We start from the raw sequence: 71,817 nt of genomic DNA on the forward strand, positions 1-71,817 counted from the left end.
ACCCTTCAGGGGGAAATCCAGCAGGTGCAGCTTCTCCTCCTCCTCCTCGGAAGGACTTTTCATCTGGGGGTCTTCTTTTTATTTCCCCTATAGGCACAGGGACTTTGTGCCACCCCTTATCTGGGGATCCTCTTGTTATGTCTCCGCCACCTTCTCCAAGTGGAAGAGAAAGATCCCTGCTCCAACGTTACCAGCCAGTTGTAGCTTGTCAGGCTGAAGAAGTTAGTTCCTCCTGAGTTTCGTAGGCGCTTGGGAAGTAGGCTCAACTCTACAAAAGCTCAGCCTGCCAGCTTTTGTCTTTCAATTAATCTCAAATGTGCTACAAGATCCCTTTGCATACTGGTTTTCCAGACTAACACAGCTATGTCTTGGAATTCCTTGTTCCCTGTTCCTTCTTTGGGAAACAGGAACCAACTGATGGGTTTTTTGTTTCTGTTTGTCTTAAATGGTGATGGTGGTTGTGTGCCTTCAAGTCTTTTTTTTTTACTTATGGCGACCCCAAGGCCATGAGGTTTTCTAGGCCAGGTTTGTTCAGAGGAGATTTTGCCATTGCCCTCTTCTGAGGCTGAGAGAGTGTGACTTGCGCAAATCACCCAGTGTGTTTCAGGGACGAGGGAGAACTCGAACCCTGGTCTCCAAGGAATACAACCTAAACAATAGCAGCAACAACAACTTGTTATGGTTGAAGAATGCCATTTTAGAGTTTCTAACCTGTTCGCTTATTGGAACCCCCTGAGAAGAAGGCATATACATAAAGAGACTATATATTAAGTGCATATATTAAGCAGACCTGCTGAGATCGAATGGGATTTACCTGAGTAACTCATCCCTCTGGCCTCCGGTTATCTATGCAGTAGTTAATGTGGTGTCAAACGGCTTTATTTCTGCAGTGCAGCCAAGGCCAGAGTCACACCCTTCGGATTAAGGGCTGTAAGGCTGCCAGCATCAGATGAAGCTTTTCCCATCTGTCACTGCAAACTCATGCTGGGAGATGTTCCACCAGGGCTTCTCAAACTTTGGTCCTCCACATGTTTTGGACTTCATGTCCCCAACCATCAGTGATTAGGATTTTGGGAGCTGAAGGCCACAACACCCAGAGAATTAAAGGTTGAGAGCCACTGTTCTCTAGGGTTCTTTGAACCAGGAGAGCTATGAAGCTGGGAAGCCTACAAGGACATTGTCTTAGAGTCCAGATATTTGAAGGCCAGCATTGTGTAGTGGTTTGAATGTTGGACTATGGCTCTGGAGACCATGGTTGGAAATGCCACTCGGCCATGGAAATCCACTTGGCGACTTTGGGCAAGTCACACTCTCTCAGCCCCAGAAAACCCCAGGATAGGGTCAGCTAGTGGTTCCCAAACTTGGACCCTTCATCTCGCAGAAGCCCCAGCAGGGAATTCTGGGAACTGAAGTCCAAAATATCCAGAAGACCAAAGTTTGGGAAGCACTGCTTTAGGGTCACCATAAGTCAGAAAAGGACTTGAAGGCACACAACATTTGGGCACCAGGATTAGGGAGGTTCAGTCCATGTAATAATGGATAGGACATTGAAAACATAGCAAGTGGAAATTGTCATGCAGAAGTGTGTAGAAAGACAGTTTTCTCTTACTGTCCTAATTTAGAAAAGGTATAGAGCCGAAATCCTCTTTTCCTTTGTGTCTGGGTTTGAGGTTTCCATGTTTACTGGAACGCAAACCCCATTGAATTCAGTTAGGCTTCCTTTCAAGTAAGTAAGCTTAGGATCAATAGGAAATATTTGATTTCGGAAGTTGATTCTTTATTCTCAGTTCCTTACTTAACAAACCGACTGGAGAACCACGGAAGATGTGGGTCTGTGCTGACATTCAGTTAGGTCCAAATCACACTGCAGAAATAATCCAGTTTGAGGCCGCTTTGATTACCCTGGGTCAGTGCTAGGTAATCTTGGGAAATGTGGTTTATTGTGGCACTAGAGCTCTCTGACAGAGAAGGCTCAATGTCTCATAAAACTGTAGTTCCTACAATTCCCTAGCATTGAGCCAGGGCAGTTAAAGCGGTCTCAAACTGGATTATTTCTGCAGTGTGTTTACTCCCAGGTAAATAAATACGAACCAATCAGGAGCTTTGGCATTCCATTAATTTTTCCCCCAATTTTTTAAAAATCCTATCACGCACCAAGGGAGAACTCAATCCGACTTTATTAATAACTGAAATTAAATTATTAAATCAGTTATTAAATAGGCTATTTAGGATCCTGTCCCCAGCTCCAGTGAAAGAGGAAGCAATCCGAAATCAGCTCAGTCCTTCTGCATGCTTTCCCAAAGTTAAGTTCCCCTGAATTCAATGGGACTTACTCTGGAGAAAGTTGTTGGCGTTGTTGCTGTGTGCCTTCAGGTCGTTTCCGATTGATGGAGACCCTAAGGCGAACCTTTCGTGGGGGGTTTCTTGGCAAGTTTCCTTTAAAGGGTTTTGCCTTTGTTATCCTTTGAGGCTGAGAGAGTGTGACTTGGCCAAGGTCACCCAGTGAGTCATATAGTCCAACTCTGAAACCACTCCGCAAGACATAAAAGTGGCAGCCGGACTCTCAGAAGTCTGCGCAGAATCAACGACCCGCAATACTGAAAGTAATCTCTCCAGAGTTCAACCTGGGCATCACACTCCAGAAGTCCTACTGGGTTCAAAGGCAGCGCTGGCCGGGGATAATGGGAGCTGGAGTCTGAGCGCTGGGCTCCGACTCTGGAGGCCAGGGTTCGAATCCCGGCTCGGCCATGGAAAAGGACTTTCACGCTCTCTCAGCCCCAGAGGAGTGCAAGGGCAAAGTCACACTCTCTCAGTCGCAGAGTATTACAAGGACGAAGTCATTCTATCTCAGACTCAAAGGATGGCGAGGGCAAAGTCACACTCTCTCAGCCCCAGAGGAGGGCAAGGGCAAACCTTCTTCTGAGCAAACCTGGTCAAAAAGCCACGAAGTCGGAAACGAGCTGAAGACGCACGAGGAGAAGAAGAAGAAGAAGAAGGAGTCCAGAAAACTCCTTTCCCCCAACCTCTGCCTTCCTTCCAAGGGGTTGCGCGGGTTTAGCTCAGAAGGCAGGCCGCTGCCCTCGCCTGGCTCCGCGAAAGGCGCAGAAAGAGCGCAGCGCCGCCAGGATCGCGTCCTCCGCCTCCTGGAAGCCAAGCCCTGGACTCCTCTTCAGGGGCTGTGATTTCCCCTCTTTTGGGCATAAGTGGGGAGGGGGAGGCAGGGGGAGAGGAGCCCCCTTTCTTCGCCCAATGTGTTGCTCTTGAGCTCCAGCCAAGGAGGTCTGCCCCCCCCCTCTCTTTTTCCAAAGTTAGTCGCCCTCTCTTTTCCTTCTCTCCTTCCCCTTGCCTTGGATCCCAGGCTTTTCGGCGCCCCCTCCTTAGGCTGGCAGGGAAACTAGGCTCACCCAGCCAGGGCCAGCTCAGACCCAGGGCGCCTGGAGGAAGGACCCAAGAAAGAAAGAATAGAAAGCGCTTCTCACATACTCTTCTTCTATCGCTCTTTCTCACACAGGAAGGGAGGGAGGGAGGTCTTCTCACATACTCTTCAGTTGCTCTTCCCCACACAGAAAGGAAAGAAAGAAAGGAGGAAAGAAAGGAGGAAAGAAAGAAAGAAAGAAAGAAAAGAGGAGGAAGGGAAGAAAGAAGAGAAGGAAAAAGAAAGGAAAGATTTCTCACACACTCTTTAGTTGCTCTTCCCCACACAGAAAGAAAGAAAGAAAGAAAGAAAGAAAGAAGGAGGGAGGGAGGGAGAAAGGGAAGGAAGGAAGGAAGGAAGGAAGGAAGGGGAAAGGAAAGCGAAAAAAGGAAAGAGGAAAAAAGAAAAGAAAAAAGGGCACCTCCCCCCAACCGATTAAAGACTTTCTTGGCCGTTTAGACCCCCCCCCCCCAGCCCTTAATGGGCTGCGCATTGTGTACGTTGGATTGCAGCCAAACTTAGTCATACTTCAAGGAGACTCCTATTAAGATCAAGGGGGACTTGTGCTAGTCGTGGTCAGCTGGAAAAAGTCTCCCTTTCTTCCAAAGCTCTCCTGCTGGTAGGCTGGAAGGCCCAGCTGAGAGCAGGCCTGTTGCAATCCAGAGGAGGAGGCCTTGCCCAAAAGGACCTCCATCCAGCCCCAGGGGCTTCCAGGGAGGAGGCGAGTCCAAGCACGCCTTACCTCTGGGTCCTCCAAGCCCACTGCCACGTCGGAAGGTTTTGTTCTGGGTTTGGTTTGGAATGAGGGGCTCAGTCTGCTTTTGGCATTTGGGGGCCAGGGGGAGGAATTTCACTGAGGGATACTATTTACCTTTTTTTAAAATGTCACTTTAAAAAAAACTATAAATCTCAGAAAAATCCCATGCTGGCTAGGGGATTCTGGGAGCTGTAGTTTAAAAAAAAGGAAAACTGTCAAGCACTGAATAAAACAAGGTCAAACCAAACCCATTTTAACAACAGTTTAATTTGTAAACTGCCTTGAGTCCCAGTCTGAAGACACTGGAGAATGGCAGAGATGCACAGAGCTTTCTTTATCTGACTTTTATATTCCTTTGCTCAAAATATTGGCTCCTGGGACCAAACTGTTTGGGACAGCTGGTGGAGAAAGCATCAAAGTTTTAATTAATTAGTTGTACTGGTTAATCGATTAAAACTTCCAGCCCTGCTAAATCGAGTTGGAAGGAGGCCTACTAATCCAACCTCTGCCCTGGGGCTTTCCTTTTTTTGAAAGGAACCCATAGATTTTTGTTTCTAGAGGACAGGTGCTCTGTGTGTGTGTGTGTGTGTGTGTGTGTGTGTGTGTGTGTGTATGCGTAGTGGCATTATGTGCCTTTGACTCCAATTTATGGTGACCTTATTTTAGGGGTTTCTTCATTCTGAGTTTTGCTATTGCCTTCCTCTACGGCTGAGAGAATGTGATTTACCCAAAGTCATCCAGTGGGGTTCCATGACTGAGCAAGGATTTGAACCCTGATCCCCCTCACCCTGAATCCTAGTCCAACACTCAGATGACTACAACACCTGACTGTTGTTACTGAGTGCCTGCAAGTAGACTCCTGCTTATGGTAACTCTATCCTAGGATTTTCTTGGCAAGATTTAGTCAGAAAAGGTTTGTCATTGCTTCTCTAGTAGGCTGAAAGAATGTACTTGCCCAAAGTTGCCCAGTAGGTTTCCATGGATGAGTAGAGATTTGAACTCTAGTCTCTTGGAAATTTAGCCTATTTCCCCATCCATATTTTGGTCTATTCCCTTAGAGCTTCCCACCCTGCTTGCTTTAAATTGTTAGTTCTTGGAGTATGAAGGAAGGATTCTTTACTTGCTATCAGAGTACATTTCCAATCCCTAGCTGGTTGCATTAAGAACAGTCAGTATTCTGCACATTATTTTTGCCAGTTCTTAAACCCAGAGGCCTAGCAAAGCCAAATGGGCCAACTGCCTTACTTTTGAACATGGAAGTCTTACAGCCAAAAACGAGACAGATTTAATGGAAGTTCAGAGTTCTAGCCACCCTCTTGGTGACAGGACCAGGAATCTTTCCACAATTTCCATGACAGCAGAAATTGCTGTATTCTATACTCTATAGCTTAGTGTAAGCACTATTGGTCTGACACTGGTTGCTGGATCCCAAAAGTATCATGGAAGTCACCAATGGCATTCAATGAGTGTTACCTCACAGGTTAGAGAGGAGGAAAACCAGGTGCATCACCTTGAGTTCATTGAAAGAAAGGCAGACTAGACATATAGCCTACAGAAATGGCACAATAACAGGCAAACCTTAAGCAAAAGATTTCTTGCATGAGGAACAAATCCATTGAAATCAGCCTCTGGAAACTGGGGTTGCCTTCTCGGTAATGAAATTTGCCATGGAGTGACAAGATTGGGAGTCTGCAATATCCAGGAGGTTTAGAAAAATATACAAAGGTGATTCTGCCTTTTGGATGGGAGTGGATGGTGCGGGGCAAGATCAAAAATCAGGAAACCTTTCTGTCAAGGGATACATTTCCTAGAATCTGCCTTGGGCTGCCTGCTAGAAGTGGGCAGAGCCAAAGGCCCAGGTGATCCAAAGATGATGGATCCTCAGACAGCCAGAGTAGCACCTGGGGAAAAACAAACACTTCTGCCACACTTGATGCATGGTCTTACTGTTGTTATATGCCTTCAAGTCAACTTTGACCTATGGCAACGGTCTCCTATGGTTTTCTTGGCAAGATTTATTCAGAAGAGGCTTGCCCTTGCCTTCTTCTGAGGTTGTGAGTGTGTGCATTGAGGAAAGGAACCCAATGGGTTTTCACAGCTAGGTGAGGATTTTAACCTTTGCCCCCAGAGTCTTCATTCTGCAGTCCAACCACGATGCCATGCTATCTCACAGATGTAGATTTGCACATACATCTTCATATCATAGTCAGTGAAAGAGGGGATACAGCCACTGAATAAACTATTGTGCCTTTTCTTGTGGCTAGGAATGATGGTCCCAGTCTTTGAACTTGTCACTGTAACTTTACATTTAAGAGTTGTTTAAACCACAGCTGTTTGCAGGAGGCAACTGGTCATCCATGCTGTGAATAACTTCCGCTGTCGTTTCATGAAGCCCAGGCCAGGCCTCTTAGTAAAGATACAACTACAGGCCCCAGTTGGAAAGCTGACAAACCTACTAGTCATGTGTAACCAGAACTGGATTGGGAGTACAGTTTCCAAGTGTGGATTGAATGGATGTTGTTACTTGCTTTACAAGAACTTGCTGAGCATTTTAAAGGGCGGGGGAGAGAAGTGAAGAAGTTGTTTTCTCTACCTCCCCTAGTCCCACACTGGCATCTTGTAGCTTTCAACAAAAGGAAGTGCCATAAAGCTGACTGCAGAGCTACAATGTTCACATGTATTTGCCACTAAGAGTCTTTTCAGCTCAGATGTTCTGTAATTATGCCTCTTTTCCATTTATGCAATACAGTCGGGGTTAGACTTAATGGCTTTGGTAAACCACATGAAATACATTTTGGGCCATGTATGGATGTTAATGCCTTTTAACGCCATCCCCCCTTGTATTAAACGAACAACCTTGCTTCTCATTGAGACAAGGTCTTCATGGAGATATTTCAGCAGGTTGCCAGTCAATGGGAAAATTGCCCTCTTTTGCGACTCAGAAATAGCATGTTAACATTTTTTTTAAAGAAAATGTTTTCCTTAAAACACCATCAAACATTGGATAATCAAAATTATCCTGGCGATTTTACTCCTTTCCTCCACCTCCCTCTATTCTGAATGACATTACAAAGATTTTTGTGAAGGAAAGCCAGACTAATTGCTGCCAGAAGACTCTTTTCATAGAAAAGTCTGGTTTTCATAAGGCAGCTTGTGTGGGAGTTGTGGTTGCGTCTAAACCTAGAGGACTTTTTTGGTTTTGTTTTTTGGGATAAGTTTTTCTTAACTGCCATAGGAAATGACCTCTTTTTAATGAAAATGGCCCATAACAACACAAGAAAGGTATCCTAACAAAACAGCCAACTTATTTTCTGGTGTTCTCCTCTGCCTTGAAGAGCTGTACAGTGGGCATAAAGTAAGCAGGTTACTATTATTGTTATCATCGTTTTAATCAGTGAACCCTGGGGAAGGGAAAGGTTCGGCCGGTGTAGTTCTGTTTCTTTTGAATCCAAGAGCATTTCTGGGAAGAAAAATGCCATCCATATATGTTAAGGCATACCTGTACAATTTGTAAGACTGAGGTCACATTGGAGGAAGGGAGTGAGGAAACAACTCAGCAGTCTCAAACTGCTCCCCAAACATGAATCATTCAGGCAAAAAAATGGCAAGATTTCCTTCAAAGGGAAAACGAATTGGGCTACACAACTTCAGTCTCCAAATTTCTAGTATTTCAAATTAGAATTCTGCTTCACCAATGAAATTTGCCTTCAGTCTCCAAATTTCTAGTATTTCATGGAGTAACCCATTGATAATTGTTCACACCTAGAACTCGTACTTGTGTTTTTTCTCATTCCCGTGGTAACTTTGTCTGTCCCCTTTTTTCCTAATATTTCTTTATTATTATTAAACACAGAAATGTGAATATAAAAGGGAAACAATAAACAAAATAATATAACCCTCCATTATTCAATACAAATACATATATATGAATTCCCCCCAGCTGAAAATCTTTGATTCAAAGTGTATAAAACTTCCAAACTACCATATGCAAGTTACATTTCTACTCTAAACACATCCTACAGACTGAGACTGCTTTATCTTGAATTCGACAACACAAAATACTGTAGTCCAAAATCCAAAAATGTCCCCATGGGTGGCTGACATAATGATACCCTTGCTTTCTTCTGCTTCAGTGTATCCAAACTTTGTTTCTAACTGTTTGACTAAAATTATTAAAAATATTATATATAAAATTATCTTCAGACTATAGGTATGAGATGTATATGAAGCATGAACGAATGTCATGTTCAGTCTTGAGTCCCGTTTCCAAGAGATCTCGTTCTATATATACAGATATTCCAAAATCCAAAAAACCCTCCAAAATCTAAATCACTTCTGGTCCCAGTCCTTTCAGATAAGGAGACTCAACCTGTATTATTTTTATATTATCTTACTGTTATCATATTAAATCCAAAACTGATGTGTTCCCCTACCGTAATTTCAAAAAAGAAATTAGGAAACATATCCAAATCTCAAAGTTAATCCAATACTTTTATTTGATTAACATAATCAGTTTATCCATTTCAACAAGTTCATCTAACTTCACTTGGTCGTCCTGTATTGGAATAACAGCTTCTTTCCATCTCTAGGCATACAGGGTTTTTCCCCCCCTGTGTTTCTAAATGTTCAACTAATGTTTTAGGTTACTGCAATGGAGACTGGGGGGAAATTACACTGAAAGGTAATGCCCTCATTCCCCACCACCACCAAAGCTACACCCTTCTTTATTTGCATGGATACATACAACCAGCTGCTAGGATAGGATCAATAGCATCCTATTCAAGCTGTCTGCCTGAAGTGAATTTGATGTACTGAAGTTATCAATCGTTCCTTTCACTTTTGGAAACTGGTGTGTGCAAAGTCCATTGCTGTGATTTTTGCCAGTAAAAATGTATACATTGGTCTGTGATCTATACAATATGTGTCTTGAGTATTTGCAGAAAACAGTATACCTAAATGGAAGGCTGGAATGATAAACTGTAATAGTTTGTTTATGGCATTGGTATGATTCAACATAATTTCAAATGTTGCTGTGCTGTGCAGCCCAATTCATTTTTGCCTTAAAGGAAATTTTGCCATTGTTGCCTGAATTACTTATGTTTGGGGAACAGTTAAAGATAGTTGAGTGACTTCCTGACTCTCAATCATCCAATCTGTTACATGAGAGACAGCTAACTTTGGATGCTTAAGAGCTCCTTCTTTCTTTTCCTTGATATCTTGTTGTACTGTTACTTCCATCAGTCCCAGAAAGCACAGTCACACGTGGGAGGAGTGATGGGAGTTGCACTCCAACCACCATATCCGGAAGGCCACAAGTTGCCCATTCCTGTTCCAGATTCTAGAATCTAGACTTCACACTAGTGTTTTCCATTCAGAGTCCCATTCTCCCCCAAGGGTACCACAACACTTTACAACATCTCATCACTGGATCATTTCACTTTCCCCTTTTGCAACAGCCACCCTAATCTTGAATACACAGATGCATCCATAATGCCTAGATGCATCCATCATGCCCAGTGATTGTGAATTAATGGTGTTTCTGGCCCAACAACATCTAAGGACTAAATAAAACCTAAGATGCCATCTCACTTCTGTAGCTGCCTGGCCATTGCAGTCATCTTTTGTGGAACATCAACAGCTGACATAAGGCAAACAGTGATCAGAGAGAAGGCGTATTAGGTTTTAGCATCTCATTTATAAAATTGTCTTCCTGAGTGGCTGCTACCAACAAATAAACCCAATCTCTGGTCACTACCTGCCTTGTTAGGGTTGGTGTCAGTGTCATTTTGTTTTTAATTTGTCCATATTTTCTAATGCTACACTTACAAAGCCATATTTTATTTTAAAGAAAATAAGATCTTAATTTGAATGATCCATATTACTGTGATTGCTTAGTTTGCCTGCCCTATTGATTGCTGGGAGTTTTAATGGTTTGCATTGCTTTATATGTAACCAAATCTGAGAGACTCAGCTGTAAAACTGGGTTTAAAAAATCTGTAACAAACCATGAGTGTGAATGCTGAAAAAAGGGCAAATGAAGGAAGGGAAAATATGGAGAAAGGGATTGTATAAAGGTGAAGTTTGTGATTCTGGCTTGTTATGGGGGATTCATGAGCATTGTCTTTCCTTGAGCCTCAGTATTTTCCCCCAAAAGCCTGAGGACAGGATTATTCACAAATTAATGGATTCAAAAGTGAGTTCATAGGGCAGGGTAATAGGCTTTTTCCAAACCAGGAGGGAGAGAAAGAGGAACTAACCCAGATAAATGTATTATTAAAGGAACTTGGGCAGACGGGGAGATTTACCCTCTGAGTTTTATCATTTTTGTCCAGGGACAATATTTGCCATGCAGATGAACCTAATTTCACAGAGAAAGGAAAGGCTTAAAACAAAATCTGCCCTTTAACTGGGGATGCCTTGCTTTCTTTCCCAAAACAAGGAGCCCACATGTAAGAGAAACAAATCCTTTCCCCAAAGTCCTTTGATGGAGCTGCAGGGAACTTTAGAGAAATCAAACGATGAAACCCACTCTGCCCCTCAAATATGCCAAAAACAAACAATGAGAGGAACTGGGGAAAGAACTGGCTTACAAGAACTTGTTAATATGTAAGAATCATACCACAAAGGCTCTAGTCATATTTCTGATCTTTCTTCCTCCCTCCCTTCCTTTTATTTAACCCCTTTAACATACATGGAGCCTACTCACAAGTGAAGTTACATTTTCAAGAACAGCAGATCTGGTTAGGGATGACTCAAAACTATTTTGTGCATGAGGAAAATGGTAACTCACCCCAGTTATCTAATTCCATTCACAAGTGTCTACTAGACTGGCAACATTACACCTGAGAAACAGCAATATAGCTTAGGAAGAACAGAGCAAGGTGTGTGGATACAGGTCTGTCCATTCAGTGCACCTAAGTATCCGCCATTTGAGGCAAATGCCTCAATCTAATAAAAGAGTCCTAGAGTTAGTATCCCTATTATTATCATCTTGCCTTTTCCCAATTAGCACTCAGGGCAGCTTACAGAAGTTGAAACACATGCAGCTAAAGATTTGCACAATAGGAAAGTTGAAATATAGTTAAATTATCAATAAAATGAAAAGCAATTTTTTTAAAAAGGCCAACAAATGTTGACAGCACAGCAGCTGAAAGACCCTCAAAAGCCTGCAAAATAAGATCTTTCCAGCCTACAAAAGGAGGGCACCAGTCTAAACCTTTTAGGAAAGAGCTCTAAAGCTTGGGAACAGCCGCCAAGAAGGCCCTCTCCTATGTTCCCACTTGGGACAGCAAGAAACACCTCCAAGCCTAGGTCTGGACTGTACTATCTCAGAATGAGGAGCGGTACAGATAGCTGACATGCTTCTTTCTGCACAAAATATCCCTGTATATATAAAGCTTGGTAAGAGGAAGGAGAGCTGAAACCGAACCTTTTTTCCTAACAAATGCTAGTTTTGTGAAGTCAAAGGCTTTCATGGCTGGCATTTTCTCTAAGTTTTTTCTTTGCAAGAAGCCACCTGTTTGCCTAAAGTAGCAGAAGCACCTCATCTGCTGTTGATGAGAATTAGATCTGTGGAGATCTGGTCAACATTCATGGGTCTAGTTACAAACCTTAACCTATGAACTACAAACCTGACATTTACAGGAGGAATTCCAAAAATGCCTTCCATTCTGAGCAGGAGGAAGAAGAGTGGCTTGAGCTTTTCTTTTGCCCTCCATTTTTCTCACACACATCCAACATTTTGAGCAGGAGGAGGAAGGAGAAACTGATATTGATAGGAGTACCTTTAGCTTTTTTTTTTGTTTGGGTTTATTATTATTATTATTATTATTATTATTATTATTATTATTCTCTATTTTTCTGACAAGTCCAATATTGTGCAGGTGCCTTCTCCTCCTTGGCTGTGAAGAACACATCTGGCCACCCTGCACCAGACACACTTTTGTGAAGCTTTTAACAAATGCTTCTCTGTTGGGATCCCCATGAAATGCTGGACCTCACTCATGTGAGGAAGAGTGAGATGTGGTTGTGTTGTGGTCGTTTGTCCTCCTCCTCCTCCTCCTCCTCCTCGGCCCCAATCTCCCACACACAGACACAGACAGACACACACATCCCTACTACACAAAGGCTCCTCTTCCCCCATTTGCCCAGGCTGGGATGTGATCAAAGCAGACAGTCTTGGAGAAAGAAGTTGATTGAAATGGCGTGTGCCAAGCGGAGGAGAGCCAGGGAGGGACAAAAGCGTCCAGCATCCAGGGCCACTCCGGCAATTATGCCTCCCCGCGAAAGGTGGATTAGTGCGATGGAAAGAAGCATATGTTTGGCCTGGGGCAACTCTCTCCCCCTGGCTGGCTGGCTGGAGAGAATGAGAGCGCAGGGGGAGAAGAGGAGCCTGGACCTGGAATATCAAACTCCAGCAGGCAGGCAGGCAGAAGGAGGGAGGGAGGGAGGCAGGGAAAGAAAGAAAGAAAAAAAGAAAGAAAGAAAGAGGTGAAGATGACAATGGGAACGAATCAGCCCTTGCTTCCCTCCACCCCACAAGCCGAATTCGATTCCAGGGCCGGGGAATGGCTCAGGGGTCGGGGAAGCTGGGTTTCTGTCCCCCCACCTAGCTTCTCCATCCTCCCTTGGAAAAAGGAGAGTGGTGTTTTGGGGATCAGAGGAGGGCTAGGTAGGGTGACAAGAGGTCCTCATCCACAGGGCCCAAGAAAAGCTAAAAGCACTCATTAGATCGATAGCAATCCCTGCTTCTTTTTTTAGTCCTGCTCCAAATGGAGGACGTTTTACAATTCTTCCTGGGCAGAAGGTGGACATAAAGGGCATGGCCTGGAAAAGGAAAAGATGGCCAGATGTCCTCACAGACGAGGAGGACAAGGCACCGCAAAAAATGGAGGGCGTTCAAGAAAAACGTGGGACAGGGCCGCAGGAAAGCTCAAGACACTCATACCAATGTCTCTTCTTAAGTCAGGCTCCCAATGGAGGACATTTTGGAATTCCTCCTGGACATGTCCTGGGAAAGGAGGGCATCTGGTTACCCTGTGGCTACTGTTTGCCCATTTGTATGTCCGCTTTTGATTGATAGATAGATGTCCGTGTGTGTCTATGCTCAGTTTTGGAATCATCCTTGAAATCTGCGATACAGGACCAAGGCCAACTCTTCCCCCCCCCCCCCATCCTCGAAATCCATTTGTTGTTATTGTTGTATGCTTTCAAGTCGTTTCAGACTTATGGCGATCCTAAGGTGAATCTATCATCATGTGTCCTCAGAATGGGTTTGCCATTGCCTTCCCTTGAGGCTGAGAGTGTGTGACTTGCCCAAAATCGCCCAGTGGGTTTCCAAGGCCAAGCCAGGATTCGAACCCTGGTCTCCCAAAGTCATAGTCCAACACTTCAAACCACAAACCATGTTTTTAATACATATATGGTCTTATTGCTTACTTGATTTGTTTTTTAAAACCCTTTAGGCCATTTCCACAAGTGACGATGACTATTTTTTAAAAATATAATAATTTATTAAGAGTTTACATGGTATAATAGTAAATTATCCCCTGTCCATAGAGACACAACCCCGAACAACTGTCCATGACCCAAAGTACAACAGGATAATACTGTCAAAGACAATGTCGCAAGAGTGTTCATCGTGACAGCTTCCAGAATTTCATGTGGTTCAGCAGTGAGCAGTGACTATCAATAACACTTATATAAGTCACACTCTCTCAGCCTCAGAGGATGACGATGGCAAGGCAAACCCCTTCTGAAGGAAAAGAAAACCCCCGTGATGGATTCGCCTTAGGGTCGCCATAAGTCGAAAAGGACTTGAAGGCACACAAGAACCACAGATATGTTATGAGGGGGGGGTGGCATGTAGTCTCCAAAGTGTCTTCTTTTTTGGTGTGTCCATCCCAAAAGGCTTCTTCCTTTTCCTCCTGGAAGGACTCTAAGTTCTCTTCCACTTCTCTGCCCCACAGAAAGAGTACTTGCACTGTCTCCTCCACTCCTGGTTGGGTTTAACTAACTGCCACAGACTTCAGGAAGACGAGGTTGCTATCCTCATCACTCTTTCCACAAAAGCAACTCAAAAGGAGGTCTTCTTGCTTGTGCCAAAACGAGGCTCTTGGTAAAGAAGAAGCCGACCTGATTCTACAGTCTGGACTTGAAGAGACACAAATGGTGTTTATTTGTAGATCCACATCCACCAGTCTGACAACTGGACCATTTTATCTTGAAAAACTGGACCATCTTACCTTCCTTCCACTTCTTCTCCTAGAAGTGAAGTAGCAGGGAGCTCAAGGTGAATCACATATGGATGCACTTTTCTATACACAATTACGCACACACTTGGATCAAACTTCATTAGATACAATGGGGCTCACTTCCCAGTGAGCATGTCTACCAGTAGATGATCTTCAGCCAAACCAGTGTGAGACACATCTCAGCCAAAGTGTAGGGTCTGAAACAGTCTTCCCACAACTTGGCCATTTTCAGATGAGTTGGACTACAACTCCCATAACTCCCAAAGCATAGCTGGCTGTGAGATTAAGGATCCTGTAGTCCAGTTTATGTGTCAGGGACAAAATCTGGGAAGACTGATCTGAGGGAATGTTTTCAGGCATCCTGTGATGGTGACTGATTCACACATGTAGTGACCACAAGTGCATCTGCACTCTAGAAACAATGCAGTTTGACACCACTTTAAGTGCTATAGCTGCATCCTATGGAATCCTTGGACTTATAGTTGCACAAAGTCTTTAGCCTTCTATGCCAGTGTGTGCTAGTGCCTCACAAAACTACACAGCCCAGGAATCTGTAGGATGGAGCCATAGCATTTGAAGTGAGGTCATACTGGCTTACTTCTACAGTGTAGATGCACCCCATGATTCTCTGGCCACTATTATGTACTCCAACCCTTTCCAATCCCCCTTGGGCCTACTACAGTGTTACTGAAAGTTAACTAATGAGACTAACTACCATCACCATCACAACCAACCAACACTAAATAAACCTTGGGGCAAACAATCAGCGAGTGTGAATCTGAAATACAGCATGCAATACTTCTGAATTGATGGACAAGAAATACTAAATAGCTCTTTCACAAAAGGGAGGGAGGGGAAGAAGAGGAGGAAGAAGAGGAGAGGGGAGTTATGTCTAATGGGACCAACATGCTGAAGAATCATCTCAAAATCTGTGTCTTTCATCAGCATAATAGATACAGATAATCCTCCTCCAGCGGAGTTTCAAAAGGTTGCAATATGTATAATGTGCATTTTGGTTGGCCCAATACAGGTATCGTTGTTTTGAGGATTTTGGATGATGCTGTACTTTGCTATTTAGCCAACATAGCTATCCTCCTGTGAGTCTAGATAACTGGTTTTCCTTGTGCAGAATAAAACAATGACCAACCTCACTACTAAGCCAAAGCATTACTGGCAGTCTTCTCATTCCATACACATTTGAGGACCTGCATACTATGCACATATCCAAGGATCAATACCAGAAAGGCAGGTTCCCATTGAATCATCAATGAATCTATATTATGAATAAAAGAGTGGGTTAGATCCAGACAGTCATGTTTAAAAAGTATATGCATAGAAACCAATGAGTTTCTACTAACTTAAACCCCACTGAATTAAGTTGGTCAACTTGGAGTATGGCTCAACTGGGATCCCATCCCAGTACTCTGGGAATGCTACTGAAGTGGAAGGAATTACCTCAGAGGAAATAACAGGGTCTCCTTACATCCAGTGGAAATGTGGTTTCTAACAGAGTAACTTGGGGAAGTAACTTGGGGGGAACTGCTCCCACCCAATACTCACTGTCACTCATAGGCCCTCAATTGAATGGTCCTCAGACTATTTGCAAACTGGACCAATTCAGTGATTTCGACAGTGGCTTCTAATTCTTAGAATAAAGAATTAATTCTTTATTCTTAGAATAAAGAGTGTGGAAAATAAACAAAGCAATGCTATATAAGAACAGGTTGAAGAAGTTGTGCACCTTTCTCCCAAAGGCTAGCAGGAAGTTAAAGGGTAACTTCTAGTGAAAATTGGAGGTGGGGAGTTAATATCAGACTTCCACAACAAAATGCCCACACTGGCTTCCCTCTTTTAAAAGATAACATGCCTTTTCAAAAACACATCAGTACATCCATAGACATAAAGCGATAGTCTCCTTCTAGTGGACAGCAAAAGCATCTATCCTCCAAGAAAGGTAACCTGACCCAGCAGAAATTGTTAAAGCTGTAGATGTAATGTGTCTCTGCTGTAACAATACAAAAAGGTCAACAACAAAGAATGAGCAGGTTCCAGCCAAAGTTAAGCTGCAATTCTGTAGATACTTACCTGGGAGTAGGTCCTATTGTACTCGGTCCATAGATTAAGTCTGTGTTTTAATAAAATCCTATTAATTTCAACCAGACATTTAACTCTCAATTTCACACTAGAAGGGTTTAAAATTACTTTACCTTCTCTGGCTTGGGCCCGTTGTGTGTCAGGCTGCAATGCAAAGCAGTACACTTATTAGGAGAATGTGTGGCCCTCTAGATGTTGGACTGCAACTCCCATCATCCCTCACTATTGCTTCCTATGGGAGTTGCAATATCTGGAGGTTGGACCACAAGTTGTCCACCCCTGTAAAAGGCAGATGAGATGAGGCATTGAACTCAAAAAGGAATAAACCTGTTTAGGATCATCTCCATTTTTCTTTTCCATTCAGGTTAATCTCTCAAGTTCTCCTTTATTACTATTACAGCTGCAGCTTACTAATGGAGAAGTCACAATTATTTTAGTCTCTTTTGCTTTTAGGAGTGCAGTACATTTAATGTTTAATTCTCTTCCTATCGTTTTAAATGCTTTTAAAATGTAATAGGAATATAATGTAATTTTTAAAAAACGTAATACAGGGACCAGTCTGCAGTCCTTCCTTTCAAAGATTAGATCCAAATTGTCAGAGATTCTGACATTCAAAATGCAGGACCTGGGAATGACCTTTCTCTTCTTTGCCTTCACCTTCCCTAGATGTATGCAAAGCACACTGGGGGTTTTTCCCTTTAAAAACAGAAAAAGAAATCCCTGGAGTTTAAGAAGTTCAAAGCCTTGTTTTCCTATACAAGGGATTCAAAACGGATTCTGATGATGAATTATAATTTCCATATATAGCATAAAGGTGTTTTGGCTTGTCTCAAGAAGGACCTCGAGGTTCTTCCTCTAAAACAAATAACTTAAGCTCCTTAAAACATATTCAGGGGTAGCCAAGTTGGCCATACAGCAAAGTACAATAACACCCCAAACCCCCCCCAAAAGGGGATACCTTTCTTGGCCAACCAAAATGCACAAAATACATGATCCAAGCTTTCAAAGATTGCAGTGGAGCTTCGACGGTTTGCATCATGTATTTTGTGCGTTTTGGTTGGCCCCATAAAGGTATCACTGCTTTGTGGATTTCGGATGCTATTGTCCTAACCTCTGGATCTTGCTTGTTAATCCTTTGGTTTACAGGGAGAACTGATTGGTGCCATTGACCCAAACTGAACCAAATCGTTTTTGGGAGAGAAACGCCACTCCACTTAAGTTAGAAGCGAATGTTTCGATGGATCTACACACTTTAAGCCCCGCATCGAAAGCAGTATTACATAGCCTCATGCGTTTATTAAAAAGGAGTCCCTCTGAGTTCAGTGTAAACGCTAACGAGTGCAATTTTGAGGTTACTGAAGGGTCTTGGGTTCTTACCTACAAACTAGACACACATACCCACACACCCCAAAAACGATGTGACTAGGCAAATCATTTTTGCTTATGTGTGCACAAGAAAGTAAGAAGTTCCCATTTTCCTTTCTGTCCTCCTATATCAACCTCGACAAAGGTCATACTTGCCTTGATCCAAAGGAGAACGTTTTCCTGCATATAGCCACTCCTTAACTCTGGATGAATTCATCCGGAACAATTTGCAAATTTACAATTTACACCTCCCTTGTTTCCCTTGAAACGACTAGTCTCGATGGCATGGAAATCACAAGTTTAGGTTACCATTTGGATGCCACCCAGAAACATTTCACAGGAAAGGAGGTGGGGAAACTACATCTCTCCACACACATCCTTCCGACTTTAGGAACAGGACAAGGATCGTTTAAATCTGGATCGTTCAATCTGGGTGAGACTGAACAGCCACCAAGTGTTCCTTTCCTCTCGCGGGGAGCGGGTGCTCTTTTCCTTTCTCAATAATAATAATAATAATAATAATAATAATAATAATAATAATAATGTATTTATATCCCGCCTCTCTGTGCAATTTGTTCACCAAGACGCACCAAGTATAGATCAAGAGGGTTCTGCTGCTTGGCAAAAGCAATCAGGAGGTGTAAGGGAAATGAATAATGATGATAATAATAATTGTATTTATACATCAGAAATGCTCTCTACAAATTGTTCATTGGACAGTCCTCGGGCTGACAATCTGAAAAAGACAGGACACAAAAGGAGAAGGGAATGGCAGCTGGGAAGGGGATCGAGTCCAACTGCTGGTTCTTCTCTCCCTCCAAGACCAACCCAAGGAATGGGATGCTGATGGGTCATTCTGCTTCTCTTACCCAAAGATTATGGTGGCAGCTTACTAAGGGTCTTCCCCTCCCCCCTAAGCATTGTGCTCTCTCCCATAAATGAAATCTTCCTTCAGTCCCCCTCTTTCCAGCAATACAGAGAGTGAGATGCTGGGAAACGTTGGCACCTTGGTATTGGCTGCTTTCGCCTTACATTGCAAACATTGTCCTTTTCCTTCAGAGTCCTCAACTGTATTTCTAAGGACTGAGGCAACTTGGATCTCAAGAGGAGCATCTCTTTTTGCCTGGCTAATGAGGATTATTATTATTATTATTATTATTATTATTATTATTATTATTTTCCAGGAGTACCCACATGGCCAAAAGAAGGAGGAGAGACCGACCTGCATGAATGTCCCTCTAACAACACCTGGACTGAGAACAGCCACATCTTGACAAAATGCAGGCTTGAGACTAACATCCTCATTATTATTATTATTATTTTCTTCCTGTATGGTTTTTAACTCCTTTGCTTCATAAAGCCAGTGGAGCTTTGAAAGCTTGCATTTGTACATTTTAGTTTAGTTTAGTTTTGTGGATGTTACTGTACTTTGCTACATGGCCAAACCCTGGATATGTATTTCTCAATGCTCAACTTTTAAGTTCCTGAAATGGTAGAGAACTGGGGGTGGGGGGGTTGAAGGAAAATATCACGGGGGAGAGGGCACAAATTCTTATGGGGCAATACCTTCATTTTGCAGCCCTTTCCCTTGTGCTAGAAGGAGCGATGAACCGCACTGGGTGATGACCAAGGGCAAGTCACACTGTCTCAGCCACAAAGGAGGGCCACGGCAAACCTCCTCTGAGGAAATCTTGCCAAGAAAACCCCATGACAGGTACTCCTTAGAATAGCTATGAGTCGGAAACAACTTGAAGGTGCACAACAGAGAGAAAGAAGGAGAGATTTGCAAAATTGTACTGATGTGGGAAGGAAAGGAAAGACGGATCCAAACGCAAAGGCACCCCTCCGCCTTGCATTTGTGACACAGAGGACCGGGATGAGAAGTCCTTTGTGTCACCTCCTAGCTCATCCCCCTCCCAACATACATCACACACACACCCCACAGCAGAGACACTCCAGCCGTGAACTAACGATCTGCCCCCGTTTTTATGGCCCTGACCCCTGCCCACGACTTGCCTGGTTTTCCAATCACGGGATGCTAAAAGGAGAAGGGCTGGGCTGCTGGGTGAGAAGGGGAGCAGATGGGGATTTTCAAGCCCTTGTCTAACCCGATTACTCTCGGGAGGCGTCAGGCGGGACCCAGTGATGGATAATGATGGGCATCCAGGAAAGAGACCAAGGGACAGACACCGTCCGACCCGGCCCTGCCTGAAGAAACCCCCCTGGCCCGCTGATAAGAAAGGGGTCTATAAGTGGGAATCCAACCTGGTGGGGGGCTTTAAGAGCCCTGGTTTCCAATCCCACCCAGCCATAGCTCTGACCTGCACTGCAGAAATAATGCAGTCTGGCACCGCTTTAACAGCCCTGGCTCAGCGCTATGGGAGTCCAGGATTTGTTAATTTGCTCACCTCGCCCATGAAATCCCTGGCTAAGTCACATGCTCTCAGCCTCAGGGAAAGGCCATGGCCAGCCTCCTCTGGACTTATCTCGCCCAGAAAAATCCCAGGACAGGGATTTATTTGTGAGCCGCCTTGAATCGCTTTCGGGGAGAAAGGTGGGATAGATAGAAACCAACTAAATAAATAAACTGGCTCGCCATACGTTGCAAACAACTCGAAGGCACACAAGAACAACCGTTTTCTGAGGCATTGAGCCTTCTCTGGCAGAGTGTTCTGAGGCCACAACAAACTACAAATCCCAGGATTCCATAGGATGGAGCCATGACAGTTAAAGCAGTGACAAACTATGTTATTTCTTCAGTGCAGATGAGACCACAGAGACTCATTACTCCTTTCTGCCCCAGCTTCAGAGGAAAGCAAGGGCAACCTGCTCTGAATAAGTCTTGCCAAGAAAACCCTCATCATAAGATCGTTATAATCTGGAGACAACTTGCAGGCACCTAACAAGAAGCACGATAAAGTCAGGCAGGAAGCATGGAAAAAGTGTTGGGGGAGAGGTTTAGAGTGCTACTATGCCTATCTGGGCATCCATATTCTTTGTGCAAGGAATGAGGTAACAAAATGTAAACCACATCCGAAGATGACTATACCGAACTCCAATGGTGGAGTCTCTAGGGACTGAGGTCCCAAACACACTGCAGAAATAACCCAGTCTGAGACCCCTTTGACTGCCCCGGTTCAATGCTAGGGAATCCTGGGAACTATGGTTTTGTGAGGCATTGAGCCTTCTCTGTCAGAGGGAGCTCTGGTGCCTCAATAAACTACAATTCCTAGGATTTCCTAACCCTGAGCCAGGGCAGTAAAAGCGGTCTCGAAGTGGGTTATTTCTGCACTGTGTTTTGGACCTGAGTTATAAACCTGGAAAGTATCTGGTTCAACTCTAGAGACTTGCTCTGAATCTGCCTTAGCCAAACTACTGTTTCAAAGCTTTAGAGCTGTGTAATATGAGGTAACAATATCGACTTACCCCCCCACACACACACACACACAGGGTTGTTGCATCATTGACAAAATGGATGGGATGTTTTCTAGATAGCTTTTTAAAGGTGAGTGCATTTATTGGAATAGATCTAGACTCAGCCGCTCTTAGTGAAGACCCATCGAAATGAATGGGGCTTAATTTAGTCACGACTGATTTCTCCCATTAATTTCAGCGGGTTTGCTCCAGGCCCTGACTAATTTGGATGCGATCCATTGTCATTAGCTACACTGAGGCCTCTTCTTTCCTCCAATGAGCTCAAACCGGTGTAGAAACTTTCCCCTCCCCCGACCCTTTATTCTCACAACAATAATACAGGCTGCATCCACACTGCAGGGAAAAACAATGATCCAGTTTGACACCACTTTAACTGCCATGGCTCCATGCTATGGAATACTGGGAAATGTAGTTTTGGGAGACATTTAGCCTTCTCTGTCAAAGAACCCTGGCGCCACAACAAACTACAAATCCCAAAATTCCATAGCAGGGAGCCATGGCAGTTAAAAGTGATGTCAAACTGTGTTATTTCTACAGTGCGGATGCAGCCAGAGACACTGGATCAAGTCCCCCTTGTGAATTTCATGGGGATTTGAACCTTGATCTTTCCAATATCTCTCCAAAGCTTCAACCACTACACCACATTGCCTCTTCAGGTAATAGTAGCAGCGGCAGATAAACGCATAACTACATAAATTGTATGTAGGATGCAGTTCGCATCCCAATAAAGTCAATGGCAATATTCCCATAATTCCTAACCCGTTTTAGATATCATAGATCACAGATAATAGGAACGATAAGCAAGAGGCTTTTCCTGAATGCTGGAGATACTGTAATTAAAGGGCAAAACGGGGGTCTTACAAGACAGCGCTAATTTGTTTAACCCCTAGAAGAAAACAGCTACAACAAAATACAACAAAATTTCGTACTTCTCCCTCTGTTAACTGTTTTCCGGATTGGCATATTCAACATCTTGTGCTATTAAAATCGATGGGTGTTGGAGTCTCTCAAACCACGGTGGCCTACTAGGAAGCAAATTCCAACTAGATTTATGGTCCCAGGTAATTAGGCTCCAATTCCAGATCTACTTGCCCATGAGTAAGTCGCATTGAACTGCATGGACCTAGGCCTGAGTAGATACCTGTACCTATACTGTGTCTGTATATGCTTGCATGATATACTGTGGGCAGCCCAAAAGACAAACAAATGGGTCCTTAAACTGATTAACCCTGAAATAACCCTAGAAGTCAAAATGGTTAAATGGAGGCTGTCCTACTTTGGCCACATCATAGAAAGTGGAAAAGGTCAATCATAGGAAGACCAAAGAATGGGGAGGGCAGCTATGAGAGAACTAGAAAATATCCTAAAATGTAAAGACATACAACTGAGCAAGGAAATTAGAATCATACAAGCCATTGTATTCCCTATCAACTTGTATGGATTCGAGAGAGCTGGAGAGTTAAAAAAGAGGATAGGAGAGCATTAATTCATTTGAGATGTGGTGCTGGAGAAGAGTACTGAGGATCCCATGGACAGCCAAGAAGTCAAACAAATGGGTTATAGAGCAGATCAAACTAGAAATCTCTCTGGAAGCCAAGATGGCTAGTCTGAGGCTGTCTTACTTTGGTCACATCGTGAGGGGGCACAACTCACTGGAAAGAATAATAATGCTAGGAAAGGTGGAGGGAAGCAGAAAGAGAGGAAGGCCACATGCTAGATGGATGGACTCTGTTAAGAAGGTCATGGGTATGAATTTGCAGGACCTGAGCAGAGCAGTGGAGCATAGTCTTGGAGATATCAAAGAGAAAGAGAGGAAGATCGGAGGCCAGATGGATAAACTCTATTAAGGAGGTCATGGGTATGAATTTGGAGGACCTATACAGATCAGTGGAGGGACAGCAGGGTCTTGGAAATGTCTCATCCACTGGGTTGCCATGAGTCTGGATCGACTGGGAGGCCTTCAAGTCGTCTGTCAACTTGTGGTGGCTCTATGAATGTCATAGGGTTTTTCTTAGGCAAGGAATCCTCAGAGGTGGTTTTGCCAGTTCCTTCCTCTGAAATAGAGCCTACAGCACCTAGTATTCATTGGCGGTCTCCCATCCAAGTACTAACCACTAACCCTGCTTAGCTACCAGGACTCGATCTGCTGCCTTTAGGGTACTATTTAGATATTACCCCTATTAATGATGAACATTGGCTGTTATGTGCCTTCTAGTCGACTTATGGAGAGGCTCTCCTAGTAGGGTTTTCCAATGGGTTTGTCACAGCCTTGAAATAGTACCACAAGGCGAGAGAACTGGGGCCTGTGAGGACATTTCTTTCCCCCAGCATTTATTTGTGAGTTCTGCATTATTCTGACCTTGGTTTTTGCCATGAGACAAATGGCAACCCAGTCCACAAATCATATAAACATAATTAAGACACACACACACACATCCCAAAAGACATTTTGGGATTGACATTTACTTAAGGGTAAATCCCACCCCTTTCATTGGGAACTTAATCCAACGTTGAGTAATCTTAGTATCACAACCGTTTCAAAGGGAACTGGGGCGAAATTGTAGGTTACCCGCACGCCTACATTACAAAGCAAACGAGATCCCCATTATGGCATGGAGAGGGAATCCGAGCAAACAAGGCAGGGCCTTGATCTGATTATGCAGTTAGATGGAACAGGGACAATCAAAGAAACCTCCTTTATATTTAAGGATCGGGATAAAATGAATATTCCTAACAAGTGGATAGAAATGTATTCAATTAACTTGAAAACCTCGTGCACTTCTGAACTGAAGTGGAATCGACTGTAATTGATTTATTTGAAACCAGAGGTTAAGGACTGAATTAGCTAAGTACAACTGGGTATTTCAAGCCACTGACTTATCAAATGTCAAATCTCTTCTATTTTAAATATTATTTCAGCTGCAGGGCATTGCTATCCTGATGGCTGTTCCACCAGTTAAATCTCAAATTATATTAATATTCGATTTTGGAGGTTTGGGGGGAGGGAAGGAGGGAGGGATAGATGATGATTTATTACAGAGGAGGGTGGTAACCATTCAGCTAGAAGGAGTGTTTTGTGAGATATATATATATATATATAATTTTTGTTTAAAAAATGCATAAATTAGCATAGCATGGAAGGGCTGAGCTATAACTCATTAACATTTCACCATTCATCCTAATTTCAAGTTAATCTGAAAAAGGGGGAGGAGGGGTGTTTTAGGGTTAGGAGTTAAAAGCATGGCCTAGAATTTGAAAGGCTGGAACAATGATTGATTGCAATGCTTTAAATACATCCCCCTCAGAAAGAATGCGAAAGTAATTAGCATGATTTGGTAACTGCACTTTGGGCACAGCAGATGAGCCCCAAACTGCAAGGGCCACCGTTGCCATCATTATTGTCTCCTGACAAAAGAGGGAAAGATATATATATATAATGAAAGAAAGAAAGAAAGAAAGAAAGAAAGAAAGAAAGAAATCCTTAAAATGAATAACAGTGAGGTATATTTTCCCAACCTCACTTAATCTAAAGTGGAATGAAGAAGCCCCGGATGAATAATCAGACTTGAACAGATTACTTGGAAGTGAATATCACCAAAAAAAAAAGGATGCAAATGAAGGGGATTATGTTCAAATAAAGAGTCAAGCCACTAAACTCGACTAATATATATATATTTACTTAATTATATTAGGAGTTCTAAATTGGGATATTAATTAATAATTATGAACCCAATACAAAAATTTCAACAGAACAAATCGTTACCAAACCAATACTAGTCTTGACTTCTTTCCAAGCAGAACCACTTCTTAAATATATATATTTCCTTCCAAGTAAATGTCTTTAGGAGTGGATTATTGAAGCTAAAGGCAAAGCTCTAATTGATTTTAACTAGCCTTGTGTTGCAGTCTTTTTAGAAATGCGGTATTCCAAATCAATTGGTTAATTGTATATAATATATAATCCTTTAATATTATAACTGGGCAGTATATATTAGCTGACAAGTTGCAAGGCCTTGATTATCCTAGGTTCGCAAATGACTGTTTTATATATCATCGCCAATGCATTTCATCTCTCAAATTATATTTTATATCCAAAAAAATAAAATAAAATGCATTATTCATATCCTTAAAATTATTAGGACCTCCTTGTGTTCAAAGATTAAGACCAGTATATATATATATATATATCGCCCATAAAGGATTAAGCAGAGGGGTTTATAAAAGAAAAAAGTAACAAGCATCTGTAAATCCAGCTATGAATGAATGGTATTTAATAAGATTGTTTCTTTCATTTAAAAAAATGCGTATTTATGCCTTGCTGGAGAAAGAGCAGCAGTGTGTGCGTCGTCGTCGTCGTCGTGGCTGTTTGCGAATGCCATTGTGCCTGGGGTTAGGATCCCCCACACAATCTGCGAGGCAGCCAAGAAAAACAGCCCAGATAGACAATGCTTCACTTCACCTGCTGCAACACTCTGCATTTCATTTCACGTCAAGGCAGCCTCTACAGTTAGGGTTCATTCACCTCATTATTTTGTTACATCCACTTTACAGTTAACCAATGTATCTTGGGGAGGGAGATGAATAAGCATTTTTTTTCTTCCCAAAACGATGCCATCTCTACATGCATAAAACCAGTTTCTCTTTCCTTCCTTTGCAACACTGTACACACACTCACACACACAACCCCTGCTCGCTGTTTTATTAAACCGTCTTTCACTGCAAGATAGCATTTCCACTGCTTTCTTTTAACTCAATTATGAAACGAGAAGGCAAAGGGACAACTTTTGCTTTCTCCTCCTGCATTTGCTTCACGTGACAACAGCCAAACCACAAAAGCAAGGGCCTAATTCTCTTTGTACAATGCTAAGAAAACTAACCTCTTTCAGTCCTGCCTTAAAAACAGAGAAACCTCCAGAAGACAGTTGTAAAATATCACTCCAGATCTGACTATTTTGCAATGCTTGACACAACCCAAGATGGACCCAATTAAGCCAGAGACAACCAGATTCTGCTGGAAGTAAAGTTTCACAATGTCTTTGCTCAAAACTCCCCAGGTTTAAGCATTGTAAGCAAATTGCTTTTTAAAGACAACAACAACCTTTCCACAGGGAGAATATCTTAAGGTCACTATTCCATGCCCTTCCCCTTCTTCCTTCCTGTCAAAGCCACCTTTGCACAAACCACAATGAAGTTAGGGCAACTGCAATTTTCACAACGAGCCAAGTTTAGTCCTCAGAAACAAGAGGAAATATCTGTTTCAATCAAATATCTGTTTGGACTGGAGCTGAACCATAAAAGAATATTCTGCATTCAGTTTCTGTGCTACAATTTCAAATTTCAAATATAAAGGCTCCATCCAAAATGCTGTGATACAACTAAATATATACATTGGCTTATAGTCTAAGCACATGGACACAAATGTTATCAGGCGTGTACATTAAAACTGTAATATATTTCTTAGTTACCTTTAAGTACACCACTTGACACAGTCTGTAACACACACACATACACTGAATTATTTCCAAGTTGTGTGCAGTGTGTGAAGCCTTTTTTAAACCTGTACATGTATACACTTGCTCATATTCTCAATATCCATATCCAGAATGGCATTAAGAATTAAAAATAAAACAAAAAACCCATTGCAAATTCATATTATGACAACCCCTTAAGGTCAGTAGTACTGATCCATCATTATTAGGAAGCAGGAATAAAAACCTAAAGATCAAATAAATAAAATAAAACTTTTATTTTTTAAAAAAATAAAAATAAAATTACCTTTCAGTTAAAGAAAAAGTATGCCATTTCTTTAACAGTACAATATTTATATTTATTTATATATATATCTATCCAAAAGAGTACATTGTGTTTTATTGTGTAATTTGTCTGAATACAGACTCTGTGGAATATCTAAATGATACCCTGCTCTGAACTCCAACTTGAAAGTAAGTTTTTATTATACTTGAGGGAAACCATGGGTTCAGCTGCTTATTGCAAGGAGCAATTGTCAAGGGAGAGTTAAACTCAATTACTGTAACCATGCTGAATAAAAAATACTGCCAAGAACAAAAACACGCCTGGGTAAAAGACAGCCACTGAATAAAGTAAAATAAAAAAAAATCGACATAAAGCGTATCAAATATTTATTTATCTGGGCAACAAAGGACTATGATACATTGACAGGCATGGAAACTACTGCCAGCACAACTCAATACAATACAACTATAACTGCTTCCAATATGGCCGGTGGAAATAGAGGATACCAGGTGGTCCCAAATGTATGGAAGTTGCTTGAACCCAAAGACAACTCGAAATGAAAAGGGAGGAAAGGGTTGGGAGGAAGGAAAGGGGAAAGACACAACCCTTATCTTTTATCCGAAGAGTATCGCTCTCATGAAGGTTTCAAGAGAAAGGACACTGGATATATAAACTTTTTTGTTTCTTTTCTTAAATCCACAACACATAGTAAGTTGTCAGAAACTACTAACACAGGGTCACATCTGTTCTGAAGGGGGGCCCAACATCATTTCAAATGGAGGTGTCTGAGTCTGATTCCTCCTCCCCACTTTATCCATGAGAAACTAAAGGTCGCGCTAATAATTTATTATTAAATTCCAGGTTTGTTTAGCCGTTTTATTGTTGTCTTTTTTAATAAAAAAGAAAAAAAGAAACATGCTACAACGGGGCTGAAGTGATGGGGGAAACAAATGCCACCCCTCCCTCCAAAAAACATCCCTCCCCACCTCTGTTTTCTAAGCAAGTTTAACCATGAATGAAGCACAGTGATGGAACTAAGAAAGGGGGGATGATTTCTTTTCCGAAACCCACTAAACAAGAGGTAAATCGAGATCACCAGATAAATAATTTAAAAAAACAAAACAAAAAGGCTTCCAACAGACTCACCATATTTACAATTCCCATTAAATTACACATAAATAAATATATACATACATGAACACTGATCCCCTTATGGAAGAACCGTGAAACCCGGCGTCACTGATATAAGAAAGTTCAGGTCGGTGTGTGGCTTTTTTTTTACCTTGAACCAGGAGAGAAGAAGAAGAAGCTCTAGAACTGAAGGCATGACATGGAAAACGGGATGGAGTTTGTGTGTGTTCAAGTTTATTCACAATACTGATAAAATGTCATTCATCGTCATCATCGTCATCGTCCTTTTGCCTCTTGGGTTGTGTGTTTGTGGAGTTGTTTTTAAATATGGCTACAATCTTAAACCGAAGAAGTTCTTGGAAAGGGAGGAGGAGGAGGAGGCGATTCAGGGTCCTATGAAGCTCGGGAGGTTTCCTCCACATTTTGTGTCTTTTCTTTTTAAAAAGGTTTGCTTTTAAGTTTCTTTCACTTTTGTTTTTTTCTCCTTTATGGGAAAAAAAAAGTTTGGGTGATGTTTAAAAAAAAATTACCGGGCTTTATTTATTTATTATTATTATTATTTGTAGAAAAAAACATGATGAAAAGTTCACATAAACAACCAAAAAAGAAAGGAAAAGAAAGATCCCCCCCCCCCAAAAAAATAGGCAAATAGACACACCGCCCCCCTCTTCGTCCATCTCCTTGTTCGTTTTTCCTTAGGCTCCAAACTGGTTAGCAACTGGGAGTCAAACTGGGAAGCGGTGGAAAAGGGAAAAAAGGAGGAGGAAAAGGAGGAGTGATGCCGCTGGTTGTGTGTGTTTGTGTGTCTGTGTGTGTGTTTGTGTAGGTTTCCAGTCTTTAAAAGTGTGTCAAAAAGAGTCGGGGAGAGCAAATCTCTAGGCTCCTGTCTCTCTAGGGTGAAGGGTTTTGGGGGGGGGGCCTTGCAAGAAGGAGGAGGAGGAGTAGGGTTCGTCCTCATTTTCGGTGCTTCTCCTCTTTGTCCCCGCTTTTGGCGTTGTTGTCTGTGTGGCTGTTGGGGTTGTTGCTGAGGTACATTTTGTCCATGGCCTTCAGGGCCTCGGTGAGATAGTTCTGGAGGGCGGTGACGGCGGCGCAGACGGCGGGGCTCCCGAAGCCGTGCGAGATGAGGTTGAAGTGGGTCAGGCAGCTCTGGATGCCCGGCTCCAGGATCGGACTCGGGCGGGAGTTGCCCAAAGGAGAGCGGTCCTGGGCCAGGAGGTCGGTGAACTCCTTGCAGATCTGTCTGCGGCACAGAGAGAAGAGAGAGAGAATGAGAGAGGGAAAGAGAGAGGAGGAGAGGGACGTCAAGGAGGCAGCCTTTGCGACTTCGGAAAGCAAATCTGGCCATCGGTTGCAAATGGACCACACAAAAACAACAGCAGCTCTCAGCAAGCGGGCAAGGTGCAGTGTACACACACACACACACACACACACACACACACACACACACATATATATAAGAGTTACCCGTGTTAGTCTGTGAGCACCGGCCCTCCTACTATGCTCTTTCAGGGATTGTGGACTTCAGCTCCCAGAATCCTCAGACTACAGGCCAACATGGCTGAGGGCTTCTGGGAGCTGAAGTCCAAAATGGACCACTGTGTAGCCCCTTTGAGACTAACTGAAAGAAAGAAATTGGCAGCATGAGCTTTTAGAGACTTCAGCCTCCTTCCTCAGATGCTTTTTTTTTTAACTGAAGAAGAAGGAGACTGAAGCCCAGGAAACCTCATGCTGCCAATTTCTTTCTTTCAATCAGTCTCAAAGGTGCTTAGACAGTGGTCCTCAAACCTCTTATAAAGGGCTTTTGGACGTCAGCTCCCAGAATCCCAGACCATTGGCCAACATGGCTGAGGCTTCTGGGAGCTGAAGTCCAAAATCTCTTAAAAGGGCAAAGTTTGGGGAACACTAATTCCCACACACACGTCCATCTGCAGAGAGATCTTGTAGCCCCTTGGAGACTGACTGGAAGAAAGGAATTTGCAGCATGAGCTTTCCTAGACTTCAGCCTCCTTCTTCTTCAGTAAAAAGCATCTGAGGAAGGAGACTGAAGTCTAGGAAAGCTCATGCTGCAAATTCCTTTCTTCCAGACTGTCTCAAAGAAGCTGCAAGATCTCTCTACAGACTGGACTGTGTGGGGGAAATCTCTCATGGGTCCAAAACACACTGCAGAAATAATCCGGTTTGAGACCGCTTGGACTGCCCTGGCTCGATGCTAGGGGATTCTGGGAACTCTGGTGCCACAATAAACTACAATTCCCAGGATACCCTAGCACTGAGCCAGGGCAGTTAAAGAGGTCTCAAACTGGATTGTTTCTGCAGTGTGTTTTGGACCTTGCTTGCTGCTTCTTTTCTTTTCCTCTGTCTCTCATCCCATCCCATCCAGCCATGATCAGAAGATACATTAATACAGTGGGCCCTTGGTATCTTCTGGGGTTTGGTTCCAGGACTCCTTCCGTGGATACCAAAAATCAGTGGATGTGAGGGGCTTAGTGTATGGCCTTCTTCCTCTTGCCTTCATATGTACACACAAACACTTCCAGGAGCAACTTCCCTCTCACTTTTGCCCCCTATTTCTTTATGTAATAACTCTCCTCTCCTATCTTTCTCCCATCCCTAGCTTTTTAAATCCTGATCTTTTTCACTCCTTACCCCACCTTTAATCTAACCCCTTTTAGTGAGTCTAGTCTCTTTTCCTTCCATTCTATAGAAATTAATAACAACCGTCATAGTAAGTATAATCAGAATAGCAAGTAAGGTTTTCTCAGGCGCCTCAATTGCAAACTCGCAGCTTGGAGGTTTTGCTAGCTATTCCTCACTTTGACTTCAGGCACATAAAATCGACCACACACACACACACACAATATTTCTATTTTAACACAACTGCTTTCATACAAACAAGTACGCAAAGGGATCTTGTAACATCTTGTGCTGCAAGATCCCTTTGTATACTGATTTTCCAGACTAGCAAGGCCATGTCTTTGAATTCTCCCATCACAGAAACAAGGACATCATCATAAGTATGCCAAAGGTCTCAGTGAAATACAACAGAGATTACACAACCAGGCTGACTGGGGAAAGGAAACAGGCATCGCTTCAAAACATTATCATTTACAAAATAATAATCTATAGTATCATCCAGCATATATAGGCTATATGTCTCCCTAGGTACACCTCTTGTTTAAAGGCAAGGATGAGCTTGTAGCATGATTGCCCATAGCCACCCCTCGCCTTCGAAGTAAGTTGCATTGATTTCATTAGTGCTTGAACCCAAAATATTTGCTTTATCTGATCTAATCTGATCTGATTTACCATACCAGTAAAAGAAAAACCACAGACAGGGCTTTCAAGGGATGTGTCTTGTCAATGTATGATCCTACATATTCATGTGAATTGATTTAAGTTTAATTTCAGATAGGGTAAACAGTATATAAATTAATTTAATAATGATAACATTGATGATGATGATGATGATGATGATTATGATGATGATGATTGAGAATGGTCCCTTATCAAATGCAATTTAATAGTGAGATGAGTGGGAGGCAGGAAGGTGGTTCTTTAGGGTTGTTGTTATTACTATTATTATTATTATTATCATTGCAAGGATTCAAGTAAGGACTGATATGACATTGACAGATATTAAAATGTTGGGTATGGATGAAAACGGATAAGAAGGGAAGGATTCTGCTCAGAAGTCAGACTCAGAGCAGGGCCTGAGAAAAAATTTGGGGGGGAAAAAATAGGGGGGGGGGGGAATGCAACTTTCAGCTATCTAAAGGCCAGCATTGAACATGTCCCAGCCATGGATTTCCTCCAGTGTCAGCTGTTGAGTGCCCTATAGCCCAGTGCCCTAGCAGTCATTAAGGGCTACTAAATGAGTCTTTTAATTTCTAGCAAGCACATTATTCACCACAACGCCTGGACTGTCTCTCCTCTTACCATGACACCCCTCTCTTCCTCATCCTGGAAGTCTAGGCAGTTTCCCTTGTTTCTTCCCCAAACTATTTTCCTGCAACAAATTCCACTTGCATTTAGTGGCTTACAAGTTAAACTTTTGCATTGTTATCCTTAATAGCAGGCTGAAGATACTTTCATAGGAATAAGGAAAAAATGCACATCCTAATAGTCTGAGGTGGTATGACAGCCTCATTCTTGTTGGAGGTTATATGAAAAGTCTGGGAATGGGTTAAAATGTGATATTCATATATTAAACTCAGCATAGCTATGAGGAAGGCACCCTCCTTTTCTACTAACTCTATAGGCACAAGCATGGATGCTATACTCCAACAATTCTATATCTGATAACAACAACAACAACACGGAATTAATTTCACTAAGATCAATGCTATTTATTCCAGGCATGTCTACTCAGAAGTAAGCCCCATAGAGTTGAGTGGGACCTACTCCCAAGAAAGTCTGTAAAGAAGTGCAGTCTAATAACAACAACAACAACAACAACAACAACAACAATCATCTGGAATTCATTTCACTAAAATCAATGCTATTTATTCCAGCCATGTCTACTCAGAAGTAAGTCCCATAGAGTTCAGAGGGGCCTACTCCCAAGAAAGTCTGTAAAGGAGTGCAGTCCTGCAACACATCAACACTATGCATATTTACTTCAGAGTAAATCCCACTATGTTCAATGGGGGGGCTTAAACCAGGTAAATGTGCCATGTTTGTTTCCACTGTTAAAAGGTTTTTTAAAATCCCTGCAATTTGAAAGTATAAACTCAGACATTCTTGAATGAAGCCATGCCTTTGGCAACCACCATCATCTGCTTCAATTGGGGGTGTTGAAGGGATAGATCTTACTCATTCATCTGCATCAATGATGTCCAAATTCTGGCCCTCCAAGTGTTTTGGACTTCAGCTCCCAGAATTCCAGACTGTTGGCCAAGGTGGCTGGGGCTTCTGGGAGATGAAGTCCAAAACACCTGGAGAGCAAGGATTTGGACATCATTGATCTACATTAACCAGAATGGATAGATCTTATTCATCTGCGTTAACCAGATTATAATGTCACATTTACTCCACACACACACAGTGAACCCACAGCATTCTCAGCAAGAAGGGAAATGATATGCAACCTTAAACGCAGAGACATTAATGGTACAACAAGACAACAAACGAGAGATCTGTCCTCGGAAATGTCTTACTTTGTAGCTAGGAGCATGTTTTTTCTTGTGACTTGCTCGTTTGGATCGGAATGTTGCCGGTTGAGAAAATCAGCTACTGCTTTGGCAGGGAATTCGGTTTCGCACACGTAACCAAAATCTCTGGCTAGATGCACTGCTTCTCCTGGAAGACGAGGGTTGGGGAAGACACATCGGATCAATCCATAAAGCTCAGGCAGCAGCGGAGCAACCCAGCTGGGCGAATCATCCCCCCTCCCCCTCCATTGCAGTCAATGGGAGCCTGCTCTTTAACTCGAGTAGAATCCCAACTTTGGATGCCTGTTTTATACCAATGGAGAAGACTCCCACCTACTACCGGTTGTGCATTTCTGAACAGTGAGTATGGGTTTAGAAGAAAGCAGGGGTTTGAGGATCCTAGGCTATGAATATTCAGAATAGGGTCCAAAACACACTGCAGAAATAATCCGGTTGGAGACCGCTTTGACTTCCCCTGGCTCAGTGCTAGAGATCCCTGGGATTTGTAGTTTGAGCACCCAGACAGGGAATGTTAAGTGTCTCACCAAATTACAGTTCCCAGGATTCCCTAGCACCGAGCCAGGGCACTTAAAGCGGTCTCAAAGTGAACTATTTCTGCCTTGTGTTTCGGACCCAAGTGACTGCTTCAAAAAGAAATGGCAAAATCCTCAGTAGAAGTGTTTTTAGAGAAGTAAAGTATGATGATTAAAGAGCATGGTATAAATAAATAAATATTATTATTATTATTATTATTATTATTGATGTTTTAAGGGAGGGAAGGAATAATTGGGATACTGGGGAATGTTATGCTTCCTTTTTAAACTGTAAGCCGCCTCGATTGGAGGGGTAAAAATTAAAAAAACTTTTATTTTATTTATATATTAATTATTATTATTATTAATTATTATTATTATTAATTATTATTATTATTAATTTCTCACCACTTTGAGTGGGGAGCTTTTGAATTGATTGTTTTATATCAAACCATGGCCTCAGTTTGCATTGTGAACATCAACCCTGAACACTGTTTCCCTTCAGAGCTAATTACAACGTGTTTAAAAATTGCTGGTGGGATGGGTTTTTTTTGGGGGGGGGACAGAGTCGATTCAGCAACGCTTTGGGCCCTAATTGATACGGATTTAAGCCATTTGGTTCCGTATCCTCTATTCAGAGTACCTCGTTCCTGTTGCGCAAAGTGGAAATTATGCGCTTGTTATTTGTCTCCTTTATTTGATCAGTTCAAAACTCGCAGCAAGAGAGTGATAAATTATGTGTAGATGCAAGGCTAAAAGGATCCTCTTCACTCTTCTTCCCCCCCCCCCCCCTTTAGCATAGAGATTAATATTGATCACCATTACTTCTCCAAAGTCCCATTAAAATAGTTAAGTATTTAAAAAATGTAACTCGATGGCATATCATTATCCACCTTTTCCCCCTCGTTTTCTTTTCCCATCCACCCCACCCCCCTTGAAACGATTAACCATCAGGATTTTAGGGTCATTCCGCTGAGTCTGTCTGTTTTGTGGATTTTTTTTCTCCCTCCCAAATCTTTGGTTTTAATTTCCTGAAGCAGTTGGTTTTTACCGCAGGGCTTCCTGCCATTAGCTCTGGGTCCGGAAGAACGCATGCGCCAATTAGGGCTTCAAAGCCTCAGTCCAGCGAGCTTGTTTCCATAAAATGGAGCGGATCATAAACAATAACAGTGCTTTGGGAAGCTGCCTCATCATCGCACAGGGACCCACAGCCAAAACAAGCCTATAGTATCTCTCTCTCTCTCTTTCTCGAGGAGGAGGAGGAGGAGGAGGAGGAAAAATTAGCCACTATTATCAGTTTATCTCAGCATTAGTCCTTTACTCCTTTGGTTTGTTTTCTTCCCTGCAAAGAGGATCAAGCCCCAGCCATTCCCCAAAGCTCCTTCAGAACCATTAAACCTTTTTACATATTGCTTAACATCACAATAATATTTGCATTTACCAGTTTCTTCTCACTCTTGAAAGGGAGATATATTTCTGGGTTTGTTCTTTCTCCCTTTTACTCTTTCTCCCTTTTTTTAAAATAGCTTTTGAACTTTATTTTTCCCTTTCCTCATACCATTATAAATTTATTAACATGGTTTAATTGTATTTTAATGGGGGAATGGGGGATTTGGATTGTATGGTTTTTTAAAATCTTTATAAGCCACCCCATTGCATCTCATAGAGGGGCAGGATATAAATTATTATTATTATTATTATTATTATTATTATTATTATTATTATTATTATTATTATTATTATTATTATTAGCTAACCACAATGAGAATCTTCTCAGTGATCTCTCGATTGCAGCTGACATTAAAAAAACTTTAAGAAATGTGTTCTTGAATATTTTGACTCTTATTTATCTGACATTATTGTTGAAGTGATGTATTGGATTGGATTTATTGCACTTTATTGATTGTAATTATATGTATTTTTGCCCTGCCTCAGGGAGAAATATAAATAAATTATTTATTATTGTTGTTATTATTATTAAATAAAGCAGGGAAAGAGAGGAGAGAACAGGCCATAAAGCAAAGGAAACTATTTGGTTCTCAAGCCAAGCCAAAAGTAACCCAAAGATCCAAAACAAGGTAAAAATCAATACAGAGAAAGTAACCAAAATGGGGGTGTTAAAGGTCTTAAAAATTAAAAGCTGGAGAGGACAGGCAACAAGAATGTTTATCCATATCAGCTTCCTGGTGTGAACAGCCATGACAAACCAACTCTCTTCCAGGGCTGATCATTGCACTTCTTTCCCCAGAATAAAACATGTGATCCCATAAAAAAGGCTCTCCCCTCCCTGGCTGCTCTTTCTCCTCAGTGTTAAAATAGTCTGTCCACTCCCCCTCCCTGCCATCCTGAGAGTTAAAATAGGAAATGGTATCAAAGAAGGTGCCCCATATTCTGCAGCCGAAGGAGAACAAAAGAGGAGTTCAGAGGCTGGCTGCAAGGCTTTCAGGACACCATTAAATCATGACTTAGGTCAAGGATTCCCAAACTAATTCAGGAAGTAATGGTCACGCATTTCTCCAATGCAGATGTCAGAATAACTTAAATGATTTACTGGTATGTAGCTTAAAGGCGCAGAGACTTATCTTTGGGTAGCTGCAGCACCTAACATTTTAAACTGCTCAGTGATTGACAGGGAATATAATGGAGAGTTCCATTAATACAGGTTTTGGTCAAACAGGTGATCTCCCGGCCTACCTGTTCCCTCACATTAATGTAACACTCTGGTTATAATGTAACATCACTTTAAAATAAATGTTATTCCTGATCCCGTTTCTAAATAGGAATCTCCCAACATCTCACAGAAATTAGAATATTTGCTGGAAATATCCTTAGATTATTTGTCTGAAATACTAATTGTTCATGAAGGCTTCACATCCTTTCTCAGGCAGTAAGCAAATATGGGATCTGATTAGTGAAAGGTAGTGTTCCCATACATTTTCAACATTATAACATTGTTAAATAACATGAGAAAAGATCTGCTAGGACAGTGGACCTCTACATTTAGTGGTCCACCAGTTGTTTTGGACTTCCACTCCCAGAAGCCCCTACCAGCATGACAAATGGTCAGGGATTCTGGGTGTGGAAGTCTCAAACATCTGGAGAACCAAAGACTCACTATGACTCATTCCACTATAACACACTTAGGCTATTTATGGGCCCATACAGACAGGCCAAAATAAAGCTGGTTTGGATCACTTTGGAGGTATGCTGTTTAAAGGAAACATGCATCTTAAGAGGCCAGAAGCTGTGCCAAAGCTGTGCTCCAGTCCTTAGGACTGGAGCATGGCTTTGGCACAGCTTCTGGCATCTTAGGATGCATGCATCATTTAAACAGCATACTGTACCTCCAAAGTGACCCATAGCAGCTTTATTTTGGCCTGTCCGTACGGCCTCTATATTATCCTAATCATAACAATGCCCCATGCTGGGTAGGCCACAAGAATCTGCCATGTGTTTGTCTATATAGTCATTTTGTCTAGAGCTGTATATATTTATAGTGCCTTCACATATGATGAGGCTCATTTAAGATTAACTGTATCCAGCAAATAAGGCAATATATTAAAATTCCTAATTCATTACAACATCAGTTCTGTAAGCATTGGTGGCAAATACTGATCTCCTCCAAGAGACCTTCCTCATCACTTTAAATAATTCTCACAGCTTCCAAACATATAATCCCTCACATGGTGGGAGGCAGCACAGGTGGCCCTTCAGATCTTATTTCATTGTACATACTATTAGCCCTAGTCAGCATAGTCAATGGTGAGGGAAGATGGTAGTCACAGACAACATCTAGATCACTATACATTACCCTACCCTGGCTTACATAGTTAGGATCTAGAACAGGCCTGCACAACATATGGAGTTGAGTGGAGTCTCCTCCCTTGGTGGCCTTTAAGCAGAGGCTGGATGGCCATCTGTCGGGGGTGCTTTGATTGAGAGTTCCTGCATGGCAGGAGGTTGGACTGGATGGCTCTTGTGGTCTCTTCCAATTCTACGATTCTGTCATTCTATATGGCCCAGGGGCTGCATGTGGTCTGTCAAAGGGTTTTGAGTGGCCTGCAAGGATGTGGAACAACTTCAAGGCTCCTCTGCTGCTCAGTCTCCTACTGAGCAGAGGGCCATGTTGAGGAGGACAGGCACTCACCATGCAAGACTTCTCCACTGCTTGGCTTTCTCTGGCTGAGAAAGTCAGGTGGAGGAGGAAGAAGAGGGGCAAATGAGCACCCCTCAAGTCTTCTCGGCCACTCGGCTTTCTCCTGAGGAGAGGGCCAGGCAGAGGAGGGAGAGGATAGAGTTAATATTCATAATATTTATTATTATTAATTAATATTTAATTCAACCCGATTTGCTGCCCAAAGAAGTTCAACCTATTTTAATTTTAGCCTCTGCCTACTGCCAATTTGTGCAGGTCTGATCTAGAACATAGTGTCTTTAGTTCCACTCAGATGAAAAGGCCTAACATAATAATATGGTCACAGGGTTCAAGGATACAAAATGTATACTTTATTCTAGATAGGGGTGGGAATCATGCAGTCTTCCAGATGTCACTGAACTGTATCTTCCACGATCCTCACCATTGGCTATGCTGACTGAGACTGCTGGAAGTTACAGTCCAACAACAGGATTACACTGTTGCCAACCCTGTTCTAGATACTACAGTGAGTACTTGCTTTTGACTGCCAGCTTCATGAATAAAGTAGTTAACTCACTGTTCTAAACTGAGTGTGATTCCCATTCTTGTTAGACTCAGTGAAATGAATGGGACTTAAGTTGGCTGTGGGTAACAACTCCCATTTACTGCAGTGGGTCCTTTAAGCAAGACTGATCTTGGATTCATCCCAAGGTATTTAACAGAATTTTAACACTGAATGAAATCAAATGATCTTAACAGTTGTTTCTACAATGCAGGTTACAGTACAACTGAACTATCTAGAGCTGAACAAATTTACACCCATATCCTAGACACATTTATTTGTAAATATTAAGATTGGCAAAGTTCCTTATAACACATTTGAAAGAAAATACATTTACAACACACTTCTAGACACAATTGAATCAGTATTAAGGGTCACTGGCAGCAATGAGATTTACTTCCACATAAGTGTATACAAGACTGCAGTTTTAGGAAGCATTCTTTATTGATAGAACTAATGTAAATGGGATAAACAGATTTAAAATATCACTGGCTTATATTCTGCCTATCCATTTAGACTGAAACCCTCTAGCTCCACCAGTCTGGGAATCACATTCCAATTACCTATTTTAACATAATTAATCAGTTCATTAATCAATTAAAAGTTACAATTATCCTGGAGAAAAAAAAGCAGCTGCTTTTGAATAAATGGCCTAGCTGACTGATATATTGTTTATAAAACTATCATAACCAAGTCCCTGGTGCCTGGATCAAGATATATACAATGATTGTACATATCACTACTGTACCTCTTTCACTGGAGACTACACTGATTAAAATCCAATTAAAATCCACCATGTCAATCAGTGATTAATAAATTAATCCATTAATTATGCTTAGTCAAGTCATGTTTTCAGTCCTACTTAAAAAAAACAATCAGGCAGCAACCTAGTTAAAGTGAAGTTTCAGAATTTAAGCCAACTTTTTCATTCACTTCACCAAGACTTGGCACCTCAATCCTAAATGCATTACAAGAAGTCCAAACAGATTTCAACAGAGCCCACTTCCAAGTATTTTGACATAAATGGTTTTTGGACTGGGCTGACAGTTTCAATGCACCTTTTGAAGGGGAAAAAAGCACAAAGCAAAAGGTCAAAATGAACATTCTCTTCAGACATAATGATTTAAATCAAGCAGGACCCATAAACATTTCAGCACAGGCCTTCAAAAGGTCCCTGTTTTGTTCAGTTGACAAATATACTCACACACTTCCCAAAGACTGCCCTTCCCAATTCCAAATCCAAAGCCATCACTTACCCTCCACTAGTGATGTCAGCAGGGTAACATTAGCAGCTTTACGTCTTCCGGCTGGCAAATTTAATCCTATTTTGTCCAGTTTTTCTCTCAAAGATCTCCCTCCATTTTTTGATTTTGCTCTGTTCCACACATTAAAAGGAAAACACACAACACTTAACACATGACTAATATCTACCAGATCATATTGCAACTCTTTTCTAGATATTTTCCTCTAAAGCCATTTTTTACAAATCCTTATTGTATGAAGGATGTTTAGTGAAATTTCATTCCAGGAAATGTTAAGCGTGGAAGATATGCCATGAAGGTACAATTAAATGCAAAACAGGAAAATGCGCTGAAATGTTTCCCTGCGTTTGAAATAAATATGGAGATAAAGTAGCCAAAGTTAAGCCCGTTATGTTCTTAGGGTACCAGGCAATCCTTACAGGGGTTGTAACATGTTCTTGCAAATTGTGACTGATGGCATAACCACTGTTAGTGCTTTTCCTCATTAGTGATCCAATGGGGACTTGTTTTAACTCGACACCATTATAATTCACAATAGTTAAGAGCTTGCATTCGTGTTGCTCTAACGACTAAACTGGAAAGATCCAAGGTAGGTGTACTCAAAAACAGATATGGTTTTCTTCTTTCAAAAGAAGAAAGCTCTATACCCAGCTAGCCAGATAAAACCTAGATAATTTCTTTACTGGAGCATTCGCTGGTGGCATTCCTTAGTAATGCAATGCTGGTAGTGCCCTCAGCTGGTGTGTGTTAGCTTTCAGCAAGCATTGCTATGAAGTGTGTGGCCTGTTATGCTGGATGAAATTTATCCCTTTCTAGTGTTGATTTGGATGATTAGGTGTTTTGTGGCAGGACAGGCTGTCTGCTCTGAACCTTTTATTCTGAGGTGTGAGTTTGTGCTGTGTGATGCTAAAAGCTACAAATAACCAAAAAAAGATTGTTATTAAATCTGGCTAATAATAATGCTAATCATCTCTGTGCTTTCAATAGCTGCCTTTGGGCCTGAACAGACAGGCCAAAATAAAGCTGCTTCGGGTCACTTAAATGACACATGCATCTTAAGAGGCCAGAAGCTACGCCAAAGCTGTGCTCCGGTCCATCATCATGCCTCTCAGGATGCATGCACCATTTAAACAGCATACCTCCAAAGTGACCCAAAGCAGCTTTATTTTGGCCTATCTGTTCGGGCCCTTAGTTAGGTGTACTTTGAAAAATACTGGCTGGCATCATTTTGGGTAGTCACAACTAGAGCAGAGCCATTCAGTGGCTGAATGGTGAGCTAAGACCATAGATAAATCAAATGGAGTCTACACTAGTCAGGACCAAAATAGGGTTTAGGCCAATGTGTAACTTTATCCTGGTGTGTTAAAACTTTTATAACACACCAGGAAGGAAGTAGTTGGTATGGTCTTTTTGTTTCCTTCTCAGCTGCAGAATTAATACTGAGTGCCTTGCTCAACACTATCCTCTGCATTACTGGTAGAACCAGAACTTGAAGGTAGGCCTTCCAGGTTCAAAGGCTTGAAGGTAAATCCAAATGATGGTTAAAGGTACCATGCTTATTTATTCATCTATTTGTTTTTGAAATGATATACTCCAGTTAAGGTGTTCATATGAACTTGTCCCATTGAGCTGGGGCACTCTGAAGTCCACTAGCAGTCCCCAGCCTCCATTTCAGCTCTTGCAAAATGGATAAACTTTTGCAATTATTAACCCGGAGTAAAGATTAACCCCAATCATAAATTAAAACAAGGGACACTGGACATTGAGGTCAGGCTGAGGTGAAGACAAAAATCACTTAATGCAGGAGTGCTCTCCCTTATGTAATACAGTACTACAACCTTTCAGGTATTTTTTTCCCCTCCCCAAATCTATAATATTAAGGTGGTTATGCTCCATTTGGGATGTTCCCCAAGCATTGCAGTCATGTCATGAATATACATTGGAATGCAAAACAGGCAAAGGTGTTGAAAGATTTCCTTGCACATGAAATAACCACCTAAACTGCATTTAAGGGGGAAAAATCAGGAAAATCACAGAATATATTTCAAAGCTAGGTATAAAACCTGGGAGGTTGCATACCATTATGAATGTAAATTATATTACATTTTGTGTGGGATAACTCCTTTTTAATGATAATGTATTTTATTTCAATAACAATAATAATAAGAGTCAGCATAATCTCATTATGAATGTGTTTTTGGGAAGAATGGTTGTTGCTTCATTTCAGACCAAGCATGTCCAGTCTTCACAGATCAGAAAAGAACTGTCTCAAGCTCATTGAGCCCCAGGCTCTCACATTTTACCAAATCAGCCAAGGATGGGATTGTGAGAAATTGGTACAAGACACACTGCGGAAATAATCCAGTTTGAGACTGCTTTAGATGCCCTGGCTCAATGCTAGGGAATCCTGGGAAGTGTAGTCCTGGGAGACATTTTAGCCTTCTCTGTCAGAGAGCCCTGATGTCACAACAAACTACAATTCCAAAAATTCCATAGGGTTAAGACAGGGCAGCTAAAGCGGTCTCAAACTGGATTAGTTCTGCAGTCTGTTTTGGGCCTGTATAAACAACCCAATCTGAGACCCCTGGCTCAACCCTATGGCGTTTTTGGGAACTGTAAGTTTGTTGTGACACTGAGGGCTCTCTGACAGAGAAGGCTCAATAATGTCTCACAGAACTACACTTCTCCCAGGCCCAGACAGACTAATCCAGTTTAACTGCCCTGGCTCAATGCAAGGGAACCCTGGGAGAAGTGTGGTTTGTTATGGCCCCAGAGCTCTTCAGAGAACAAGACTACAGTTCCCAAAATCCCCTAGCATTGAATCAGGGCAGTTAGAGGGGTCTCAGAAGGGATGGTTGCTGGAACATTGCCGCCTTTTGGGGGAAGGAGGGCCCTAATTGGCTGAGCCTGGACGCCTCAAGCTTCTCCTCCAATGAGCTCCCTTCCCTCCAAAACCAAAACCCCCCTCAACCGCCCTGTGAGGCAAAGGGAGGCCCCTCAGCCTCATTTTCCCGCCCACCGGGAAGGAACCTCTCCTCCTTTGGCCCTACCTCCGCAGCACTCCTCCCAGCAGCGAGGCGTTGAGGCACTCCGGCGGGGAGAGGCGCCTCTGGACCTCGGCCACAGTGACCTTGTACTTGGAAGTGGAGCTGAGGAGGGAGAGGCGTCCGGGGACGGAGCAGAAGACCTCGTTGGGGTTGACCACGCCGCCGAAGAGGGTGTCCTTGTTGATGGGGATGGAGGAGACGGCGTTGGCGTTGGACTTGGAGAGGGACACCGGGCCTGAAGGGAGCAGAGCCAGGCGTTAGTGCCCAAAGGTTGAAGGGGCTTAGCAACCGACACTGGAGAAATAACCCGGTTTGGCCCCGCTTTAACTCTTTTCCTGCCTCGAGGCTATGGAATCCAGGGACCACCACAAACTCCAACTCCCAGAATTCCATAGCCTTGAGGCAGAAAAAGAGTCAAAGAGGGCCAAACCGGGTTATTTCTCCAGTGTGGATGCCTAGAAATAGAAAATTAAATATAACATTCTTAGTCACGCCGCAAATGAAGGTCACTGGGGGATTCCTCCTGGACAGAGGGTTGAAATGGAGGACATGCCTTGGAAAAGGAGGACGTCTTTTCGCCCTGGGAAGAAGGGAACTGGGAGACAACAGGGTTGGCAAGATGGGAACCTCAGTAGAGACCCTGGAGGCTTCACCCTTTCCGTTCATCCATCCATTCATCCCTTTCTTTTTCTTCTTTCCTCCCTCGCTCCCAGCTCCGCAAATGCACCTCCTCCTTTTTTGCCCCAGGCTCCCAGCTGCAGTTGATGTGTGCCTTCAAGTCCGACTTATGGCGACCCTATCATGGGGCTTTCTTGGCAAGTTTGTTCATGGAGGGGTTTACACTGGCCATCCTCTGAGGCTGAGAGAGTGCGACTTGCCCAAGGACACCCAATGGGTTTCTTTAAACGTGGCCTCCCAGGCTCAAAGCATCATCACACCAGGCAGACAGACTCCTAGTCCACCAGTCCTGGCCCAAGATAATCTTTCCAAAAGGGACCAATTCTAGGTTTTGCACCTCTTTTTGGTGTGTGTGTGGGGGGGGGGGGGTAATAGCCTAAGAAGAGCCCTCCTTGAAAATGTATCCTAGCTATTTCTTGCACTAAACCAAAAGGAGCTGGCTCCGGGGCAGAGAGGGACAAGCCAGGCCAGTGTCTCCTCCTCCTCCTCCTCGAAGGGCCAATCTGGGGCTGGGTCCTGCTGCCTGGTTTCCAATTGGGCGGGGAGGAAGGGGCGGGGCTTGGCCAGGCGTGCTCTCCTTCGGCAAACGGAGCCCTATTGATTTCGCGGGAACTCGGAGCCAAACCGGGGTCCGGGAGGCTGAGGCGGCGTCGACCGCCCAGGGAGCCTCGGAGACCCTTTGGAATATATCTCTTCAGCCCTATGGCACCCATTGGCAACAGCAAGCGATCCTCTTTCCAAACAGCAGCTGCTCTGGAGGCTTTAATGCCTCCCCTTTCAACCCAAACTAGGGTTAGCGTCTCTTCCGCCTGAACTGTTTCTAAAGAATCGGGTGGGTTGCCTTTGCAAAAGCCCCTTTCTGCACGTTTTCCCCAAAGCCGGGAATTTGGGAGAAAGCATCCATTTTCTATCACCCAAAGGAACAGACAGTTCAGTCCTTTGTTCCAATGAGAAAACCTGCATCTCAACCCAAAGTGAAACCTCTTTGCAAAGCTGCTGCTCAAAATGGGCAAGCCTTTCCCCTGCCATTTCTCCTCTCTTTGGCCACCTTTTTTCTCTCTCTCTCTCTCCAAAAGGATGGAAGGTACTGTATTGTCAAAAGACGCCTACGACCCAAACTCTTGGAGTTGAGCTAAACAGACGTGGAAAAATAAGGCCAGCCTTGTTTGCCTGCCACGGCCGTTGCATCCTAGTCCCAGCCCCGCCACACTCCAAATATTTACTCTTTTGTCCTCCTCGGTTTCTTCCCCTCCTTCCTCTCTTTTGGTAACCTCCCTTCAGTGGGCCTAATCCCAATGTTGAAAGGGAGGATGGAGGGGGGGTGGAATATCTAGGTTTTGGATAGATCACTTGTGACATTAATAGCTCTGGGGAGGCTAATAGAGACAATAGGAGTTAAACGAACTCTTGAGATTACTAATAAAAGAGCCAATTATCATGTCGGCTTGGAAAGAGCATCTCTTTAAGATTTATTCCTTGAACATCTAATTTGACGTGACAAAGGCTCCCCAGGTTGGGGGGGGGGAGAGGAGGGGAAACTTTAGCTTTCCGTGTGAACCTCTCCTTTCCAAAGGAGAGCAGCTTTACTCTGGATGAGGCCTAAAAACAGAACAACACTCCGCCGAAGCGAAGGCAAGACCGGGGCCGTTTTGTCAGCAAAGAAAGCAAGACCTAAACCAGATCCAACCCAGAGAACTCGAAAGAGGAGCCAATCCTGTTTGCACCGAGACACACATTTCCACAACAACAAAACTTGAAGGGTTGGGGGTGAGGGGAAAAAACCCAGCATCCTATAATCGCGCATTATTTCCCTCCAATCCCTCTGCACACTCATTTGGAAGGGGGAGAGAGGGAAGGAACACACAACCCTTGTTTTCTAGACACACAACAGCAGCAGAACCAGGAGATCCAGGTTCCTCTCCTTGTTCCAACAAAGCCCTCGCATGGAAACAATCCTGGACAACCTCATAAACCTGAAATCGGGAGTTTGGGAAAGGTTGGGGGGGAGGAGGATGGTGGCGATGGTTAAAATGGAAGAAGAAGGGAGGGGATGCTTTCTTTTGCAAGGAACAACCATTGCGGCGCAGAGAACTCCGAATGGGATTAGGAAGAACTCAAACCGGGCTGAAGAATATATTCACGCAGAGACACAATCACAGGAGTCGGGATGAAGGGAAACGGGGGGCGTCAATGTCGTTTTCCCCTTTCCAAGCCCCTTGTAAATTACATTGAGGTGGGAGGAAAGAAAGGAGGAGGGGAGGGAAACAATAGCTTCAGCAAGTTCTCTGGGCATCAGCAGCAGCAGCAGCAGCAGCAGCAGCAGCGCCGAGCTTGTGAAGACATGCTTGGAATGCGAAAGGAAATGGCTTACCTTTCTTAATTACAGTTTGATCTGGGATGTTAATACCCGGGTCTTCTACGTGCTGCAACAAAAGGAAGAAGACACGCGGAGGTGAAGGCTTCAACGTTATTGACAGAAACACGGCTCTCAAGCGGCTCTGGCCAGTGCTTTCCCCTTTCTTTTTCTTGTCTACACTGGACTATCAAATGCTTGATGGATTGATTGATTTTTAATTATAAGGAAAATGCCCTTTCAATATATTCACATTTTCGGATGCCTGGGATGGGGGGGATCCCATTCATATATATGCATATATCTCTCTCCATGGATCCAAGGGTGTGTAGGTAGATGAGATAGATATAAATATAGATATAATATATACACATCCTTGGATCCATGGGGAATTGTGTGTGTGTGTGTGTGTGTGTGTGTGTGTGTGTAAGATTGCCCCCTCCCAGGCTAATCATTGGGAGTTGGGGAACGAAAGACATGAATAGTTTGTGGGCTTAGATTTAGGAGCCCCACCGTAGGGCTATTCCCTTCCGAACTAAGACCCATCGACGTCAATACAACTGACTCCTCTGCATAGCATTGCTAGACCTGTTTACTCCCAAATAACACCCTCCGACTTTGGTGGGCCAAACCCAAAGAAGGAAGCGTGCCTCGATTAGCATCCCCACCAGCCCCGTAGCACAACCTTATATAGTATTTACTCTGGAGAAAGTTTAGTGGACTCAATGGGACTTACACCCGAGTAAAGGCGCGTGGAGAGGGGGTGCTCGCCTTAGTGTTTCCTTTCCTTTCTTTTGCCAATGGTAATTTTAAAAAAACAACCACCATTCCAGATCTCACAATCATTCTGGCATGATGTTCACCACCCTTGATAAGGAAAATGGCAAGGTTTGGGGAGTGGGTGGGTGGGGGGTGGAGAGGACGACAACAATGGAAGCCTTGCAGAAGCAACCCCGGTCCCGGTCGTTGCCGAGGGAGGCAAGGATGGGGAAGAAAAGTCTGAGGACAAGGAAACGGGGACCGAGGGGGCGAGGAGGTCCCTTAAATTAGGGGGGCCCTTTGAGAAACTCAAAGCAGGCCTGCTTGACTCGCTATTGTCTGCCAGCGGGTTTTGCTCCTGTTTTTCCGACTCTCCTGGATCTGGATCTGAATGTGTTGTGTGTGTTGTGTGTGAGAGCGCAGAGCAGGCGCAGGGGGGCTAGGGACGTGATTAGAAAGTGAAATTGGGATGTGTGGGTCTGGGGGGGTGGGAAGAAGAAGAAGAAGAAGAGAATCATGTTTTCTAATTCCCAGCCTGACAGTCCCTCTGATGTGTCTGTCTGTGTTTACAAATGAGCACCAGCGCGGCTGAGAGAAAGAGAAAGAAAGAAAATAATAACAATCTCAACCAGGTTGCAAAATGTGTGGGTGCTACCAGTGAAGCCCCCCCAGTTCACCCCCAAACTCCTCTTCTTCACCCCCCCCCTTCTAGGCTCTGTCCAACCCATAAGACCGAGCCTAACACAGTTTTCCATTCTGCCCTGGATTTATGCTCCTCTTAATTGTGCCTGATCTCAATGATTCCGGGTGGATGGTACGAAGTTGCTTTATTACAGGTTTTATTGTACTCAATGCTCTCATTTGTAACTTGCCTAAAGTGCTTCTGGATTTGAGCATAATTAAATTGAGAAATGTTCAGAAATGACGACTGCGGCCGTTCTCTTTGGATCTTTTTCTTTTTCTTTTTAACTATATGGGGAAATATGATCCCTTCAAACAGGCGGCCCTCAACTCATAAAGTAAATGTAGTGGGGCGTAACGCTTTTATTTGTCTGATTTCTCCACCTTAGATGGAGCCCAAGCAAGCCGCCGACTGTTCAGGTTTTAAAATCCCGCCGAGATCTTTATGCCTAAATAATTCTCGCCCTCGACTTCACATCTCTTCCCTATACGGAATAATGGCACTTCTATGAAAAGGTTAACTGCAACAGCAAGGGGGGGGGGATTAAAAACGACCCCTTTCCATGACCCAAATTCCTTACCTAAGTACCCCACACCCGGCCAATGAAGAAAACCCCGTTAAAGGAGCCTTCCACAACTCTCCTGTTCTCAAAGTCATCCGGTTTGCGATTGTTTTTATCTGCTTGATGCAGAGCTACGTCGCCTTAACGGATTCCAGGATCCGACTAAATTTAAAGAGGGAGTGGATGATAGGTAGCCGTTTAAGGATTTCAACCACCTGGCAAGTATGGGTTTTTTGTTTGGTTTTTTGGTGTTTTTGTTTAAGATCCAGGGATAAGGAATTATTCTCCTGAAAGGAATTGGAATAACGCCTCTTTGCAATTTAATGTGCTAAACAGATTCTGGGGTCTTAATACAATGTTAACAAAACGAAATTCCAGTAAAGAAAAGGACCTATCTTCGCTGTTTATCTCACATTAACCGGAAACTCAGGCCAACATCAGATCACTTTACATGCTGATATCTAAACACACGTGCTGGGAAGTCCCATTGGTTTCAACCGGACTAATTCTGGTTTGCTTACAACGGAGGTTTCCTCCAATGTATATTTACGGAGGACCAGAATAGACCTCTGCTCTGAAGTAAGGCCCATTGGATATCACCAGGGTTTACTCCCAAAAAAGATTATAAGATTGCAGAGAACTGCAGCCTTATAACCACAACCTATTCTCAAAATTATTTCCATGCTGTCCTTTTTCTTGGAAATTAAAAAAAGGAACATTTCCCACTCATATCTCCCCCGCCGTTTGCTTACTAAAATCCGCCTCCACCTCCCACTTTAAGAAATGCATGCATTTATTGCAAAACATCCGAACATCATCAGTTGTTGTTTTGTTTTGTTTTTCCTGGGGTGTTTTAAATCCTAGGCGGTCTGTAATGAACTGCCGATTCCTCACCCCGCAGGAACTTTAAAAGGGGGTGGAATAAAACGTTTCCAAATCCTCCCACCCAACAAGTGAACCCATCGGAACATCATTCAAATCCTTGCAAACCTGGGACTGTAAATCATTAAACTGTCAGCCGATATATTGGAGCAATATTTGATCCTGTAATTTGAAATGGCATTTTAGCTACACAACAACAACAACAACGGGGGAGGGGAGGGAGAGAGAAAGGGGTTCGGGGGAGGGGAATCACATCCACACACCACAGGCCCCTTCTCTCTCTCTCTCTCTGACCCACAAAAGCTTTCTGCCTGGTGTCACCCGCCACGAAATCACCAATTCGGCTTTTTGTTCCCAATTTCGGTTTTCACTATCAACGTCGGGAGGGAAGGGATCCTTTAGATGGCCTTGGCTTCCCCACACAATTCCAGCCAATGCTGGACAATAGCCTTTCCCAGGGTTCCGGCCATTCCCAGTGAGAAAGACACCGGGATTTTATTTGAGGGTCAGGGAAATCAGTTCCCCTAAGCCAAGGGGTTGAGACACCAAAATCCTCAACTACAAAGATACAGTAGTCCTTGACTCCTTATTTTCAACCGATCGCCTTTTCCACCTGCCTTCCATTAAAAATAAAAATAATAATAAATAATAAAGCCGTTTCCCGCTGCTTTCTGGTGTATTGTCAGCTTCCTACCCTCTTTTCCCCCATTCAGTTAAATCCTCCCATAATAACCCTTCTAAGTGGGTTTCTTTCGAGGGGGTGAGGAAGACTGAGAATTCATTCCACTACTCATCTCCTTTTTCCCCCCAGGGATGATAGATTTGATACATGGGAGGCATATTTCAAGCGAAGGCTTTGCTACCTAAGAGAAAGGCCCTCCAATCTCCATGGGATGGAACCTATCCAACCTTCCCCAATTTGGAACTGACCCCGAAAAAGGGATCTGCTGGATTTCTTTCTAGGCAGGTCCTCACCCAAGAGATGAGAGGAAATGCTTCTTTTCCGTCGGGGGAAAGGGGGACCCAGATCGAAAGAACCGCTCACAAAGCAGAGGATCACCACCACCCCGAACCAGATTCTGGGGGGAGAGAATCTTGAAGGAGGCTTTGCTCGGCCTTACCGGGACGTCTTCCAAGGAGTGAGGTATGGAGTGAAGGGGGAGATCCCCCAGTCCTGAGCTCAAGCCGTGCGGTCCGTGCAAGAGGTCCTCGTGCCGCCGGTAATCCCTGCGGGGATCCAGGCCGGAGAGCTGGTGGGGGAGTCCTCGGTGCGTGTGCAAAAGGCCCGTCTCCTGGTTCTGCCTCTGTCCCGGCCAGCCCGGGTGCTGGGGCTGGGGCTGAGCGTGGAGCGGGTTCAAGCTGTAAGGGTCGTTAACGTGGGCATAGGGGTCTTGGGACTGCGGGTAGATGGGCTGGTACGGCGGGGGGAAGTAGGGGGGCTGGAAGTCGGCGTTGGGGGTGTGGGAGAGCGGCGGGGCGCTGGTGTAGGGCGACTGGCCCACCGACCCCAACTGGGGCAGCCGGCCGGTCCCGTTGCTGGTCCCGTCGTGGCGGTCCTGGGGAGAAAGGAGGGTCGGGGGAGAGAGGGAGGCAGGAGACCCGGGTCAGAATCAAGCGCTTGTGTAGGCCAGATGGTTTATACATCCCCCCTGTATCCATATATTCCACCCTGTATCCAGTTTTCCGTTTGTTTGGTTCAAAACAAAAAGCAGCAGTCTAAGATCCTAAAGGACATCAGCATCTTCACAATGATAATTATTTGCAACAACCAAAAAAAAGGGAGCTTTCATGGGCAAAGGGGACCAAGACCTTACATACACCAACTGCGGGTGCAGAATTGTTGTGTTGTTGTTTTGTTTTGTTTTGCTGAATGGAGAGGGACATCGTTTTCTTTTTTCGTTGAAAAGAGAAAAAATAATATGAAAATCTGAAGCAACATCTCGGGTGTGGGTTTGTGGAAATAGAGTGGCATCGTTTGAAGCCCAAAAGGGTGAAAGGGGAGAAGCATATCTCCATTGGACTTTTAAAAGGGAGAGAAAGCATTAAAAATAAAGAGAGAGGGTGAGGAGAGAGGAAGCCTTATCACGGTTAAGGGTTGTTATTCGTTTTTCCAAGGCAAAAATTCGTTTTATTGTTTTTTTGAAAAAAATAGATCCCATTTTCTTAGGAAGGGAATATAGAAATAGGAGCAAAATGTGGTTTTCAATTTGGCGGAGGAAAGAGAATTTTTAAAATCCATCCTCCATAAAAATGTGCTGCTTTGTTGATTGGAGCCATAACATAATAATAAAACACGATATGGGCTGAGATAGAGCGAGAGAGAGACCCTTAAACAAAGATTACACATATACCTATGAGCATACACAATATAATCTATGGAAACAGTGAAAAGATTTATTATTATTATTATTTAAAAAGAGTAAAATAAATAATGGTGCAAAAGAAATAAAAGAAAAGCGGGTGGGGATGAAGAAGAACCTAAATGTAAATGATCTTGCTAGTGTACAATTGGGACTTGGGAGGTTATGAAATTATAGCCCACAGGTATATCTAAAGGAAATTAACAGCCACACAAATGGAAGGTGGGGGTAGGTGGGGTTGGGAATTTATATATATATATATATATATATATATCGTGAAGTGGTGCCTTCAACTTCCATCTCCCAAGGAAAAGACAGAAGGAAAATGATCAGAGGGAGAGGTTGGAGAAAATCATAACAAAACCGAAAAGAAAAGGGGAGGGAAAAGAAAGGAGAAAAACAATGGACGGGTGTGGAAGCTTGGCTAGCCCTTTGTGGTTAACTGGAAGCAGCCAAAAGAATTATAATGATAAAGAAGCGAGGCGGGGAGGGGGGTTGTATTCTTCCTCCCCACCTTTTAAAAAAGGGAGATGAGAGAGATCTCAGCAGGATGCGTAGCCCCCAGCAAGAGAGAGAGAGGGAATAAGGCATAGTTCAGCACGACACCCCCCCCCCCGCCGCCGCCGCCGCCACACACACCCCGACAAAATGAATGTTTTAATAAAATCAAAAACCCAGCCCCGGAGAAGAGAAGTCTAAATCCACTCACCATCGCTGAGAAACTGTGAACTAACATCTGCGCGGATGCGGGGTTACCGAGTCAAGGCAGGAAAAAGGCAGAGAAAAGTATGGCTCTTTAGCACGCGTTCTCTCTCTTTCTCCCTTCCTTCCTTCCTTCCTTCCTTCCTTCCTGGCTCTGGCTTCCCCTGCCTCTCTCTCTCTCTTGCTCTCGCGTGCAAGCTCTCACGCTCTCTCTCTCTCACACACACACACACACTCACACACCAACACACACACAATAGGAAGAGGAGCCCAGGTCTAGACTGCAACTCCCCCCAGTCCTTTCCAAAGCCCAGGCTCCCGGTCCTCCTCCGCTGGGGTAAAGCGTCTAGAAGCCATCAGGACTGGACCCCATGCAGCCCCGAAAGCCAGCGCCGGAGTCTGTCGGCAGAGCACGAGTCAAACTTGGGTGTGTGAATGAGTGTGAGTGTGTGTGTGTGTGTGTGTGTGTGGGAGTGTGTGTGTGTGTAGGCGCATGTGTGTGTCAGCCCCCTTCCCCCCTCCTTCTCGGGCTACTTCACGTGAGCTCCCAATGAGAGAGAGAGAGAGAAAGAGAGAGAAAGAGAGAAAGAAAGATCTGCCGCCTGCTTTTCCTTGAGCGTCCTAAGAGCAGATCTTCATGACTATTAATATTACACGAATACTTAATAAGGGAAGAATAGCTGGAAATCGAGCGTGAAGCGAGGCAGCAACTCAAGGCAGAGCCTGCTCTCAATGACGTCCATTGAAGGAAGAAGCGGTGTATCTAATCGGGGAGAGAGAGGAAGGGAGGGAGGGAGGGAAAGAGGGAGGGAAGGGGAAAGACAAAAAGGGAGAGAGAGAGAAAGAGAGAGGGGTGGGGAGGAAGGGGGGAGCGAGCCAGAGCCCGGCGTCTGACGAATCACAGGCAAGGGGCAACATTTTAAAAGGTTGCAGGGCATGGAGAAGCGAAAGAGAAAGAGCCAGCCAGAGCCAGAGGGTGGGAGACCAGAAAGAGAGAGAGAGAAGGGGGAAAGGAGGAGGAGGAGGATCCAGGGGAGGAAGGGGAAAGGAAAAGAAGGGGAAAGAGCAGCAGCCAGCCAGAGAGGAGGTAAGGCCAGGGCGGGGGGAGAGAGGAAGAGAAAGTGCACTTGAGAACAAGGCGACAAGCGTGTCAGGGCCCTGGGGGGTGAGAAAAGGAGAAGGAGAGCTGGGAGCTAGAGAAATGGAGGAGGGAGGAACAGAGCCGGGCCCATAGGAGTAGAACCAGCCCCAGAACCAGGGGATCGGGGATAGGGAGGGTGAGAGTGAGGAAGGCCGAGGCCGGCGAAGGGCGCACCTCGGGCGTCGTCTGGGCGAAGGAGGGCGCCGTCTGGGAGGAAGCGGAGGGGAGGCCCAGGAGGTCCCGCTCCTGCTCCTGGGCTCCGGAGGCTCTCGGCTCGGTCCCCGAGGAGCCGGTGGTCCCCCCGCCTTCCAGCTCCAGGCCCGGTTCTTCTGCTCTGGAGGCCTCCGAGGGCTGCGTCGCCTCCATGGCTCGACGGGCCAGCAAGGGAAGGGGAGGGGAGGGAGGGAGGGAGGGAAAGGAAGGAAGGCAGGGAAGGCCCGTCCCTGCTGGCTCCGGGCGTAGGATCCCCGTTCTCCTCGTCGTCGCCCCGCCGTCTTTGGCCCCTCTGCAAGGGCCCGCGGGGCTCGGCTGGCCCGTCTGGGGAGCCCTGAGGAGCTGTTCCCCCTGTTTGGGGCCGAGGATTGGGGGCAGGGAGAGGGAGGGAGGGAGGGAGGAAGGGGAGGCGACTGGGGCTCGGCTGGCCCGGACAAGCCCGGCTCCCGGCGCCGCGGCGGCTCAACCCGTCGGACCGGCTGAACAACTCCTGGGATGAGGGGAACCGCCGGCAGAGGCGCTGGGCCTGCTCGGGCTTAGCCCAACCGGAGGCGCCGGGCCAGAGGCAGGTCTGGGCAGAAAGCCCTGGGCCCAGGGAAGAAGGAAGGAAGGAAGGAAGGAAGGAAGGAAGGAAGGAAGGAAGGAAGGAAGGAAGGAAGGAAGGGAACAACCCCGGAGAGGAGGGAGAAAGAGAGTCTTCCCCGTCGGCAGACTCGGCCAAAGGCTCTCCTGTGGAACTCCGGGATCCGGAAAGGAGGGATGCCCCCACGATCCCCAGGTGGACTCCACCAAGGTCTTTGGTTTCGAGGGAAACGTTCCAAGGCCTCCACAGAAGTTGTTGAAAAAGTCACATGAAATCCTCCCGACTCTGCAGCCCTGTCTCGGTTGGCGAGTTGGCTTGGAAGTCAAGCCCACTGCGCTCCATGAGGCTGACTCGCGAGTAAGTGGGTGGAAAGGGGGCATCCCTAGCCAATGTCAACACAGAGATACATGCATACATACATACATACACACACGAAGTCACTTTCAAGCATTTCCCTCCCCGGTAGGGTCTCTCTCTCTCTCTCTCTCTCTCTCTCTCTTTGTTGCAACTATTTCTCAAGATTAACACAACACACACACACTCAACGCCTTCGCCCAGGTTCGTCCAAGCCCAGCAGGGAGGCTGCTCGCTGTTTGTTTGCCATCTGGGGGTGAAGCCACATGGGCAAAAATAAGCAAAGAAAGAAGGTACCAAAGACATGGGCAAGCAAAGCCACAGCGGCAGGTGGGGCCCGGATGATTGGCTTTCTCCCCCCAAATGACTGTGGGGATGGGAAGAGTCACCTGGAGGGAGGAGAACCCCACTTTGTCCTTTCCATCATTTGAGTGACCCAAGCCATCTCCACTATCTGTTTCTGACATTCATAAATCACAACAGCGACCCACGTTTGGTTTGCTCAACCTCCCAGGCTGGCCCACGCCTGATTCTTTCGTGTGCCCAGCATCCAAAAAGGAAACTCTTTGTGCTCTTGGGTCTGCCAACCCTCTTTGAAAGAGACCGAGAGGCGGTGTCAAATGGCCCGCTTTCTGCAATCTACCAGGAGGAGGGAAGATGCTGTGAAAAGAGGTCTCACGGGGTTACCTTATAAGGGCACTCACACTTCCAGAGCACCCTTGTCTGGACGCTGGCGGTCCCTCACCCTGTCTATTGCATCTTTGTGCCAATCCCTCTTTGACCATCAGCCCCTAACAGCCTAGCTTGGATCAGCTTTTCTCTGCCCTCTTTGGCTCCTCTGCCGTCAGAAAATTCGGGGCAGAAAGTGTTCAGGGAAGGCTCATCTCCAACCCTCTGGGTCTCTGTGCGCTCTCCTTCCTCCTCCTCTTCTTCCTCGTCCTCGTCCTCCTCCTCCTCCGGATCCTTGTTTCCCAAAAGCAACGCCTTCCAGGCGGCTCCGAGGGAGAGGGAAAGGCGTGCTCAGAGCCCAGCAGCATTCCCTAAACCCTCGACGACTGGATGAGCAGAGGAAGAAGAAGGAGAAGAAAAAAGGGAAACATACAACGCCCAGAGAGGCTTGGCAATGGAGTAACCCACCATCCCTAACCAGTCCAGAAGCCACCACTTGGGAGCAGGAGCGGACTTGTGGATCCCAAGCAGTTCTGATCCCACCGTCGAGGCAAAGGGAGGACTGGTCCAGAGATCTTGGGGATCCCCCTACCGGCGCAAAGCTGGTGGCTCCTTCGTTGGAGTTTATCTTTTTTTCCCCCTCTCCGAAATCCATCCATCCATCCCATCCGACCCATTCATTCCATCTCCTCTCGCGCTTCTCTCGTGGATGGTGCTTTAGAAAGACCTGTAGTTCTCCCCTCCCCTCCTCGCTTCCTTTGCTCCCCCGCTGATCTCCTTTGGCCAAGGTCGGTTCTCCCCCATCCCACCCCTCCTCAACATCCCCCAATGTGAAGCCTCCGCCTCGCCACCCCCTTTCTTTTACAAGTCCCCCCACCGGTCTCTAACTACAGGTCGGGCCAAGTCGGGTCCCCCGAGCTAGTTGGTTCCTAGGAGATCCTTCCTTTTGGTAGCTGGGGAAGGGAGGGATGGAAAGGGGGAGAGGAACAGGCGAGGAGGACGGAGGGGTCTCTGCTGATCTCGGGGGTGCCCCCAGCCCCTGCCAAGCGCTTACCTCACATTCCTCATACTTGATATTATCCGTCAGTTTCCAAAGCATTTTCATGGATTGGCGTGGCGAGAGACAAGCGAGAGAGAGAGAGACGGAAAGGAAGAGAGGGGGAGAAAGAGAGAAAGAAAAAGAGAAAGAGAGAGAGAGAGGAGGCTGTGATGCCCTGCCTGCCTGCCTGCCTTGCGCTCTCCTCTGGCATGCAGAGCGCGCCCGCTGGTGAGCTTCAGAAGAGGAAGAGGAGGAAAAGGAGGAGGAGGAGGAGGAGAGGAAGAAGAAGAAGAGGAGGAGGAGGAGGCGATCCGCTGTGCCCGCTCAGAGATCTCCCTCTAATGGTCGAAACTTTCCCCCCTCTTTCTTCCCTTAGCCACTCTTCTACCAACGCCGCCGCCTCGCCTCATTAGCATAGGGACCGCAGCCCAGTTGCGCCTCCCGCGCAACAACCTGGATGGGCGCAGCCAGCGAGGCAGGTAGCCTGGAAGGAGCGGGAGGGATGGATGGATGGCTCCCCCTCCATTCGAAAAGGCCAGAAGGGGTCTCTCTCTTCCCCCAAACACACCCCAAGGGCAGAGAGGGAGAAGGCTAGGAACGGATGGGGGGGGTTGGATTTGTTATCACCCTGTTTTTCTTTTGAAAGGCAGGCTTTCCACGATCCTCTCTGCGGAGTCTCTTCATCCATCCATCACTCACTCACTCATTCACAGACACACGCTCCTTCTTCCTCCTCTACCTGTTCTTCCCAGTTGTCTCTCTCTCTCTCTCTGACAACTGAAAGAGAAACAACTGATTTCCTTATTCTTACCCAGGAAATCAAAGCCAGGAGCAATTGTTGCTCCCATTGCTGCAATCGATAGGAAACCTTCAGGCAAGCGCCAGCCTGCCTTAGGTACCTTTCCTCAAAAGTAAGGTTGAGTCCAAGGAAAGAGCTTTGCCTCGACAATCGCCAGCTCCAACTATAGTCGGCCAGTCCTAGCTGGTCCAGTTTTGCTTATAACTAACCCCTCACTGAGTTCCAGGGAAAGGGTCACTCCTAAATCAGGACCGCAGTCCCTTAAATGCCCAGTTCATTATTGCAAACATGAAAAAAATTATCTATCTATCTATCTATCTATCTATCTATCTATCCATCTATCTCTTAAGAGTTCTCTCTTTTAAGTTCTCTCTTTTAAGGGCCTTGCCTTGCTGGAGGAGATAGGGCACTGAACAGCCCGGCCTTTAAAACAGAGAACCTGGCACATATATATATATATATATATATATATATATATGTGTGTGTGTGTGTGTGTGTGTGTGTGTGTGTGTGTGTGTGTGTGTGTGTATGCGCCAGGTTCTCTCTCTCTCTCTGTGTGTGTATATATATATTCATGTTTGCAATCATGAATAAAAGTGACAAAAGTGTTTTCCCCCTCCTACCGCTTTTCCTGATCTCGCCCACTTTTTAATGATTTTGCAACAATTAAGCCTATTGTCTCCCCTAAAATCATGAGTGCAAACTTTAAAGCATTGGTTCCTTTTAGAGGAAGGAGAACAGAGCAAGGGCCACGCGTTTCTTGGTGTTGGGAAAGGAATGGACCCCTGGCGACAACTGTCAGTGTGTGAATTTTTGTTGGTTTCTTTGCTTGTTGCTTCGGAGGCTTTGCGGCTGAAGGATGATGCACAAATCTGCCCCAAGAATCTCCTACAGGGATCCTGCACACAATTGCTTCGGATCCTTGAGATCCTGTCCACAATTGCTTCAGAGTAACCTGGCAGAAATCAAAGGAAGCCAAGGGAAACTTTAGGATGGTGAAGGCTGTCGGTGGAAGTGCTCAGCTCGCAAGAGGTTTGGGCTGCAATCCTAAACCAAATTGGTCCTGATGAAATTAATTCCATTCAAGGCAACACGATTTATTTCTTCTAGATGTCAGGAAGTTTAGCATCACAGGAACCTATGAAATTTCGACTTAAACAATAGGTGGGAAGATCACCATCTTATGGACAGAGCCAGAAGCCTGGAACACATTGAGTAATAGCCAAAAAAGAAAAGAGCCCTCTGAACATAGGCAGAGTACATTTTTCTTTACAGATGTATACCTCCTGCGACATTGGGGATTAAGAGGCAAGGTTTTTTGAGGTCGGATGGTATAGCATTTTTAATGGTTAGAGCCCCGTTGTTTTCTGATATTCCAGTGACCATGTTTCCATGGAACTTCCCTGTGTTTGTGTTTTCAGGTCGCTTGTCAACTTATGACAACCCCATGAATATCATAGGGTTTTCTAAGGAATACACAGAAGTAGTTTTGCCAGTTCCTTTCTCTGAATTATAGCCTGAAGCACCTGGTGTTAATTGGCGGCTTCTCATCTAGGAATTAACCAGGGCTGACCCTGCTTAGCTTCCAAGATCAGACGGGATCTGGTGCCTTTAGGGTATTTAGGCCTGTATGGAACTGACTTCTACCTAAATATAGTGAAAACCAGCCTCCAACTGCGCCTCTAACAGCTGTGACCCTTTCCCTCGATGGTCTCCCTTTCTCCCCAGGTCTCCAAGGATTCCCTCCTTCATTTGCTTCGCTCATTAAGGTTTCTTCAAGCCCTCTAATTTGGGACCTATGCGGTCTGTAGCTGCTTTCTCTCTCTTGTCATCATTACTATTCTCAGGTGCTATTGCTATGATCAGAAACCGATGTCGTTTCTCGTGGCACCATTTTCCCCATCAAGACTCGGGAGGGGATCAAACAGGTCGATCTCCTCGGAAGTAAAAGCCCAGTGAATCCGCCGGAGGGCACTTCCATGCGAGCGGGTATAGGATCGCTCTCAGACAATCCCTTTGCCCCCAGCTCAAGATCAAGAAGCCACTGATGGCAGCCGGGCGGATAGGTTGATCCTTTGCAGGGATCCGGTGATCGTTGCCTTTTGGTGAGTCGAGCCCTGTTGTAAAGAACTGAAGTGCGAGTGGAGGCCAGGCTTCGGAGTGGACCCAGCCAGTGTGAAGTCTCTCATGTTGAACTACAGCGAGATCTAGGTCCGAGAAGGCAGAAAGCCGCCTCTGTTTAGCCTTCTTTCAGGAGGCCAGGAAACTGGCTTGCTCCGGTGCTGGATAAAGCGGCCCCGACTGAGGACGAAACCGGATTAAAACCCACTGGGGAGTTGAGTTGGCACCGACTCAGATTTGCTCCAGTTTAAGCGGCATTTTATGGATTTAAATTTTATGCTGCTTAAACCAGAGCAAATCTAAGTCGGTGCCAACTCAACTCCCCAGTGGGTTTTAATCCAGTTTCGTCCTCAGTCGAAACCGGTTTAAATCCGGAAAAGGCAAGAAACGGACACCACTTTATCATGTCGAGTCACTTTCTGGATTTTTTGAGGGATAACTGTCTGGTAAAGCCGACCCTGATCCCCTTTCTTTCCCCACTTTTGTCTTTCAAAACTCTCGGGGAAGAAACCGAGGAGAGGCAACAAGCCCGAGAGGGCCCCCTGGAAGGGAGGTCTCCCAAAATGTAGGACATTCCAGGATAAATGGAGGACACGGCCATATAAAAACACGACTATAAATGTCATAAAGTCATGGTTCTCAGGCAAGCTCAGAATGGGGGACGTTTGGAGGTTCCTCTTGGATAGGAGGCTGAAACGGAGGACATGTCCTGGAAAAGGTGGGTATCTGGAAAGGAGGACCCCCAGGCAGTCCCACAAGTGGAAACTACTCCAACCTCCTTCCTTTCCTGATCTCAGCCTGCAGGCTAGGAATCTCCTATCTGTGGGGAGAGTGAAAGGCCAGCGTGGGTGGCAACTTTGTCAAAATTACCCTGGCCTTAAAATCTTTCAGAATTACAAACCCTGGCTGAGACAAATGTGGAGAGAATTGCAGGCTTCCATCTTGGAGAGACACGAAGCTTCGCTGGGGATAGGAGGCCTTAGCAGACTGGTCCTCCTTTCGGGTTTAGAAAGGTAACAAAAGCATACAAACACCTGTCCTATGTCACCTATGAGATCTGTAGCTGCAGGCTACAGCACATGCATCTATACACACAGGTATCGTAACATCACCTGGGCATCTATGCCTACAGTACATAACATGAGCACACACCATACATCAGGTATTCATATTGTAAGTCTATGGGTGCAGCATGCATCAGATATATTATCACATGTACACTGTATTTGTCTAGCTATTTGCTGTCGTGTGCTTTCAACTCATATCCGACTTATGGCGACCCTAAAACGAGCCTGTCATGGGGTTTTCTTGGCAAGATTGGTTCAAAGGAGGTTTGCCATTGCTTTCCCCTGAGGATGAGAGCATGTGACTTGCTCAGGGTCACCCAACGGGTTTCACTGCTAAACAAGGAATCCAATCATGGTCTCCAGAGTCCAAGTCCAATACACAAACCACTACACCATGCTGGATATAGGTTGCCCTACACACACACACACACACACACACACACACAGAGAGAGAGAGAGAGAGAGAGAGAGCGAGAGAGAGACTTACATCACATGTGTATATCATATAGAATCATAGAGTTTGAAGAGACCACAAAGGTCATCCAGTCCAACCCCTTGCCATGCAGGAAATCACAATTAAAGCATCCCCAACAGGTAGCTACAATGTATAACATGAGCATATATCATATATTACATAGAGATTATTTATTTATTTATTTATTATTTTATAGCCTCCCTTTCTCCCTGAGGGTATTACAAAATGGTTATCTTATATCTACAGGCGATATATCATCACCTGCATGTATCATGTCTTTCTAGCTATAGGTTGCCCTACATACACATGTGTGTGTGTGTATGGAACAGATGTAAACATACAGTGTGTAAAATGTAGGAATCTCACACATCACACATCACACATGTATATAGGTTTAGAGCGACATGATATAATGTACATATATTCACAACCCATATCACATATGTCGATCATAGACTGCATGATATACCCACAGATAGCATATCATAATAGAGCACATGTGCATATCACATACAGTATCTCTGTATGCACATATACACAGTGATATAACGTATTACACATTTTCGCATACAGTGTGTGCCAAGTGCATCTATACATCTGCACATGTACTTAGAGACCTCCCATCTCTCACCTAAAGTTTACTATCCCCCCCCCCCCCCGAAATCCCTTTCTGACTTCCTCCCTTGAAGCCTTGGGCCCAGTTCGCTGCTGTAACAATGGAAAACTTTCTACAAACCGCTGACTCTGCTCTAGTCTGGATTTCCGTGTGAACGGGGTTGGGAATCTGGCCAGGACCTGTAACAAGCCACAAGGGATCCCCTTCTTTCTATGACAGGGCAATACTTGAATTTATTGTTGTGTGCCTCCAAGTTGTTTCTGACTTATGGTGACCTAAAGAGCACCCTACCTAAGGGGTTTCTTGGCAAGGTTGGTTCAGAGGGCTGTTGGCTTTCGCCTCCCTCTGAGGCTGAGAGAGTGTGACTCTCCAGAACCCTGCAACCCTGAACCAGAGTCGTAGTCCAGCACTCAAACTACTACGCCAGGTTGTCTTTAATATCTGAATTGCAGGGGAGCCAGCAGAGCCCATTTACACTTCGTGAGTTTTTCGACCATGGAGCACACCTGGATAAAATCAGAATGAGGGGGGCTTACGGATTTCACTAAAGGCCTTCACACACAAACACACACAAACACTGCGCTGAGAGCGCCATCGCTTTTTACTGCCCGACCTCTGTGCTTAAATTGAGCTTCTTCATTTCAATAGGCACAAATATGCTCTAAACGAGTCTCTTAATCCAATTCTGAGTCTGATTCAGACTATTTACAAAGCCATCCTCTGGGTATCCCTTGGTAAACAGCCCCATGGGGTTCAAGATAGATGCCTGAGATCGCTGCCTTCCACTGATCTTTCTTCTTCCTCCTCTTCTCCCTCTTCTTCTTCTTTTTCTTTCTCCTCCTCCTCCTCTTCCTCTTCCTTACACTTCGGAGCTAGTCAACCCAGTGGTCCACCTTATTTTTCCAGATGGCCCCCAATGATCCCGCGGAATTGAAAAAGTCCCATGGAAGTTTACAATCCCAAGCTAAACTTTCCTACAAAATCAGTGGACTCTTCTCTCCAACACACACACACACACACACACACACACACACACACACACACACACCGCATTTAAGGGTCCTGCCCAATAATGCTAAGACGTTTCAGAAAACCGAAAACGGCCCTGGACGCCCCGACGATTAAACTCAATGCTTTCTTTGGGCACATTTAGCTACGAAAACGAAGAACTCTCGCAAACTTGCAAACCCCCCCCCCCGTTTGTGGAAAAAGGAAGAACTCCGTATATTGGGGCCGAGAGAGAGAGAGGGAGGGGGAGAGGGAGAGGGAGAGGAAGGAAGGAAGGAAGGAAGGAAGGAAGGAAGGAAGAAGACAAAAAAGCGAACTTTAAACACAGCCGGCACGGAATGGGCAACAAGTTGAACGGAAGCGGAGACTGGAAATGAGAGCAAGCGTACAGTTAAGGCTGAACTTGGGGGGCTGGAGTCCAGGGCCCCACCGCCAAGGGCTCCAGACAAGCGACCACCCGCAGAGTTTGTGTAGAACAAGCCACCCAGGCCGGCAGGAGCCCTCCGAGATCGTGATCCTTCCTTCCTTCTTTCCTTCCTTCCTTCCTTCCTTCCTTCCTTTCTTAAATCGCCCAAAAACATACTCTTTATACTGTACTCTAGAGATCAGATCTTTGCCATGGAAACCCACTGGGTTGACCTTGGGCAAGTCACACTCTTTCGGCCTCACAGAATGGCAATGGGAAACCTCCTCTGAAGAAACTTGCCAAGAAAACTCTACGGCAGAGTTCGCCTTAGCGTCAAAAATGACTTGGAGGCACACAACATCAACAAAGTTTACAGGTGCTCCTTTTTTATGCCCCTTTTCTTTCTTTCTTTCTCCTATCTAGACACCAGGTCTACGCAACACACAACTAGGCGCAGGCCTTTCCTCCCAGAGCTTGGCCTCCTGGACGTGGAGCTCCGTTGCAAAGGCCCTTCTTCTCAGGCCCCGGCTTTGGTGGAAAGGGCCTCGGCCGGCTTCTTCTGGCCTCTCCAGAGGAGGGGACCCCCATCTCTTGGACCTTACACGGGTCCCTAAAAGACCCTTCTTTCCCTCTCCTCCCCACATCCCTAGGAAGGAAGGGTTTGCAAGAGAAGGCCTTTTCCAAGCCTGGATGACAAATCCTTGCCTCCAGCGAACGTACCGCCTCCCTTCGCCCGACCGAGGAGCAAAAGAGAAAGAAAGAAAGAAAGAAAGAAAGAAAGAAAGAAAGAAAGAAAGAAAGAAAGAGCAATCCCTCCGGCGACTCCGGATCATCCTTCTCCAAAGAAGCCCCGGAGGCAGAACCAGTTCCAGGAGCGAACTCCAGGGCTCCCTTGCAAGGCCCACAACTTTCCCTCGAAAAGGGTCCCAGGACCCAGGCTACACCTGCGGAAGAGTGGCCCAAGAGCAATCCCTGGCTGGCTTCGCCTCGGGGAAGCTGCAAGCCAAGGGCCCAGGTGTGTGTGTGTGGCAAAGCACAGGATCCTAGAGTTAGAAGAGACCCCAAGGGACATCCATGCAGGGATACACAATCAAACCACCCCCGACAGATGGCCATCCAGGCTCTGTTTCGAAACTTCCAAAAGCAGGAGACCCCGGCCACCATCCTCATAGGGAGGGAATCCTTCCTGGGCCGGATCCCTTGTTCCCTTCCTAAAAGTAGAAAGAGAGGGAGTGGGGAGTGGGGAAGAGGAGGCGAGGAAGCCTTACCTGCCAGTCGCCCATTTTGGCAAGGAGGGACATTGTGGCTCGGGGCTGCCTCTCTCTCCCTCTGTCTTTGCCAGGGCCCTGCGGGTCCTGGAGTGCGCGAGCTCCGGAGGCCAAGCCCTGGCAATTACCTGGCGGAGGAAGGGCTCACCTGGCCCTATAGAGCCAGGCGCCACCTCAGCCGCGCCTGCGCATTGGCCCAAGCAGGCCCCCGGCCCAGCTTCAGCGCCTCTTGCTCTCTAGGCTCCGGGGATGATGGGCTTTGGCGGCCAGGAGCGGATCGGGATTGCCTTCCCCGCCTTCTCGGAGGGTCTCCAGGCAGCTCGGGGTGTCTCGGAAGGAGCTCAGCCTAGCTATGGGCTGGAGAAGCTGTGTGTCCCCCGACCTTGGATTTCTTTTTCTTCTATTGTTTGGATTGGGAGAGATCGGAAGGGCGGCGAGACCCGAGTGGAAGCCCAAAGGAAGACCCTCCTGTAACGTGTGAATGCGCGATGCGGGAGTCAGCTTCCACCGCCGAAGGAAAGGGATGGATGGCAGGAGGGCCAAGAGGAGGCTGGCTGGGGTCTCCCTGGGACCATCGCCCCGGTTTGACTCCGATGTCACTCCCGGCGGAGAGGGATCGGGTCCTCTTTCCTGCGTTATAAGGCAGTATTTTCCTCCATTATTGGGAGAGACAGGGTTCAAGCCGAGCGTGTAAAATGCGTGTGTGTGTGTGTGTGTGCGTGCAGATATTCATCCCCTGTCTCTTTCTCTTTCTTTCTTTCTTTCTCTCTCTCTCTCTCTCTCTTTCATTCTCAGGACTGGAAACACGGATAGCAAGCCTCTCCTCCCGCCCGAGCCCAGGGTAACCACAGATCCTCCTTTTCCAGGACGTGTCCTCCATTTCCACCTTCTCTCCAGGAGGAATTCCGCATGGCTACCAAGCATGATTTTTCTATCTGTACGAGTGTTCTTAGCCTTGTTTCGGTCATGCCCTCTCTGTTTCGTGAATGTCCTCTTTTCGGCGGTGCCTTGTCCTCCTTGGCGGTTGTTAGGGCATCCCCCGGCCTCTTTTTGCCCCAGGATGCCTTTCCCCTCCACAACTTGGACTTCTGCTGGAGCTATGGAAGGATCGGGTCGACAGAACCGCAGATGACGGGTCGTTTCCTTCTCTCCCTCCCAAAACAAATGTGAACTCCTGGAAAGGCTTTCCTCATAACGCCAGTACTGTACGTTTAAGGAATGGGGCCTGTTGTTAGCAGGATTCGCACCGGGGTCTGGGGCTTGAATGGGGAAAGTGGGGCGGCTCAAGTGGGAAAGGGATCGCCTTGTCAATTGATGGTCCGATATGTGTTTGACAATAGCAGTTTAGGCGTGGGGTAGGAGCTGGTGAATGAGGAACTGTTAAAAGCGATGTGGATATATATGGACGATGCAGCTGTAGATAGAGCTATACTGATATCAGCAGGCCGGGCATTTGGGAATTGTGGGTCCCAATCCTCCAAAATGAACCCCAGAAAGGTTAAAAGGCAGCGCAGGAGGGGCGCCGCCCGACGGCCTTCCTCTCTGCAGAGTCTCACTTTCAGGGATTTTCCTAATCTTTGCCTTTTAATGACAATTTATTTATGGACTTTCAAAGTTTTCCGATTTAAAAAAAAACAATTCCTGAAATTTTTCCGCAGGGGTGTTTTTGTGCAATGAAAGGGGCTTGACTGCTACATCTCAAAAAAGAAGTCGCATTTCTTGGGAAGGCATCCTACCATGTTTGGGGAGCGTCGGAACTGGACTTTGATCCCGATGTAGGCTCTGGGAGTGAGGAAGGAAGGAAGGAAGGAAGGAAGGAAGGAAGGAAGGAAAGAAGGAAGGAGATCTTCGGCCAGCTGAGTGCATGCATTGAAAAGCCTTACATCAAAGTAATTTCTTCCCCGTCTCCGCAAGAGTAGTGGCGTCTCAGAAAGCTCAGCTTTTGCGAAGTTTGTTGTTGTTGTGTGCTTTCAAGTTGTTTCCGACGTATGGCGACCATAAGGCCATACATATCATGGTGTTCTTTTGGCCAGATTTGTTCAGAGGAAGTTTACCATTGCCTTCCCCTGAGGCTGAGAGAGTGTGACTTACCCCAATTCACCCAGTGGGTTTCATGGCCGAGCAGGGAACCAAACTCTGGCCTCCAGAGTCGTAGCCCAAGGCTCAAACCACTGACACCGCAATGGCTCTGCAAAGTCTCTGAGGGGAAAGTTCTCCACTTGAGAATTGTGCAAACTCAGTCTTCAGCGAGGAGAGGAAAAAAGAAGCCGAATTTAAAGCTGACCCCAGGACTCGCTCGGTCCCTTTTTCTAAAGCCAATTGTTGCAGTTTCGGGCCATAACGACTCAGTGATAGCACTATGTTCCACTTTAGCTGCCACGACAACATCCTAGAATCCTGGGAACTGCAGTGTAGGGAAGGGCACTCAAAATTCTCAGCCAGAGAGAGCTCTAGCGCCTCACCAAACTACAAATCCCAGGATTCCAAAAGGACGGAACCGTGGCAGTTAAAGTGGAACCATAGCGCTATAACTGTGTCACATGAATGGCTATACAGGTTTTCTGAGGCCGGGAAGGTGTCTTGTGCCTTCTTTTATGGAGGGCACAACCGCGCAGTGTAGAGCCACAACTTCATGCAGGCTGTGGATCTCCTCTTTGATCCGAAACATCTTTTCTGGAGGAGGCAAACCTCTTTCATATGGCTGGGGAGACCACAACAAACTGCCATTCCCAGAATTCCATAACCTGGAGTCATGGCAGCCAAAGCGGCGTCAAACCGGATTATTTCTCAATAGAGGATACAGCTTTTTTCTGGATGCGTACTTCTGCTTAGAAAGCCGTCCGTGCCGTCCTTCCTTGACACATAGGCAAAGGATAGGGGATGTTTTTGCAAATGCCTTGAGAAAGATAACCAGGATGCCTTTCCTGAAGAGCAGAAGTTTTCCCTCAGGGGCTGGACAGTCTCTTCTTAATCTTGCAAGCGAAGAGGAGGAACCGATGGCGGTCTAGGACCAAGAGGAAGCCAGATTCAGCTTGGTTTTCGGAAGGCAATGTCCTCTATGGTCCTGCCAATGGTGATGGGTCCTGGATGGAAGCTCACCAGGTACTAAATCATGCACTGGATGACCAGACGTCCTCCTTTTCCAGGACTTGTCCTACATTTCTACCTTCTGTCCAGGAGAGATTTCCAAAATGTCCTCCATTTTGAGCATCGCTAAGAAACATTCATTTAATGTGAAGTCGAAGGCTTTCGTGGCCGGGATCCATAGTTTTTTGTGGGGTTTTTTCGGGCTATGTGGCCATGTAGGAATAAACTCTCCTAGAACATGGCCACATAGCCTGAAAACCCCACAAAAAGCTAACATTCATTTACTTTTGTTATTAGTGCTTTCAGCTTTTGGTTCGTAGTCCTTTCCCTTGTCTTTGAATGTCCTACATTTGTCCTCCCTTGTGGTCAGGCAGGCCATGGCCGGACTCTCCTTGGCTTCAGCCTGGAAGTCCTAGAAGAAAGTTCGCCCATGTTTTGTGTGGACTACAACTCCCAAGGAGATGGCAGCTGGTGAAGGGAGGACATCCTTACCTGACAGGTCCCATAAACGTGTAGATTCGGTCGGAACTCCTGAAGGATAGACGTCAAGGATCAAAGCCTAAAGTTGTAAAAAGTGGAGCCCCGTCGGGGTCAGTTCTACTTCCTTCCTCCAAGTACAAGTTACTTCCTAGGTAACGCGTTTATTTAGAGCCTTTCAGTGTATTTGGCCTTTCAGTGGACATAGGATCCTCACTTTTACAGGTAACAACACATGCCTAACCTTCTGGTAAAATCAAGAGAGAGTAAACGAGGCATCCTAGTTGTGAAATACTTGGAAAAGTTACTTTACTGGACTACAACTCCATCCAAACCCCAGGCTGGGTTTGCTGGGATTATGGAAACCTTAGTCCCAAAAGTAATTTATCAACTTCTCACAATAGGTACATTTTCACGGTATCATCTCTCATCTATTAATGCTCTATTAATTAATTAATTGGACAGATTATCGGGGAAAATATTTAGATTAGTCCATTATTTAAAATATTTATTTACTTATCGGTCCAGTGCAATAGCGCAAAACGCTTAAAGAAGATTACATCTAGAGGGCGCTGCGATATGCGAGGAATATCCTGGAAGGTTTCAAGTATCCAAATGGACAGAGAAGGTCCAGAGCTTGATAAAAGTTACTGTCCTGGATCGCAACTCCCAGAATCGTTTTGAAACGCCTCCTGGACAGGAGGTGGAAATATAGGACAGGTCCTGGAAAAGGAGGATGCCTGTTCACCCTGACTTTGCACCCTTCCTCAGATTTGTCATGCCTCTCTTATTTTATCCTCCCTTAAAGTATTAATATTTAAACCAGCCTAGGGATCAACCCACCAGATCCCAGGGGCAGTCTATATGAACAGAGAAAGTAGAGCAGTTCCTGACTTCTCCTCACCACTTCATCCTCAACACAATCCTGAGAGGTATTTTAGGCTAAAGAAGTGTAGCTGGCCCAGGGGACTTGAACCTGGGTCTCTCTCCCCAAGTATGGACTAGCATAGACTGAGCCTCTAGGAGGTTGCACCTTGCCATAACTTTGAGGGAGGGAGGAGGAATGACTGCCTAACATTGGCCAGGGCCAAAATCCTCCATGCAACAGGCTAAACACATCTGGTCCATTTAGGGAAGTGGGCATAGGATTTCTCCTTTATAGGATTTGAGTTTGAACATTGCTTGGTTACTACTGAGGTTGCAATACTATCCAAGTTTACATTGAGTTCACCAAGGGATACTCCTGAGGAGACATGTACCCTCGGAGCCCATATTACAAGGAAGCACCGTTTGGAACAAACTCAACAGGGGCCATGATTTGCAAGGGAGTGTTCACTCTCTTCCATGGGGGAAAGGGATAGAAAGCTGTTCAGTGTGATCCATAGGGTCCAGTGTGGTGTGGTGGTTTGAGCATTTGACTAGGACTCTGGGAGACTTGGTTCAACCAGGGTTCCCTTTGCCCTGGGAACCCACTGGGTGACCTTGTGGGAATCCTGTGGATATAGTATATCTTGATTTCAGTAAGGCCTTTGACAAAGTTCCCCATGACATTCTTGCAAACAAGCTTGTAAAATGTTGGCTAGACAAGGTAACTGTTACATGGATTTGTAATTGGTTGACCTGCCGAACCCAAAGGGTGCTCAACAACGGATCCTTTTCATCCTGGAGAGAAGTGACCAGTGGGGTCCCACAGGGCTCTGTCCTGGGCCCAGTGTTATTCAACATCTTTATCAATGACTTGGATGACAGAATTGGGGGCATACTTATCAAATTTTCAGATGACACCAAATTAGGAGTAGCAAATACCCCTGAGGGCAGGATCAAAATTCAAAATGTCCTGAATAGACTAGAAAGCTGGGCCAAAGCTAACAAAATGAACTTCAACAGAGAAGTTAGGGTGAAAAAATGAAATGCACAGATATAAGATGGGGGACACCTGGCTGAACGAGATTTATATGTGAAAGGGATGTAAGAGTCCAAATAGACCACAAGTTGAAGAGTCAACAGTGCGATGGGGCAGCTAAAAAGGTCAATGCAATTTTAGGCTGCATCAATAAAAGTATAGTGTCTAGATCAAGAGAAGTAATAGTGCCACTGTATTCTGCTTTGGTCAGGCCCCACTTAGAATATTGTGTCCAGTTCTGGGCACCACAATTCAAAAAGGACATTGAGAAACTGGAGCATGTCCAAAGGTGGGCGACTAAAATGGTGAAAGGCCTGGAAACGATGCCCTTTGAGGAACGACTTAGGGAGCTGGGGATGTTTAGCCTGGAGAAAAGAAGGTTAAGAGGTGATATGATCGCCCTGTTTAAATATTTGAAGGGATGTCATATTGAGGAGGGAGCAAGCTTGTTTTCTCCTGCTCCAGAGACTAGGACCTGGAGCAATGGATGCAAACTGCAGGAAAAGAGATTCCACCTCAACATTAGGAAGAACCTCCTGACAGTAAGGGCTGTTTGACAGTGGAACACACTCCCTCAGAGTGTAGTGGAGTCTCCTTCCTTGGAGGTCTTTAACCAGAGGCTGGATGGTCATCTGTAGGTGGTGCTTTGATTGAGAGTTTCTGCATGGCAGGGGGTTGGACTGGATGGCCCTTGCAGTCTCTTCCAACTCTATGATTCTATGATTCTAAGTCACACCCTCAGCCTCAGAGGAAGGCAATGACAAACTTTGGAACAGATCTTGTTCCAGAAAACTCCACTTGGAGCCAACTTGAAAGCTCATAACGGTGAGTCTTAATTCAAGCGTTGTCAGAACCACTAGTCAGTATTTGAATGTGTGATTATTTTGCTTACTTTGAAAATTTTAGCTTGACTGTGTGTGTGTGTGTGTGTGTGTGTGTGTGTGTGTGTGCCTTCATGCCGACCTCATGACTTTTTAAGGGTTTTCTTAGGCAAGGAATAATCAGAGGTGGTTTCGCCAGTCCTTTCCTCTGAAATATAGCCCACACCACATGGGTATTGTTGGTGGACTCCCATCCAAGTACTAACCTGGACTGGCCCTGCTTAGCTTCTAAGACCGGATTGAACCTGACTATAGTTTTGTTTTGTTTATAAAATCAGATCTTAACCCTCTCTGAACAAGATCTTGCCAAGAAAACATGGGCTAGGTTCATGCCAGGGACCTCATAAATGAGAAACAGCTTGAAGACACAGGTTATTGGCTGCAGGTCCAAAGTGAGTTTCCAGGAAAGAAACAAAGAGTTGTAGTCAATGGGCACAAATATCGTCCCAATCCCTGGCACACTGGACTGGGGGGGGGGAGCCCTGCCAGCTCCCCTTCCCTATCGGACCAGTTTAAGAGCTATTGGTATAATAAAGGCATCTCTACAGCACTTTCGAGAGTGACAGAAGTTTGCACCATAAACTTTGGCAGTCCACTTTATCAGATTCATCTAAAGGATTCCTTTGGTTGCAAGGGAGTGTTAGGTCTTGGGCTGCTCCTTACAGGTTCCGGCCCAGAAAATGCCTCCCTTTGGACTATATCTGTAGGAAATTGCTGGTTGAAAGCAAAACTGAAGCGACATCCCTTCAAGCTAGCATCAATACTTGTTTGTAGATCTGTGTTTTCTTTTCTTGAGAAGGGGCTGCCTTCTAGCAGGAACATTGATGTATATCTCTATGGCCATTTGGTCAGTGTTGTTGGTGAAGAGGTCACTCCCCATACACCTCCCTTTTCTAGGGGTCAATAAAATATACTGCCCTTACTTTTCTGTCCTCTCCTCTCTCTGCTCTCACCAAGCATGGACCCAGAAACCAGGGTTATGCTACTAAAGATGTTTTCTCCTTCTTCTTACTTACACACATGAGAGTCAGCTCTAGGGCCTCTTCTACCGAGTATAGTTTTCTCTACTGAGTAGTTAATTCTGTAGGACCTAGATGTAGCAACAAAGCAAGGTTTTTTTTAACCTACCAATGCATCCTGTTTATTTGCCAGAAGCTCAGATCCAGTAGATTTTTACCAAATACCTGTGGAGTATGGACAATTTTGCTGCTGCTAAACTGATTTAACCACAATTAACCAAAATCATAATTCATCAAAAACGAACCAGATTTTGCCACCTGCAGAACTGGGAAGAAGGAATGAATTCTCTCCTGCACCGAAATATGGGATTCTGCCCCTGGTCCAAAGAGAAGGGATTTAGGAACCCCAGGGAAAGGTCTGTGGAGTAAAACAGACAACCAAAAGTGGAGGTGGGAAGTTACAAAGAGGTGCACAATGAGAGGTATGAGTCCACTTTAATTGCCAAGGCAATTAATTGCCTATAGACTCTTGGGATTTGCAGTTTAAGAAAGGGATATAGGTCCAAAACACACTGCAGTACTAATCCAGTTTGAGACCGCTTTAACTGCCATGGCTCAGTGTTAGGGAATCCTGGGAATTGTAGTTTATTGTGGCACCGGAGCTCTGCGATAGAAAAGGCTAAATGTCTCACAAAACTACAGTTCCCAGAATTGCCTAGCATTGAGTCAGGGCAGTTAAAGGAGTCTCAAACTATACCATTTCTGCAGTGTGTTCAGGGACGTAGCCGGGGGGGGGGGGATCTGGGGGTCCGGACCCCCCCTTCCATTAGAAAAATGAATGGTGTGTGCTGCTGCGCCGCCACACTCAAGCCCCATT

General features: G+C 45.1%; 1 protein-coding gene across 3 annotated transcripts; it reads right to left on the bottom strand.

The window, feature by feature from the left end:
* Positions 1-27,200: 27,200 nt before the first annotated feature.
* TFAP2A (transcription factor AP-2 alpha) lies at positions 27,201-56,070 on the bottom strand. Of its 3 annotated transcripts, XM_042466194.1 has the most exons (8): positions 55,889-56,070; positions 51,882-51,908; positions 49,934-50,368; positions 45,946-45,997; positions 42,900-43,131; positions 39,844-39,962; positions 33,364-33,505; positions 27,201-29,447 (listed from the first exon to the last, which is right to left on the bottom strand). In XM_042466194.1, the coding sequence occupies exons 1-8, from the start codon at positions 55,937-55,939 to the stop codon at positions 29,159-29,161; spliced, it is 1,347 nt and encodes a 448-aa protein (XP_042322128.1). In that variant the 5' UTR covers positions 55,940-56,070; the 3' UTR covers positions 27,201-29,158. The 3 variants fall into 3 exon arrangements, with proteins under 3 accessions (XP_042322128.1, XP_042322127.1, XP_042322126.1); XM_042466193.1 differs by lacking the exon at positions 51,882-51,908 and having other exon boundaries at positions 55,889-56,069; XM_042466192.1 differs by lacking the exon at positions 55,889-56,070 and having other exon boundaries at positions 27,202-29,447; positions 51,882-52,031.
* Between the last annotated feature and the right edge of the window lie 15,747 nt (positions 56,071-71,817).

Source organism: Sceloporus undulatus, chromosome 4, assembly GCF_019175285.1.
Source record: "Sceloporus undulatus isolate JIND9_A2432 ecotype Alabama chromosome 4, SceUnd_v1.1, whole genome shotgun sequence".
Taxonomy (NCBI): domain Eukaryota; kingdom Metazoa; phylum Chordata; class Lepidosauria; order Squamata; family Phrynosomatidae; genus Sceloporus; species Sceloporus undulatus.

What these genes read in the sequence shown, in the direction of transcription:
- TFAP2A (XM_042466194.1), bottom strand. Translation starts at nt 55,939, where the DNA reads ATGAAAATGCTTTGGAAACTGACGGATAATATCAAGTATGAGGAATGT. An exon ending in ACTCCTTGGAAGACGTCCCG is followed by an intron (nt 45,998 to 49,933) that starts GTAAGGCCGAGC and finishes CTTTTGTTGCAG; the next exon opens with CACGTAGAAGACCCGGGTAT. An exon ending in AACATGCTCCTAGCTACAAA is followed by an intron (nt 29,448 to 33,363) that starts GTAAGACATTTC and finishes TCTGTGCCGCAG; the next exon opens with ACAGATCTGCAAGGAGTTCA.